Raw genomic sequence first — 72089 nt, 5'->3', positions numbered from 1 at the left:
AACTTTGTAATGTGGTTAAATACCCGGCCTGGCCCCCTTCCCCCACTTTCGGACCCCCGACCCCCCACCCCGGAAGTTAAGGAATGTATACATTACCTATTACGATCGTCACGGTCCTCTTCTCCGGGGCGGCATCTGGTGACGACGACGTCAGAGCCGAGGGGCGGTCCGGGTCTTCTTCCTCCTCGGCGTCTTCATGCAAAGTGAATGGGGATGAAAAGGCTGCTGGTGCACATGCGCACCAGCAGCCTTTTCATTGGCTGGAGCGCATCACATGGCTTCCAGCTTGCTCAGCCCTGATTGGCTGAGCTTGCTGGAAGCCATGTGATGCGCTCCAGCCAATGAAAAGGCTGCCGGTGCGCAAGCGCACTGGCAGCCTTTTCCATCCCCTGGACCCGGAAGTTGGAGACATCGCTGGATGGCGGAAGGCGGCGACGGAGAGGCGGACGGCGGGCGAATCGAGTGGCGATCGTCACCGGAGAGATGGTGAGTATGGTGTCTGTGTGTGTCTGTGTTTTTTTTTTTTTTTGGGGTCCCGCGGGAGTTGTCCTTTAAATTATACAATGAATAAATTACAACAACAAATTAGAGACCTGCTCTCAAGAGCTTACAGGCTAGGATGACTGGGAGTAACACGAGAGGCAACAAGTGCTTTATTTGTCAATGTTCCAGTCATTGTACATGGAATCTCTAAGTGCCTATAGGCGGCTGGGCAAGCCAGTCACATTCCATTTTCTAAGCTCAGATGACAAGGATAGTGTAACTAGCACCAAAGAAGTTATAGAGAGGATGGAGAAGGGATAGCAAAGGGAGACGAGATTACGAAATGTTATAAGCACGCCTGAAGAGATGGGTCTTTAGGGCACGCTTAAAACTGGGGATGTTGGAAATAAGTCTGAGGTCTTTGGGTAAAGAGTTCCAGAGAACTGGTGCAGCACGAGAGAAGTCTTGGAGGCGGGAATGAGAAGTTCTGATTAAAGAAGAGGTTAGTGTGAGGTCATTTGCAGAGCGCAGAGCACGGGAAGGATGGTAGGTGGAGAGGAGGGAGGAGATGTATGGAGGGGCAGAGTTGTGGAGAGCTTTATGGGTGAGGGTGAGGAGTTTGAACTGTGTTCTATATTTAATGGGTAACCAGTGCAGTGACTGGCACAGAAAGGAGACGTCGGTATAGCGGCTGGAGAGGAAGATGAGCCTGGCTGCTGCGTTCAGGATAGACTGGAGAGGGGAAAGCTTAGAGAAAGGAAGACCGATTAGTAGGGAGTTACAGTAGTCAAGACGGGAATGGATCAAGGCGACAGTCAGAGTCTGAGCAGTGTCAGTGGTGAGAAATGGACGGATTCTGGAGATGTTTTTGAGATGTAGATGACAGGAGCGTGTAAGAGCTTGGATATAGGGAGTAAAGGATAGATCAGAGTTTAGCATGACCCCCAGACATCGAGCCTGATGCACAGGAGTTATGCTAGTACCACAGACTGAGAGGGAAATGTCGGGAAATGACATTGTTTTCTACGGCCGCTATTCGCTGAATTCACTGAAAACATGTCAGTTGTTTGCGGCGCCGCTAGGGATCCCATTAACAGCAATGCAACGTATATTCTCGTAACAATCACGGCTCTTGATTTTACGAAAATATAAGTTGTGTGAACATAGCTTAAGTAAAGGTCATATGAGGGCCCTCAGGAAGCATGAGAGCAGGGTCGCCCTTATTAGGGCAACAATTCTGCCGTCAAAGGCAGGGTAGAATAGAAGCAAGGTGAAACATAGAATGAGTTCAGTCTGTACATCATAGTCATATGTTTAAAGATACTCACACGACTACAAATCTGTGACATTATACATCCTGGCCTATGTATGTTGCTCAACATCAACTCTACTTTTTAATACACTGGCCTTTTTTTTTGTAAGTGTGCTTTTATTGCAATATAATATTAACGAAAATCGGGCAGACTGATTTTTTTTTTACCAAAGTGCCAGGGAGCAGAAGGATAAAAAAAATAAAATTCACTTACCTCCCTGGCTCCAGCGCTGGTGCCTGCTTACCAATATTCCAGTCCACGACTGCTTCCTGGTTAGAGAGGGGACTTTGAACGTGACATTCCAGGCCCACTCAGCCAGTCAGCGGCTGAGACGGGACCCTGCATGTTATGTTTTTCATCCTTCCTGGCACTTTGGTAAAAAATCAGTCTGCCCACAATTTTCCTTTAAAAGTTAGGTTTCAATTGGGATTGTGCTGCACGATTTATCGATTCTCCTTAAGCCCAAATCAGTTACTGAGGACAAAGGTGATGGCCATATTAGTTACCACAATTCCTATACACCCATAGTTGAATAAATATAAAACAATCTTTATTAGACTCATAGCTGTGTACAGGTATATTCAAAAGGGAGCAACCCTGATACCCTGAGACTCTCTAGTGCCAAATTGACTACTTTGTCATAAAGTATGGCTCCCCACCCAAACTGCATCATATGTTAACCAACTGACATGTGCAAAGGTAAACTATTGTAAACGCATAATAGGACTATTATGTGAATATATGCAGTCACTGCACTGTATAAATCATGTCCAACAATACATATCATATCAAAATACCAGATGCAAGAGAGGTCCCGGCACCTAACCCTGCATGACACGTTCTGTTAGCCTACCGGTAACTTCCTTAGGGGTACCTGCCACCCTCCGGCGATTGCTAAACGCTATCTCCTGCTGTTCACTTATAGGTCTATGGGGCAGCAAGATGGAGGTGATGTCCCGGCTTGTTTTCCTGCTCAGTCTAGATCTCAGAAGGGACACCTGATCAAATTGCTTTGACACGTCACATTTTTCCAATTATAGGTATGCTTAAAGGCCAAAACTGACTTTGTCCAGAAGGGTTAATGAGCTCGTTAAATAAAAGCTCAGCTCTTATTGGTTGCTATGGACAGTTTAGGGTTCAAGCAGACACATCTGGACCTATATGTTTATGCTGATGTACGTTTGTTTCCAGTATGCGGCTCCCATTGCCAGTAAAGTAATGACAAAGAAACGGTAACGCACAGGAGAGGACACAGAGGCGCCTGCATGCGGGGGAGGATGGGGGCAAGCTGGCCCATATCTACCAATCTGAATGAGACCAAGATGGATTTCATCTGCCCATAGTAACCAACCCCAGCTCTGCTTTCTCTCCTCATACCTAGTACACTAACATCTGTGATTGCCTCTCATGTAGGTCCATCAGTCTGGCCCATAGGGCTTCTGGGAATTGTAGTTTCCAGTCATATACAGTAAATGCCCATTTTACTATCAGAGAAATCCAGAAAAGAAGAAAAAAACAAACAAAAAAACAGCTGAATGGCAAAATAAGTTTCTCTCTGCATGGGATGTCTACACCAGCTATGGGAACAGCGTGATTCTGGGAAAAATGGCCGACTGTGGGATAACTACCTACAACACAACAAAACCTGTAAATCGTCTCAGCATCTATGGCCAACCTACTGTATACGGCTTTCTACGCCGGTAACCCGCCTGACTGATAGGGTCACAGCGTTATTAAAAGCTGCAGACTCTTTCATAACAAAAATGAGCATCCCCCACCGTCAGACAATAAGATCTCCCCCACAGGCTCGTCCACTTTGAAAGTCTCGCGAGAAAACGTTAGCAAATCGCCCCGCCTTCAGCTTCTGCAGTACACCAGCCAATAGCGAAGCTCGATGAGACGATATTGTTAGCACAGTAACCAATGGCGTGCGGCCGTGTTCAGCGGTGCGCCGTTCCGGCTTTATAAAGGTAGCCACGAGTTGGCATTCTCACGAGAAACCATTTTGGAGGAGGCGAGCGCTGCTAGGGGCTTCGTGCAAGGGCGTCTTCGTGAGCTGTCAGGAAACGAGGAGGCCGACTTCTACATCGACGCTACCCACCCCGCGACTGTTTTTACGGTACATTCCTCTGAGCTTACGTTTAGCTGTGCTGCGTGTGGCGCGTAGATCACGTGTTTAGCGCTAAGGATGTGCACGTCCTCCGGCCTATAACGCTCTTCTTTTTCTATTCTATTTGAAGGACGTGATCCCCCTCTCTCGATTGCTCCACAATGTCAGATACAGAGCAGCAGTACATGGAGACCTCCGAGAACGGCCATGAGGCTGCAGAGGGAGACTCCGCCGATAACAAACAGTCCGTGGCGCTGGTAGGCCAAAATGGTTCCGGGGGTGAGCAGATCAGTGCAAGCAAAGCCGAGGAGGACGCAGGGTGCGTACCTGATATTTCTCCCAGTATAAATCAAGCAGCGTAAGTTGTGCAACTTTTCTCTGGTAACTATATTTCTCGATGCGATGTGTTCCGTGCCTCCTTTGTTCCCCTGCTTTTGTTGGCGCCATCTGCTGTAGGGGGAGGGCGGGGAGGGGCCTGGCTGCTCCCGGCAGGTTAGCTGCTCTCCTTTATGGCCGGCTCCTTCCTGTTCTGCTTTGTACACAGAGGCCATGCCTGTGCTTACCGGCCTCTACAGCTGCCGCCATCGGGCCCGGCCTGTGTGCGGGGTAGCGGCGCCGGCTATGGAGGCTCGTAAGTGGCTGCTGTATTGTGATCATGGAGATCTCCTGTATTGTGCTGAGCCATAATCCCTCCACTATTCATTGGGAATGCTGCAGATCATCTCACCACCAAGCCTTGGGCCTCACTTATTGTGTCTATTGCTGACCACCATGCTGCAGATTTTTAGAAATGTAGTTTTGTTTCAAAACCTATTTATAAATATATATATTTTTTTAACTATATTGAGGCCCAGTAAATAGTGCATGCACATGTTGTTACCTTAGGATTCTATGGCTGCTGACTGATGGATTTTTGGGCCTAGGGGTATTCTTTTACAGTTATCCCCATCCTTAAAGAAGTCCGGTGGAAACTTTTATTAAAGTATTGTATAAAGTTATACAAATTATCAATATACACTTATTACAGGATATGCACATAAAGTGCTTTTTTTCCCCTGCACTTACTACTGCATCAAGGCTTCACTTCCTGGATAAAATGGTGATGTCACGACCCAACTCCCAGAGCTGTGCGGGCTGTGACTGTGGAAGAGGTTGATGGCAGGCGGATATTGAGGGACACAGGGCACTGGAGGACACTGAGCATCCCTCTGCCATCAGAGTAAAAGTTTTTCCGCTGCTACTCCGTATATGCTTTACTTGCTGCACTATAGCTGGCTATTCTCTTTCCTGGAATAGGAGTGCAGAGGACCTCACCTGTGGGTGATCAGACGTTGCAACGTGGATAAAAGAAAACGTATTCCAGCAGTCCAATAAAATCCAGTATTTATTGTTAATTCCATAAAATCGTTACATACAAAAAAAGTAGGAAAATGCTACTCGTTTCGGCCCACTCTGAGCCTTGATCACATCATAGGCTTATCCTGTGATCAAGGCTCAGTGGACCGAAACGTGTCTAGCATATTTCTACGTTTTTTGTATGTAACGATTTTATGGAATTAACACAATAAATACCGGATTTTTTTTGGACTGCTAAAATAAGTTTCCTTTTATCCATCCCTCTGCCGTCATCCTCTCCAGCAGCCACAGCCTGCACAGCTCTAGGAGTCGGGTCGTGACATAACCATTTTATCCAGGAAGAGAAGCCTTAATGCAATAGTAAGTGCAGGGAAAAAAGCACTTAAAGTATTTCCTGTAAAAATACATTACGTGCAAAAAAAACTGCCGGACTTCTCCTTTAGGGTGCCTTCACACCTACCGGATCCACAGCGGATCTTACTTCTGCGGATTCGAAGCGAGAACCGCTGCGGATCCGGTATCAATTCATCCCTATGATGGCACATAATCGCAGCGGGATTGACATCCCGCTGTGAATATGTGCTTCAACTCCCTGGTGCCCGCAGCCCCGCCGCCACATCCCCTCCCATCAGCCCGCCACCGAGAGCATACAGTACCTGCTTGGCAGCACGGCTGCAGTGAGGCTGCCGGCTTTGGTCCCGCTGAGATCAGCTGAGCCGGGAGCCTCACTGCAGCCAACTCCGCAGAATTGAGATCTGCTGTGGATCCGGTAGGTGTAATGGCACCCTTAATAGAAACCTTTCACCAAGGCAATGTTGTATGGCCATGTTATGGAGAAGGAAGAACGGAGCAGATTAATATATAACTTATTGCAGGAAAAGATTCTGTGTAACTTGTTGCCTTAAATCCCTGAGCAGTATGCAGTGCTGCTCAATGTGCTGGGCTCCTTGGCATGGAAACATTGGCTTTAAATCAATTTAAAGGTTTTAATAAATCTTTTGCCATGGACATACATATAAATCTGCTCAGTTCTTCCTGCTCTATAACCTGGTGGTGACTTGGATAGCATGGTCTTGGTGACAGGTTCCCTTTTAAAATTATAAATGGATTGGTGCTCACTGGGAATGTGGTAATATTGTGGCCTGGAATAAATGCAGCTGGCCCCATATGAACAGAGTGCTCCACCAATTCCCTAAGTGATCGCCAAATGTGCTGCCCATTCTTTCATTCAGCAATTCCTGCAGTTTTCTGGGTTTACTACAGTCTAAATTTTCAGAACTGTAGAGAATGAGCACTGTTTTAGCCTGTAATTGGACCACTTAAACATGGCCTCATATGTAGCTGCTGCAATAGTTTGGAGCTGCTTGAATCCAGTCCTTTTGGGAAGTAAGGAAGGGACGAGTCTGCATGTTTTGACTTTTAACTTTCACTTTCATTTCAGCTTGTATATTGGTGTATAGACACTGTCCACACTGCTGGCGATTCAGAACTATGCATTAGGAGACTGTAGTACAGTGCCTTGGAGACACAGCAGGGTGTTGTGTCAGACATCTTTAGGCAATGAGATACCCAGTATATCTTGACATTGGCTACTGGGGCCAAGAATACAGCTTTTGAGGAGTGTGGTTTTGAATAACAAATGGGATAAAAATCCCTAATTAAACAGATACAGCTCACTATCTTTGACTGGCCAAAATGGGTTTACAGTCAATGGACTGCCATCTGCTGATGTAAAATCCTTTTTCAAACAAGAGCTAATCTGAGATTGGCACTTGTTTCCAGAATGGGTTGGCCTGTCTGATAGGGCCCTAAGTTAAGTAGCCGGGATCATAACTAGCCCTATGGCTGCACATGATGCGTTAGGTCCAGCCCATAACTCCAAGCATTTTTACTGTATGGTTGACCTTGTTAAGGGTTAACTGATTTACTAAGCCCAACATATACCTCTGACATGGAAGAACCATAGTAGAATAGTAACTGTTCATTCATACTTGATTGTTAAACATAGCCTAAAGTGGTACTCTGGTTGGGACCTCTTTTTCTGCAATGCTTGAGAAGGGGGATGGGTGAAAGCAATTACATTTGCTGATCTCCAGTGGCCATGGTCTGTGTGGCAGCAGTAAGTGAGCAGCAGTGCTGCAGCTGTGGAGGTAAATAGGTGTAATTGTTTTTACCCAATCCCTCCTGCCCACTGCAGAAAAATCTGTGATGGGATCCTCTGGGCTTTGAGCTGTTGCAGAACTACAATTCCCATCATGCATGGACAGACAAAAGTTTTTGCTGCTCAGACATGATGATTTGTTTTGCAGCAGCTGGGGGGGAGGAGGTTCCCCATCCCAATTGTATTTACATTCAGAAACTAAACCAATTCCTATGGATTGATGTCAGAGCTTGGAATTGATGATTTGCAGCATAATGGGGTACATTAATAAAACCTATAGCAACCAGCCTGAAATCACATGGACTTCATCTTCCCATTTAATTTTAGTGGCACAAATCCACTACAAATCGGCAACATAGATGGACACTCTGCAGATTAAAAGCACTGCAGTTAGAAAAACTTTCACTGTGTGGATGAGATGTCAAATCTACAGACCTTGGGGGAGACTTATCAAACATGGTGTAAAGTGAAACTGGCTCAGTTGCCCCTAGCAACCAATCAGATTCCACCTTCATTTAAGTTTGTGAGAAATGAAAGGTGGACTGATTGGTTGCTAGGGGCAACTGAGACAGTTTCACTTTACACCATGTTTGATAAATCTTCCCCTTTGTGTGGAAATCAATGTAGTATACATTTAACAGCAGGAATGAAAGCTGTGCTGTTTGCTGTAGGTGGTATGCTTTAAGCCCACCCCTTCAGTCTTCTGTTCAATACTATAGCTTTTTGACATGTGAAACATGATTCTTTATGTAGTATTTACTTGTATACTGAATCTCAAGGCTTGTGTGACACAAGCACCTATTTGTAAAGCAAATGTACCATTAGGTATATTTAAGGTTTTTACCTGAATAGACTGGCACCGCCGACCGGTTCAAGCACACAGCCCCAGGCTATTCCTGGGCATTGGAGACAGGCCTGCTGACCCCTAGTGTGGTGATATGCCCTCCCCTGATGCTGCTCCATTAAAGTCAATGGGGCTGTGTCAGAGTGGAGGGGGTTTCGTCACACTGGGGGTGGGCAGGCCCGCCTCTAGTGCTTCAGGCTGTGTTGGTGTGTGGGAACCGGGCTAAGGTTTAAAAAAAACGCCCATATGCTGATTCCTGATAGTCTCATACTTACTATGAATCATACTCTGTTTGTGGGTCCTTCCACTTGGGGTCCCACCTAATCAACCAGCACACTCCACATTAAAATTTGTGCTGGTGCTGCTGATGGGAAAGGGCTACATCTTGAACCCATAGTCTGGAAACGCAGGTGAGCTAAAGCCAACTCCCTCAGTTGGGAAACTCTTCACATGTGCATCTCTTTCTGGCTGTGGTACCTGCACAATTTGGGGATGCAGGACATGCATGGCCCTTGATACCAGTGGTGCACATGCTGGAGGCTGATCTGGAATGATTATTCAAAGAGGAGTGGTGAGATGTGCCAGAGCATGTCACAAATGCTGAGCCACAACTCCTCTTTGACTCTTTACTATAGGAAAATAAAGATTGTGCTGAATCTCCTCTATGTGGGGTCAGAATGCGTACAGATTCCCTTAACACTTAAAGAAAGCCACTATAGTAAAACTGCTCAGTATACAGTATTAGTAACTGAACTCGCAGCACTTGCTAACAGCAGCTCTACCTCATACAGCTAAAATCAGACTTCCCTCCACCAGGCTTGACTGTTCTGCTCTGTGGTGAGTCTGTCCATAAGAAGGCTGACATGAAGGAACGTGTGACCATCCCCCCACCCCCAATGTCCATCACTGAGTCTGTATATGCCTATGGTGGACACTGGGGGGGGGGGTGTTGGTCACATGCTCCTTCATGTCAACAATCTTATGGACAGACCTAACGGGGCAGCACAGCCTGGAGGGGGAGGGATCTGAATTTAGCACTTTAGCTCTAGGGTACACAGGGAGCTGCTGTCAGTAAGGGTAGGGAGTACAGTTACTAATACTGTACACTGAACAATTTTTACTATAAAGTGGCTAACCCCTTTAAGTAATGCAAACATGGTTTATCTGTTTTATTAATGGCATATGGGTTGGTTACCTAATTCCTGACATATTGAATGATATTGAGGATTTTATCAAATGATGTGAATGTTCTTGGCTTGGAATTCAATTTATTATGCATGTAAAGTCAACATGCCCTAATACTTTCCTCCTGCTTTTTGGTGTTCCCTAAACTGATGCACTTCATTCTAGGAAAATGTTTGTTGGAGGTCTAAGCTGGGATACAAGCAAGAAAGACTTGAAAGATTATTTTTCAAAGTTTGGGGAAGTATCAGATTGTACCATCAAGATGGATTCTAATACAGGACGATCTAGAGGATTTGGCTTTATCCTGTTTAAAGATGCTTCAAGTGTTGACAAGGTCTGTTTTCATCTTGGTTGTAAGATTATGCCTTTGTATGAATGTGTTTCTGACCGTATTGTACCAATAAGACATGGGTTTTCTTTGGCCTTCTGCCTGATGGTATATTCAAAATTGCTGATTATGCAGTTTTCTCTGTTCACCATGTGTGCATGAACTGGAAATGTACCTTAATGTGTTAGAAATTATTTGCTTTCCTTAAAAAAATAACTGAATTTTTCAGGTTCTGGAGCAAAAAGAACACAGGCTGGATGGAAGGCTGATTGACCCTAAAAAGGCAATGGCAATGAAAAAAGATCCAATAAAGAAAATATTTGTTGGTGGTTTGAATCCAGAAGCTGGAGAGGACAAGATAAGGGAATACTTTGCAACTTTTGGAGAGGTATGGTTTCTGTTAAATAATGGCTACTACTTTGTGTTTAGCAAACAAAACACAGTAATCACTGAATTCAAGGAGATCAGTAAAAAATTCCAGTAAACTACCCAATCATAAGTCTCCACTGATGCCCCCATTAAATATGCGAACAAGAGTCTGTGGAGCCTCGGTTGCGAGTCTCGAGACACTGGAATAGCCAGAAATCTCTAGCCTGTTGCCACGCGGCGCCTCCTTGATGGGGAGAGCACCACACCACCCTGTTAGATAGCCCCTTAAGTTCCACTCGGTTGCGAGTATTGGAGCATAAATAGGGAAACAGGGTGGCCCCTTTTGTGTCAGTCTTAACTCAAGGTGCGAGTATTGCGACATGACAAGGGCTTGCCAAGGCAGGCATCCATCCACAGCCGCTTTGGGGTATTTGCCCCTCGTCACTGTGGAGCAGGATTCTGGCTAGTTAGGGCTAGAGATATCTGGCTATTCCCGTGTTTTGTGACTCGCAACTGAGGCTCCACAGACTTTTACATATTTGTGTTTAGCAGCCAAACTGCTAGCATGCTGCAAATGCCCATACCACACGCTTAGCTGACATAAACTGGTTGGGTAATGGTACAGTGGACCTGGGGTATGCTTTTGTTTAAAGGAACCTGTTCCGTATAACATGCCGTCTGAGCGGTAGGCAGCATGTTTATAGAACAGGTGGAGCTAAGAGGATTACAAACTAAAACATGTTTTTGAGTATTTTTTGTATATTATGGGGCAGCCATCTTGCCTGGGCTGCTTTACAGCATTTAGTTATATGCTTTATAGCAAGCCCCATGGTGATAAGACAACAGTAGCAGGATCTGTCTCGTTAGGATGAATAGAAAACCTTTCTGAGAATACTGTGACGTTTTTAAAGAGGTCATGTGTACACTACGCTAAAACGTTAGCCAACTTTTAGCAATTCAACTTTATTTTGGGGAATACAGTTTCTCACTAGCCATATATGACTGTTCACAAAAGGCTGAAACTTGTGCCAGAAACTAGCCTATATGACTTGCACCTTGTTTTCTGCATGTGTTTGCACTTTGCTCAGCTAGGGTGTTAAAAGGGCACATACATAGGGTCCATTTACACAGAAAAATTATCTGCCAAAGATTTGAAGCCAAAGCCAGGAATGGATTTGAAAAGAGGAGAAAGCTCAGGCTTTTCTTTGACCTGATCAGTTTATAGTTGGTTTCTGGTTTTGCCTTCAAATCTTTGGCAGATAATCTTTCTGTGTAAATGGACCCCATTGCGACTCAGGTGTCCCACTAAAAATCTTGTGTATAAACATAGCTGTTTGCATGAATTAGTCTAAGAGTTAAATTGCTTCTGTTAAATTCTATAAATTTCAGATTGAAGCAGTTGAACTTCCAATGGACCCAAAAACAAATAAAAGAAGAGGCTTTGTCTTCATTACATTCAAAGAAGAAGATCCTGTAAAAAAAATATTGGAAAAGAAGTTCCATAATGTTAGTGGTAGCAAGGTAAGATATATATATATTCTTACTGAATATTTTTTCTTGTATAAAAAGTGACCATAGAATATTATATAATTCTTGACTAAAATCTTGATATATCTACAGTGGCCCAGGGGGGGAATTTTAAGGTACTATCTCCTTTGTTAATCATGTTGATGGCATCTAAATAGCCAGGATCGACACCGTCTCCTGGCAGAGTTTTGTTTACAGCATATTACAGCAGACTGTTCTGATGGCACAAGCTCATCTAGGTTCTATAGGCCATGTAAACACACAAGTGGTTTAGCCAAGACCCAACGGTAAACACTGGTGTGACTTTCTACCATAATTGTGTTCTGTGTCTTGGACTGTCTCTTGGGTTTTGGCTAAGTGAACAAAATATTGTGGACATAGCCTATGTTAAATTACTGATAGTTTCTAAAACCCGCCCATTGCAGCATTATGAAATCCCAATCCTTGTGACTTAGTGTCAATCCAGCGTCAGTAAGGATGTTTTTGTCTAGTGTGTTAATATACAGGTATTGGCAGCCTAACTGTCCCAGCACTTATAAATAAGTACCTAGACTAAATGTTTAGTCATTTGCTTAACAGGTGAGCTTAGGTACAAGTTATGGGAGGGGTTGCTTTAAAGTTACTTTATTCTTTATAAATCCTGTTCCATGTGTTTTTTTTTTTTTTTTTTTTTTTTTTCTTTAATAGTGTGAAATAAAAATAGCCCAACCTAAAGAAGTATATCAACAACAGTATGGTGGACGAGGGGGTTTCGGTGGCAGAGGTGGACGGGGTGGAAAAGGTATGTTTTGTCATGAAATATAACTGAGACTTAGACTGCAAGTTGCAAAGGCATTTCATTGTTGGAAGAAAGGAAAACCAGACACTGACATATTTAGGTCAGATTTAGAGAACAGGCATTCGTGGGAAAGCTGCCTGTATTGTGTCGAAATGGCATCCTTAAGGCTTTGGTCCCATACTCTACCTCTGTATGTGACCTTCCGTTTCATGAATTCTGAGCATTACTTTTTTCCCTGTTTGCAGAGCTGAAGGGGTTATATGCAGAAAGCACTGCAATGTACATGTGGTCTAAATTTTAGCATCAAGTGATGCCAACTAAAGGAATAGACCCTTAAGTGTACACGAGTAGCTCAATCTATTTGTGGAAGCTTATCTTCATGAAAGACCAATACAATGGCTGCCACTGTTTATAGCTAAATAAAAGATGGTGGACTAAACTTTTGGAAAGTAGAGTAGTGCTTGAGGCTTCTGTGTGCATCATACTATCTTTTGCCACATGTAAAACCACCAAATCTATGCTTAGGTCAAGGACAGAGTTGGAATCAAGGATACAACAATTACTGGAACCAAGGTTATGGCAATCAAGGATATGGATATGGCCAGCAGGGTTATGGTGGCTATGGAAGCTATGACTACTCTGGATATGGGTATTATGGATACGGACCAGGTTATGATTACAGTAAGTTTCAGTAACTGATGAATCTAAAAACAAACTTTTAAATTCATTGCTAATCTGAGCAATGTAGAATCTGTTGTCCAAGACCTTTCTTTTGTTTCCTCTCGCGCTAGGCCAGGGCAGTGCAAATTATGGAAAAGCTCCTAGACGTGGTGGCCATCAAAATAACTACAAGCCATATTGAACATTTCTTCAGGTATGCTTAGTTTAAAATACTGGTATTTCTGGTTTTTATGTTATAAATGAAAATCAGGGTGAATGCAGAGTGGTTGTTTTGTATGATTTAAGTAATAACAACATGTGGTTCTATCCATAGGTAAAGACAGCTGATTTGGGGGTCTGCTTAAAACTGCAGCTCTGCATCTAGGGACTGCCTCTTGGAGTTAAGTATGGACTCTTGCTCCTTTTGTACAGAAGGCCTCATCCTAGGGAACCAGTGTCAACTTCCACCTTTTTATTTTGTATTGTTTGTGTCATACATTTCCAGATTTGGAAGTGTTAATTTTACTGTACTTTTTGGTACCTTTTTGGATTCTAATGTATTGTAAGGTATTTTACATGTGCAAATTCACCATTACATTTTTGAAGCTATCAAAGCTTTTGAAATAAAACCAACTTTGAGTAACCCGTTTCAGCCTGCGGTTTGAATGTTAAGCGCATGTTAAGACTGGTGACTGTGTTAAAGGGGTATTCCTGCACCAGAAGAAAAAGGGTGCTAAACACATGATTGCTTGCCTAGATTCACTGCCTCCTTTTATCACTCAATACTGGCTCCTGTAATATGTAGACCCCATATTATGAACTGCCCACTCAGCAAATTGCTCACCACATGAGTGACCCCCTCCACAACTCGACTAGAGCAGTAAGGGAATCAGGGCAGCAGGCAATCATGTGTCTTTTGTTTTTGCATCCTTAAAAAAAAAAATAAAAAAAAAAAAAAATTCTGGGGCTGCCCCTTTAAACTGTCTTTAAGGTTAAGATCAGCATTATTATCTTGACAAAGTATTCCATACAATAAAGAACTAAAGTGCATTTGATAAAGTTAATTCTGTATTTGTCACTAGTATTACCCAAACTGCTTGTATTGCAATGGAAACTTGTGCTGGCACTCACTCAAACCATGAAGGTTCATTGTAAATAAATTCAGTTAACATGAGTTTTGCGCTTTGGGCACAAAATGACTCTTGCATAGCATTTTTGAAGGATGCCCTCGGACACTCTTTATACATAAAGGTATCTGGAAACCCATTGGCTGGTTTGCTCCCCGTTTCAACAGTCTGTACCTGTGAAAGGCATTCTGACACATACTGTGGGCTCATGGAGTTTAACCCCTTGACACAGCAGACTATTTCCTTTGCATTTTAGTTTTTGTACTCCTTGCCTTTACAGAGCCAACTCCTTTTTTTTTTTTTTTTCTTTTTTTTTTTTTTATCCATCAACTTTTGCAGGACCAATGTACTTGTCAATGGCACCCTTAATTTTATTGTAAAATGTACTGCAAAACCAATTTGTGGGTTGAAATAAAAAAAAGTTTGGCAACTATTGGGGATGTTCATGTTTACACTGTACAGTAAAACAAATGTCACTGTATTCTTGCTGACCCACCCATAGTTATGTTTTACCACTTTATAAATGTAGAACTTGCTTATAGTGGTCAGTAGATCATGATGCAAAGGTGTACTTTCTGTGTATGGAACTAAAATTTATAGGGTTTATCAGGATTAGAAAGCACAGCGATTAGCAAAAATGGTACCACTGTCCCCAGGTTGTTGTACTACAATTCTGCTCCATAAACTTCAGTTGTACTGATCTGCAAAACCACACACAAACTGGGGCGTGCTGTTTCTGCAATAAAACGGCCATGTTTTGGGAAGCCTCTATAGCTCCTTTTTAATTTTTTCCTGTAGCATATTTTGGGTAGTGATGAGTGAAATTACAGTAGAAACAAAGCAATCGCTTCATTCGTATCTGTATTCTGCCCATCAGTCTGTGGGGCTTTGAAATGTGCTCCACTTCCTGCTGCTTCTCCCTGGGTGCTGGGAAAAGATGGATCCAGTCCTGGGAAACTACTGTTTCCCAGGACTGGGTCCATCTTTTTCAATCACCTGGGGAGGAGCAGCAGGAAGTGGAGCACACTTAAAAGCCCCACAGACTGAGTGGAATGAAGTGATTTGCTCATCACTATTTTAGAGATGCATCTTTCATTTTGTACCATGTCTTATGGGATTTAAATAGACCAAAACTAGAGATGAGCGAACCGTTCGGACTTTTGGGTCCAAAAATAGTTTGCTCTCTCGTCATGCCTGTGATCCCGGTCGCATAGTTGTGCTCCCTCTCATCGCTAACCAAAACCTGAGAACACTGAAATTGGGTATTTGGTTTGCAAACTCTCCTTGCATTGATTCCTAAAGTGACTTTAAAGGGAACCTGTCAACCCCCCCCCCCCCCCCCCACCCCACGCCGGGGTGACAGGCTCCTGACCCCCCCGTTAGAGCCCCCTATACTCACCTAATCCCACCGGGTCCTGCTTTTGGAGGTGGTCGGGTGATGAAGATCTCAGCTGCTGCAGCCCTGAGAGATGAGTCCAACGCTCATAGAGAATGACGGAGCGCTGGACTCTCCTGTCATTCTCTATGGGTGTTGGACTCATCTCTCAGCGTGCGCCGGGCTGCAGCGGCTGAGATCTTCAGCACCCGACCACCGCCAGAAGCGGGACCTGGCGGGATTAGGTGAGTATAGGGGGGTCGGGAGCCTGTCACCCCGGCACGGGGGGTGACAGGTTCCCTTTAAGGGTATGTGCACACTAATTTCTAACAGGCAGCTCATGCTTGAAGTCCCGACTATTCCATACACATTTGCCGTCAAATTCCACAGTCTGCACAAAATATTGAAGTGTCAATTCTTTGGGTGAATGGTGGAATCCACTGGCAAACTATCAGTCTATGGAATAGGAGAATCTGCTTGAAGTCTCCATGTGTATTCTGCAATGTGAACATTCTTACTCACTGCCACTCCTCCCTAAATGCTGGGAACCTTCTCCCACTTTCCCAGCACGTGGATGGAGTGGCAGGGATTTTAAGCAGGCTGAGGGGATTGCGGAGATACCGAAGTGCTCACTTTGTTACTGTAAACTTGCTCATCTGCATGAGCAGATGTGGGTATGGGTTGGCATGTGTACATCTGATTAGAGGGACTTGTGATTTTCTACACAATAGAGTCCAAATAAGGGCTACATTTGGTCTCCTAAATTTAATGGGCTCACCACCAGTACACCATAGTATATGATGGCATGTGTTTGAGTAGCTGATTCCTCAGGTTATGTGACAGTTTTAATTTAACAGTTAAGTTTTTCATTCTGTTACAAAAAACTAAATAAAATGAAATGTTAGTTTTAGAATTGGTTTCCTCACTGCCCCCTGTGGTTTTTCTTCAAGAGATCATTTCTTTAAACCAGCCTGTGACAAGGTTACTGAGTTAAAACCTATGATGCGTGTGTTGAGTAACAATCACCAACAAGAAGTGGATTGCAGTTCATCTCCTATTAATGCTTGCAATGACCTTTGTAGAAATCAGAGCATGAATATATTGTTCCTATAGCAGTCGGAGGCTTCTATAATACACAAGTCTTGGGCACACCAAAATGCAGAAAGACTGTACTGGCTGCATGGCTGTACTGCACTATGTGAACAAACAGGAGTATATCTTACCAGTCTCCATTAAAGGGGAACTCAAGGTAGAGGTAAAAAAAAAAAAAAACCTAGCTTCTGCAGAAGTGTAAAGCATAACTTGACTACCAAAACCCATTATTTTGGGGAAATTTGTTCTGTTTTGTGTTTCTGCACTTCCTGGTTGAGCAGTTGTACTCAGTACTACAGGTTCCAGAATGCAATGCTGTTCATCAGTCTGCCACCCTGCCTATTCCCTGCCTATTCCCCGCCCAAATTTGTTGCAGAACATCTAGGCTGTGTTTGCAGTTTCATTGTATTACTGAATTATTTGCAGTACTTTATCATTTCATTGTTGTCCCACCCACACAGCACACTGTATTCTCTACCTGTAACGCTGATATTGGCATAAAGTAAACTTTTTGAAAAATTTTTTTCCACTTCCTGGATTTCAAACAGCTACCAGTGTGACAGAACCATACAGATATGGTAATATATTATATAGACACATCTATATAACTTTTAGAAAACAAGTTTTCCTTATCCGGAGTTCCCCTTTAATGCTGGCTAAGCTACATGCTTAGCCAGATAAGTAGATGCTTTAAAATGACTTGAAAGTAATAGTGAGTGAAGACTAGTTTGCCACTGCAGTTGTCCTTGCAGGCAGGAACTACTTCCTTCCATGGTGACTTGCTCAGTGGGCAAGTCACCGCAGGAAGAGGACAGTAATGCCCTTTTTCACATCTCCTGCCACAAATGTGAGCACCTTGTGTGGCATTGGAGAGATGCTCTCAAAACAGCTCCAGCCACTAGCTGAACATCATTAGCAGAACCAATCCACAACTTGGCCAAGTGCACATTCAAAAGTGGTTCTCCAAAGAATAAAATCATGAATGGTGTATGGCTGTCTGATGTTAAAAGCAGCTCAGGTAAGGTGGCAGCCCATATAATAATGTACAAAAATTGAAATAAAAAAAAAAGTTAAATAGAGACAATGGGTGCCCCACTTTGGCAATATATGCCTTTTGGAGTGCATATGGCACCTGTGTTGCCAAACCACCAGCAATGTCACAGAGGTCTTGTAATTCACTCCAAACAGCAGATGCTGTTAGGTGAAGGAGACACATGGTACCTTTTATATATCCAGCTGTACTTCAAGAACATAGAAAATGTTTTATTCTTTGGTACAAGTGTCTCAAAAAAGGATTTTCCAAGCTGCTGAATAGTTAGCTGGAATACCTCCTATTTCCCCTTTCCTGCTTGGTTAACACCTGAAAGCTGATTTATATGTAGGTTCAGGTATGGGAGGAGGGAGGTGTTACAGCTTGCTTCACTTCAGGATCTTGAAAAGCCTCTCAAAATAAAGCATTTTTCCCCCTACATCCTGGGAGCACAGATTGATACATGAAAGATAACACATTTGCTAACAACTATCTTGACAGTTTGAAACATGAATTGCACTTTACATATTTGCTTTAATAAAAGGATACCGCCAGTATCATCCCTTCTGACCATGCCGTTACTCTTGGGAAATGTGTTCTTTTATTTTGAAATTGACATGTCAAAAAGTCCTATTTAACATATTAATTTACTGCAAACCCCGTGCCGCGCCTCTTTAAAACTTTAGTGCAGATTGAATGCATTTACCATAGTAAATGTTAACAGATGATCACAGGAAATAAAAGAGAGTACCAAGAAAGTTTTTGACTTTTGCGCATGTTTTAAGCGGAAATGGATTCTCCTCCGGAAGGCATTAGTGGGAGATGGAGTGGAACCTGATAGGCTCATTTTCCATTGGTGTATGCTAAACAGTCTTGTATAGGAAATAATACTAAATCTTGGCATCTGACCATGATTGATGAAAAATTCTCAATATGTCATAACTGAGAATCAGCCCCCCTCCATGTTGCCTTCATTGTGAATAGTGGAACCTCTCTTCCAATAACCAGCTGAAGCCGCTCCAGTCCCCATCACTATATCAGGATTTCTGTGTTACGTAGTTGAGGTTCATCAGTCTGCAACCTACAGTTCTGAGCAGCTGTGTTTGTCATCAGGTTGGATGTTTGTTTGTGCCCTGTTCTTGCAGAAATAATCTGAGCTGTAGCTTGGATCTGAGCGATGTTCTATAAAGGTGCTGAAAGGAGGAGGCTGTAAACAGCTGGCCATGGCAACAATGTTTTGTCGGCAAGCAGTAGTTGGAAACTAGTTTCTGTTGAACAAATTCTATTCTGTTTTAGTGTTGAAGCAGTAAAGCAAAAGAATAAACTGTACCTGCCACAAAAAAAAAAAAAAAAGATAAATTACAATGAGTCTTATTAGTTCGTATTATTGATCTATGCAAGGTTTGATCAGTTTATGTAATCTAATGATATATGCAAATACAAGTCCCCAAGTGTAAACAAAAAAATAAAGTGTTGGTGAAAAAATAAGTGTTATGGCAAGGAGGACAACACTGTTTTATTGAAACCTGTCAGTATCCTCCTCCACTCGAAGGTGGGTAAAACAGGTGCAGGTCCAAGGAGTAATAGCGATATCAAATATCATAAAATTTATTTAAAAAAAAATTATGCCAGCAACACAAGTTTCGAGACTGGTCCAGTCTCTTTATCAAAATGAGCAAAAGTCCGTATTTCTAAACCTTTCTACGTTAAGCGATGGTTGACCTATTATTGGCTTTAAAGGAAGTTTCCATGCAAAATTTATTGTTGGCTTATCCTCAACAAAGGTCATTAATGTCAAAACTGGTAAGGAATCCGACACCCATTACGCGCACTGATCATCTTTGTCAGAGCCATGATACAAGCGTACACAGTGAATTTAAGCAGGAAGCAGACAGTTCTGTCCACTGTGTAGTGGCTGAGATGGGTTACTGCAGCTCAGTTCCCATCAAAGTAATTGAGAGTGTAAATTGGCAGCAGAGCTCTGGTAAACCACTTATTGTGGGGGACTGGTTGTCAGACCCTCACTGATGTCATATTGATGACCTTTCTTGAGGATAAGCATACAACATAATTTGCTTGAAAAAGCCCTTTCAATTCTAAAACTAGAATCTGCTGTTATCAATGTTTATAAAACAAATAGACACTAATCTATTTGTTACCTTGACAACCTTTATGAGTCTTATCTGCAGAGTACAGTGATAAAAGCAAAATAAACTCTCCTTCAACCGTTTACTGCTTATGAGTAAGGGTACCGATGACGCATCGCTACGTGTAATAGCAATGCACGGCCGGCGGCTGACGATATACATTACCTATCCAGGCTGCAGGGCTTCTCTTACGGTCTTCTCCTCCCCGAGTCGGCACGCTCTAGCTTCAGAGCGGCCTGTCTCAGCTGACAGGCCGCTCACCAATCACTGGCCAGGACCGCCAGTCAGCTGGGACAGGCCACTTAGAAGCTACAGTGTGGGACCCAGGGAGAAGAAGATCACATTAAGAGCCCTGCAGCCTGGATAGATAATGTATAAAGTTTAAGCAAGGGCTGCAAGGAAATCAGTAACAATGTCCCTGCAGCCCTTGTTAAACGATAAACGGGCCGTGTAAAGGCCCAGTAAAGGAGCATTGATCTAGCAAATCGGCGCTCGTTTACAGTTATTATCGGTCCCCCATCGGCCCGTGTAATACCACCCTTACTTATGGGGGTTTTATATAGGAGGGTCTCCAGCAGGATAATGCCCTGGCCACTCTGCAAAAATTGTTCAAGAACGGTATGAGGAACATGATAAAAAGATCAAGATGGTGACTTGGCTTTTAAATTTCCCAGATCTCAATCCGATCGAACATTTGTAGAATGTGATAAGAAAAAAAAATTCAGTCCATGGGGGTCCCAAAACTTAATCGTCTTGTGTAATAGGGCCTTATCGGTCGTATTTGGCTGATAACGGACGATAATAGTCTTGTGTAATAGAAGGCAATGATCAGCCGACATGAACAAATGACTAATAAAGCAGCGATCTGCTGCCGTCGCTCCGCGGAATAGGTGCGGCGGCAGCAGGCCACTACTATCTGCTATTCCCCCCCCAGCTCCCTGTGCTCGCCTCCCCTCCCTTGTACTCACCCGCCCGCTGCAGACACGTGCAATAGTGGCGGCGAGTGAGGAAAGAGGAGCAATTGAGCACGGATATCGCTTGTTTGCTTAAGTATTGCTGCTAATATCTATTAATGGTTTTGCTGAGGCAATTAACTGCATAATAGGTTACAGTAATTAAAAATATGTTTTTATTAACCTTTATCAAACACAATTTAATTTTTTTACATTTATACATTAAAGGGAACCTGTCACCCACTGTGCCGGTGTGAAGGCCGCCCGACCCCCCGGCTAGAGCCCCGTACAGAGGGGGGGGGGGGGGGGTCGCAAAGGCTGCTGCAGAAGCCCCCTCCTGGTAAGCATGAGACCAGCGTCTGTCCAATGACGCTGGTCCGTGCTTCTCTATAATGTGATTGGCAGCTCTGTGAACAGAGCTGTCAATCAAAGGTTATGACAGTGGGGAGAGCAGAGGCTGGATGCAGGCCCTGGTCTCCCACTGGCTGAATGCTATGTGAGGAGATCAGAGCCTGCATCCACATACTGTATTAAAAAAAAATACACATACAATAAACACACAGGATATCTTCATATTACACTACTGCTTATGTACAATCATCCAGCATTCAGGAAGAGAACAGCACAGATCTCCCCCCACACAATGGACTCTTCCAAATAGTGCTTGACAACTTTTCCCCCAACCACCCTTATCTAATAGGGCCAGTGTCCTATAAGAATGTTGCTCCTAAAATATATTGATGAGCAAAACTTATAAAACTGATATCAAAATTCAATTTAAATTTTTTTTAAAGATTTTCTTAAAGCTGAAGTAGGAGTCGGAACATTTTTTCAAAACTCAAATTTAGAGAAATGCTATTATTTTTACATTTTTCACAACATTTTGGAGTTTTTCACAAAAAATGCCACAGGTATCGACCCAAATTTACCACTAACATAAAGTAGAATATATCACGAAAAAACTTGAAATCACAAGGATCGGTAAAAGCATTCCAGAGTTATTGATGCATAAAGTGACACGTCATATCTGAAAAATTTTGCCGTGTCATAAACACCAAAACTGGCTGTGTCCCCTAAGGGTAAAAGGTATGTCAATGTATACAGGGTCAGAATGGGAATGAAAATTGGCCCTGGCATTTCAACGCACACAGGCCCACTTACCGTTGGGGGGAAATTTTATGAAAAAATGTAACTGCAGCACAGACACTATATACCATATAATCTTGTTGGACATACCGGGAGCTACAATTCTCAGCAGTTCCTAAAGGTCTATAGCTGTCAGGACATGCTGGGAGTTGTAGTTCACAATCTATGGGGTTGGGCGATACAATTTTTATTCAAGTAAAATGAATACCCTAGAACTATGTAACACCCAACCCCATAGATTGGGAACTACAACTCCCATCATGCCCATACAGCTATAGACCTTCAGGAACTGCTGGGAGTTGTAGTTCTTCCAAAAATATATATATATTTTTTATTTAGGTAAAATTGATATCCCAATTTTGTTGGGAGAACTACAACTCCCGGCATTTCCTGAAGGTCTATAGCTGTCAGGGCATGCAGAAAGTTGTATTTTACAATATACTTTATGGGGTTGGGTGTTACATAGTTTTAAGGTATTCATTTTAAAATGAATTCCCTCAGATGTAAAACGAATACCCCAGAACTATGCAACACCCAACCCCATGGATTTGGAACTACAGCTCCCATCATGCCCTGACAGCTATAGACCTTTAGGAACTGCCGGGAGTTGTAGTTCACCCAACAAAATAGATAATTCTGAGGTATCCATTTTACCTTAATAAATATTATATATATATATATATATATATATATATATATATATATATATATATATATATATGCGGTTTTGGGCGAATAAATCACAATTTTTTTTCACTACTTTTGAGTGCCACAGTGATTCTTATATTGTATATATATATATATATATATATATATATATATATATATTGTTGGGGAAAACTACAACTCCCAGCAGTTTCTGGAGGTCTATAGCTGTCAGGGCATGATGGGAGTTGTAGTTCCCAATCTATGGGGTTGGGTGTTGCATAGTTCTAGAGTTTTCATTTTACTTGAATAAAAATTCTAGCACCCAACCCCATAGATTGTGAACTACAACTCCCAGAAGTTCCTGAAGGTCTATAGCTGTCAGGGCATGCTGGGAGGTGTAGTTCATATTTTCTGTTATTTTTAAATTCTAGGGACCCAGATTCCTCACTTCACTTTATTTATCATTTTATTTTTAAACATTTCCTTCCTAGTGCAATGCACTCACTGCTCCTCATGAACTGGTACTGTTGAATTGTTACTGCTATTGCGGCATAGAGCAGTGCAGCGCTCCTACCAAACAATGTTCTACTGAATACAAAAATCATTATACAGCTACTCACAGGTGACTTCTTCTTTGATCTCAGGCATCACTTTCCTTTTCCTCTTCATCTGGCCCAGACCACCATGATTATATCTTGCAGCTACAATTAGTCTATGTACAACCTGCCAAAGATCTTAGGCTCCGCACTTCCAGCAACTTTCTACCCCTTTTCCCTCCTGTAGGCTCCCATACAGTAGTAATTCTGCTGTTTGGTTCAGTAAAGTCAATAGGTATCTTGGTTGCCACCTGTATGTAGGATCTCCTGCTGTGCCCCCCATATAGTAATAATGCCCCCATTGTGCCCCCCATATAGTAATAATGCTCCTATTGTGCCCTCCATATAGTAATAATGCCCCCTGCTGTGCCCCCATATAGTAATAATGCCTCCTGCTGAGCCCCCATATAATAATGTCCCCCTGCTGTGCCCTATAGTAATAATGCCCTATTGTGCCCCCATAGTATTAATGCCCCTATTGTGCCCTCCATACAGTAATGTCTCCTGCTGTGTCCTGCTTATAGTAATAATGTCCCTATTGCCCCCTCCTTATAGTAATAATGTCCCTGCTGTGGCTCCATATAGTAATGCCCCTATTGTGCCCGCCATATAGTAATGTCTCCTGCTGTGTCCTATACATAGTAATAATGTCCCTATTGTGCCCTCCATATAGTAATAATGTCCCTATTGTGCCTTCCTTATAGTAATGTCCCTGCTGTCCCCCAATATAAAAGTAATGTCCCTGCTGTGCCCACATATAGTAATACTCCTATTGTGCCCTCCATATAGTAATAATGTCCCTGCTGTGTCCTCCATATAGTAATGCCCCTATTATGCCCGACATACTTTTGTCTCCTGCTGTGTTCTCCATATAGTAATAATGTCCCTATTATGCCCTCCTTATAGTAATAATGTCCCTGCTGTGTCCCCATATAGTATTAATGTCCCTGCTGTGCACCCATATAGTATTAATGTCCCTCTTGTGCCCTCCATATAGTAATACTCCTATTGTGCCCTCCATATAGTAATAATGTCCTTATTGTGCCCTCCATATAGTAATAATGTCCTTATTGTGCCCTCCATATAGTAATAGTGTCCCCCTGCATTGCACACACACACACAGTTGTCGCCCCCCCCCCCCCTGAAACTGCCCGGAGCGGCAGTCAAACCATGACAGCGGCATCTAACGGGTTCCGGTCGGCGCCGTGGGTCACTTACGTGATTGCGATGTCCCGCGGCGCCGTCCGGTCCTCCGATGTCTCCATGGTGATCCCGGGTCCTAATGAAGGTCCCCGGGGTCACCATGGAGATGCCTCATGCTGACAGGGGTGGCTGTGGCTATTACCTGTTAGCATGAGGCATGATACAATACACTGCAGTACATCAGTTACTGCAATGTATTGTATCAGTGATTTAGTATTTTGCACTAGTGTACAGTAATGTACACTAGTGTTAAAAAGTAAAAAAAAAAAAAGTGAAAAAAATGTGCACCAAACACAACACAGCCCCCCCCCCCCCCCCCAATAATAAATATGCATTACATTCCCTATACCCAATAAAACGTGACATAAAAGTGATCAAAAACACAAATCCTATACATTTGGTATCGTTACGTCCGTAACGACGCAATCTATAAAACTATATCAATAATTGTACCGCACGACACACACTGTAAAAAAAAATATAAAAAAAACAGTACCAGAATAGCTGTATTTTGTCAATTCACTTTAGAGAATACATCATAAAAGAGATCAAAAAGTCATATACATATAAAACTTGGTATCAATAGAAACTACAGATCTTCCCGCAAAAAATAAGCCCCAAACCAGCTCTGTCGCGCAAAAGATAAGAACGCTATGGATCTTGCAATGCGGCAACAGTTTTTGTGGGTTTTTGCTAGGAAGTTTCTATTGCACCAAAGAGATAGTTAAAAAAACCTATACAAATGTGGTATCGCCGTGACCGTAGTGACCCAGAGAATACATGTATTATGTTATTAGTGACAGCCGATACAGATTTTTACGGCAATCACTAATGGGCTCTATTCTGCTGCCATCAGCTCTTTATGGCGATGGTGCAGAATAGTGCAGCGGCGCTGGTAAGGCCCGCAGCCCCCTCCTCTCTGCTATTGGAGGTCGCTGAGAAGTCGGGGCAGAGTGTCGGCTCAATCCCGGCCAGTCCCCTCACCGGCGATGCGTAACACCGGTAACTGGCATTGCCAGCGCAGCTGAACGCTTTAATCTCTCCTCACAGTGAAACCACCCCAGATTGCCTGTCGCCACCCCAGATCGCCCGTAACCACCCCATATAGCCAGTAAACACCCCCAGATTGCCCGTAAACACCCCCAGATTGCCCATAACCACCCCCAGATTGCCCGTAACCACCCCCAGATTGACACAGACTGCTCGTAACCACCCCAGATTGCCCATAACCACACCAGATAGCCAGTAAACACCCCGAGATTGTCCATTACCACCCCAGATAACCAGTAAACACTCACGTATTGCCTGTAACTAAAATGACACTCCTTCCCTTCTGAGCCCTGCTGTGTGCCCATACAAAGGTTTATGCCCACATATGGGGTACCATTTTACTCAGGAGAAGCTCCGTTACAAATGTTGGGGTGCTTTTTCTCCCCTGTTCCTCGTGAAATTGAGAAATTTCAAACTAAATAAACATATTATTGGAAAAAAAAATTCATTTTTACTGTCTTCTTTTGAATACTTTCCTCTAATACCTGTGGGGTCAAAATGGTCACCACACCCCAAGATGTATTCTTTGAGGGGTGTACTTTCCAAAATGGGGTGACTTTTGGGGGGGGGGGGGTTATTCTGCTGGCACTATAGGGGCTCTGCAAACGCACCTGGCGCTCAGAAACTTCTTCAGCAACATCTGAACTGGGAATGCTAATTGGTGATCCTTCCCTTCTGAGCCCCACTGTGTGCCCATACAGTGGTTTACGCCCACATATGGGGTACCATTGTACTCAGGAGAACCTGCGTTACAAAATTTGGGGTGCATTTTCTCTCATGTTTATTATGAAAATGAGATACTTTAATCTTAACAAATATATTATTGGAAAATGTCTATTTTCAATTTTTTTCCGGCCTAATTGTGAATACTTTCCTCCAGCCCTTGTAGGGTTAAAATGCTCATTATACCCCTAGATTAATTTTTTAAGGTGTCTAGTTTCCAAAATGGGGTCACTTATGGGGGTTTCCAGTATACAAGCCTCCTAAATCAACTTAAAAAAAGAACTGGACCCTAAAAAAAAAAAAAAAAAAAAAAAAGTCAGTTTTGGAAATTTTATGAAAATTTCATAATTTGCTGATACACTTCTAAGCCCCGTAACACCCTAAAAAAGTGAAATATGATTACGAAATGAAGCCAGAATAAAGAGGACATATTGATAATGTGACTTACTAACTAATTTGTGATATGACTTTCTTTTTTTAGAAGCAAAGAATTTCAAAGTACGTAAAGTGCAAAGTTTTTAAAATTTTTCATGATATTTTGCTGTTTTTCACAAAAAACACACAAGACAGTGACCAAATTTTGCCACCAACATAAAGTACCATATGTTAGGAAAAAACAGTCTCAGAATCGCTAGCATACGTTAAAGCATCACTGAGCTATAAGCGCATAAAGTAAGACAGGTCAGATTTTTAAAAAGGAGCCTAGTCATTAAGGTTCAAATAGGCTTGGTCCCTAAGGGGTTAAAAAAAATCACTATTCCCAGGCTTATAGCGATTTTATCCTTTGGTCTATGGGCCTTTTTGAGGTGTCATTTTTTGCGCCATGATTTGTACTTTCAATCGGTACCTTAATTGCGCATATTCAACCAAAAATGCTCAATTTTTGCACTTTGGAATTTTTTTGCACTTACACCGTTTACCGTGAGGGATCATGAATTAAATAAATATTTTGGGCGATTACGCACGCGGCGATACCAAACATGGTGCTTATTTATTTATGTATTTTTATTTATAAAATGGTAAAAGGGGGGTGATTTGGACTTTTATTAGGGGAGGGGGTTATTTATTAATAAAAACACTTTATTCTTTTTTTACATACAGTAATTACAAGCCCTCAGGGGGACTTCTATATACACAGCACTGATCTCCCATTGAGATCAATGCTGTATATATAACAGAGCACCGATCCATCAGATCGGTGTTCTATTATAATGGTCTGCTGCAGTCCATCTAAATGGATTGCCGAGCTGGGATCAGCGTCACTCCGACGCTGAGCCCCGGCGGGCTTATTAGAACAGATCTCCCCTCCATGATCACATTGTGAGGGGGAGATCTTCCACTAGACACCAGGGACAGGGGGCACAGTCACTATTCAAATGCAGCTGTCAGTTGCCTCAATTGCAGCAGCGGACCAGCCGGACGAGCAGGGGCGGCGATGATGGGGATAGCCCTGGTACTACTTCCCCCATCATGTGCTCATAGTATGAGCACATGATGGGGTAGCCCGCCCGTTCCATTGATTATCATTAGAAAGGGGTAGATCATTGATATGGCGGTGGGGCAGTGCTCTTAATGGTCTTACGGTACCACAAAGCAAACAACTAACTCCACCTGAACTGCGCCAGGGATGAAGGAAAGAAGCATACCTTCATCCTTGGAATGTCCTGCACAATAGGGATATATCAGCAAGTTAGATGAATCCCCTTTAAGAAATTAATGAGGGTCTGTTGCTTTAGTATGGTACCAGACATATTACTGGATAAACCTTCAATGCAGATGTAAACCAAGCCTCACAACTATAATATGTAGCCGAACCGCAGCGGATTTCACGATATGAAATCTGCGGTGAAATCCACTGCGATTCCCGATACTGTCAGTTTGCATGGGTTTACATACTCACAGATTTTTCATTCCACTGAGAATATGCAAAGCCCCATGTGCCGTAACCCCTAGGCGACCTAGGATGTACCTGTACGCCCTGGAAGTCTGTCCCCAGACGACCCTGGGCATACAGGTACGTCCTGAGCTATGAAGCGAGCTTCATAGCAGGTGGGGGCCGGCTGCAGTGAGCAGCCGGGCCTTCACCGTTAATGACAGGTTGCAGCGATCACGCTGCAGCCTGTCATTAACCTCTTAAACGGTCCCCTGGGGTCCTGATCATTTTAACGGACCGCCAGAGGTCTCTTGCTCTCCTCCGTGCGGTCCGATCGGCGCTCTGTTGGTTAAGTCTGCCACAGGCAGGCTTAATCAGCAAAGCACCTATTACACTGATCAATGCTATGCCTATGGCATAGCATTGTACAGTGTATTTAATGTAATAAGTGTATATTAAAAAAAAAAAAAAAAAAAAAAAAAGGAAAAAAACATTTATAGTTGAAATTACCACCCTTTCCCATTATATAAGTAAAACAAAAAAAAATCAAAACATATAATATACCGTAGCATGCAGGATTGTCCGTCATCGCGAATGGCGAACAGCGCAAACAAAAAGAGGGGAAAAAGTGCCAGGATTACCGAATTTTTGTTACATAATATATATATAAAAAATTTTTTATAAAAAGTGATCAAAAGTCTGATCTACAAATATGGTATTAATAAAAACTACAGATCAAGGCGGAAAAAATGACACCCCATACAGGCCCGTAGGTGAAAAACTAAAACCATTATAAGCGTCACGATAGGCCAATTTTATTAATTGCAAAAAAAAAGGAGTTATATAATAAGATATATTAGAAAATGTGTGTAAACCTGCATACATACGGTTGTGTTTGGACTGACCTATAGAATAATAGTATCATGTCGCTTTTACCATATAGTGCATTACATAGACACAGGAACCCCCCAAACGTTACCACGTTGCATCCTTTTTTACGATTACACCAATTTATATTTTCATAAATAATAATTTTGGGGTTCCATACATGTTATGGTAGAATGAGAGACGCCATTACAAAGTACAACTACTCCTGTAAAAGACAACCCCGTACATATCTCTGTAGATAGAAAACTGAAAGTGCTAGAGCTCTTAGAAGGGGAGGAGGAAAAAAACTAAAACGTAAAAATGAAAATTGTTGTGGTCCACTGGGTCATTTTGGGCTAGGTCTTCAAGGGGTTAACCCACAGCTGACCGGTGAGTACTTTACCTCTCTACCCTCTGGCCTGCTTCTGTGGCTTCCGGCATCCTGCTCAGTAAATCAAGGGCTGCGGCAGGACAGCGCACTGAATGGCTGAGCGGGACACCAGGGAGCCCCAGAGGCAGTATCGGGAATCGCAGCGGATTTCGCAACGTTAAATCCACTGCAATTCCGCTACATGTGAAACTGGCCTTATACACAAATATTAATACCCTTTCACTGCCACGCACTGACTACAGACACCCTTTTAATGCCACACACTGACTACCAACACCCATACACTGACTACAGACACCACCCCCCCCTCCAATATACTGACTACAAACCCTCCCATACACTGACTACCCACCCTTTCACTGCTACACACTGACTCCGTCCCCCTTCTCAGTCTAATCTGTGGTGCAGAGTCTCTTCACATTCTCCATTCTTTGAGGGAGTCAGTACCTCTGGCCTCAGGAATATAGATGATGGTCACCAGGAGCAGGGGACAGACACAGCCATCTGTGCAGACAGCTTTCAGGCCTCCATGTTCCCTCTGTGCTGGGCAGGCTGCCATACTGTCATCTTCCTTCCACCTCCCCCAAGTCCCGACAGCAGGAGGAAGCCAATTGGAGCATACACAGCACAAAATGAAAGTATTGCTGTGCATCCTCCAGAGCCCTCACACCAGTGCCATTACGTACCATTACGGACCCCCTCCCACTGTTGCTATTTGCCTGTGCCCCTGCACTGCCTGCTCCTAAGCGCCCTCTGCTGGCATATACTGTAATAAGCAGAGTGGAGTACGGCATCGCTAAATAACAGGCACGGGCAATTATAGTTGGGGGGAGAAAGTAGCTGGGCGGGCATGGAGGGGGTCGGGACCAGCCCAGAGGGGGTCGGCCCCTCTGGCATTTGCCAGATGAGCCCTATGGCCAGTTTGGGCCTGCACACATGGAATTGTTGGGATTTTTACAATATCCTTGAACCTGCCAATGAGCAGTGCAGGGCAACACATCCCCTGACCAGCTTGCTGCTAGAAGCCGACTGGCAGGGAACTCCCGCCCTGAGTAGGGAGGAACCCCACTCGTATTTTTTGTTTTTATTTGTTAAAAAAAACAAACAAGGTAAGGTTCTCCTTAAAGGACAAGTGCCATGAAAAACTTTTTCCCAGTAATTGAAGCACATTACAAAGTTATATAACTCTGTTATATGCTTCAATCACCTATCTGCCTCCCTTCCCTGTCTTTTCCCCCCTTCACCCCCCACCAGGAAGTGTCCTGACTCACACAGACCTGATTACTGTCGTCACCATCACCAGGCAGCTCCTTCTTGTGAGGATGAGTCATCAGCAGGAGGGCTGCTCTAGGTCCTGTTACACCAGCCTCCCCCTCCCCGTCAGGTGACTCTGCTTGCTCAGCTTATCTTCTCTAGTGACATGACTCATTCACTCACTGAGTCCATAGCAGCAGGAGAGAGGGTATGAGGGGAGGGGGGAGCTGCCTATGTGCCGGAGTCAGTCTGAGGGAAGATAAGCAAGTGAGATGTGACAAGTGATGGCTTGCAGTTGTTCAGCCAATGGGAGCTGAGCAAGCCTGTCACCTGACAAGGCAGGGGAGGGGGGAGGCTAGTGTAACAGGAGAAGGAGCTGAGAGAAAAGCTTGGTGACGGTGATGACAATCAGGTCTGTGTGAGTCAGGACACTTCCTGGTGGGGGGTGGAGGGGGGAAAAGACAGGGAAGGGAGGCAGATAGGTGATTGAAGCATATTACTGAGTTATATAACTTTGTAATGTGCTTCAATTACTGGGGAAAAGTTTTTCATGGCACTTGTCCTTTAACCCCTTAAGGACCGAGGCAAATTTTATGAATTTGACCTGTGTCACTTTATTCATTAATAACTTCGGGATGCTTTTACCTATCTGGCTGATTCTGAGATTGTTTTCTCGTGACATATTGTACTTCACGTTTCTGGTAAAATGGAGTCGATACTTATAACAAATCTTTATGAAAAAATCCAAAATAACGTGAAAAATTGTATTTTTCCAACTTTGAAACTTTTCTGCTTATACAGAAAATGGTTATGCCACATAAATTATATATTAAATAGCATTAGCAACATGTCTACTTTATGTTGGCGGCATTTAATAAACTATATTTCATTTTTTTTAGACAATAGAAAGCTTAAAACATTAGCAGCAAATTTCCAAAATCAGATATTTTTAGGGACCTGTTCAGGTTCAAAGTGTATTTGAGGGGACTGTATGTTAGAAAGCCCCACAAAGCACCCCATTTCAGAAACTGCACCCTCCAAACTCTGCAAAAGCACAGCCAGAAAGTTTTTTAACCCTTTAGTGGAGTCACAGAAATAAAAGCTAAGTATGTAAGAAATTTGAAAATTTTAATTTTCTGTGCAGAGATTTTCTTGTAATCCAATATCTTTCATAATTGTAAACCTATTACCAGTGAAATGCACCCCAATATTGATTGCCCCGTTTCTGCAGTTTTTAGAAATACCTCATATGTGGCCCTATTGCGCTATTTGACACAACCACAAGCCTCAGATACAAAGGAGCGCCTAGTGCATTTCAATGGCTCCGTTATATTTGGTCATTTCTGACCGTACCACTTCAGGTTGGCAGAGGCTCTGGGGTGCCAAAACGTAAAAAGCACCCCTAAAGGGACACCATTCAGAAAACTACACCTCAAGGAATGTAACAAGGGGTGCGGTGAGCATCTGGACCCCACAGGTGCTTCACAGATTTTCAGAACAATATGGCGTGAAAAAAGAAAAATTTTTTTTTTACACTATAACGTTGTTCTAGCCTTCAATTTTTCATTTTCACAAAGGGATAAAAGGAATAACAACCCAAAAAACATGTAGCGCAGTTTCTCCCGAGTACAGAAATACCCCACATGTGGACATAAAGTGCCAAGAGGGCGCAGCACGAGCCTCCAAAGGCAAGGAGCGCCAATTGGCTTTTGGAAGCTGGATTTCACTGGAATGGATTTCAAGGGTCATGTCGCATTCACAGAGCCCTCGTGCTGCCAAAACACTGGAAATCCCCCACAAGTGACCACATTCTGGAAACTACACCCCTTAAGGAAGCTAATAAGGGGGCAGTGAGCATATGGACCCCACTGGTGACGGGCCCAAATGTGGAACAATGTGACGTGAAAGTGAAAATTTTCATTTTTTCACTTTCACGTCACAAATGTGCCCGTCATCAAGGGGTCCATATCCTCATTGCACCCCTTGTTAGATTCCTTGAGGGGTGTAGTTTCCAGAATGGGGTCACTTGTGGGGGATTTCCACTGTTTTGGCAGCTCGAGGGCTCTGTAAATGCGACATGACATTCATCATCCATTCTGGCCAAATCCAGCCTTCAAAATCCAAATGGCGCTCTTTCCCTTCGGAGGGGGAAATTGCTCTACACATTTTGTGTGTTTTTTTTCTCTTTTAACCCCTTGTGAAAATGAAAAATTTAAGGCTAGACCAACATTATAGTGTAAAAAATTTAATATTTCATTTTCACGCCACATTGTTCCACATTTATGCCCGCCACCAGTGGGGTCCATATGCTCACTACACCCCTTGTTACATTCCCTGAGGGGTGTAGTTTCCATAATGGGATCACTTGTGGGGGGTTTCAACTGTCTTGGCAACACAGGGGCCTTTTACATGCAACAAGGCCCTCGAAATCCATTCCAGCCTCCAAAAGCCAAATGGCGCGCCTTCCCTTTGGAGGCTTACCCTGCACCCGCGTGGCGCTTTATGTCCACATGTGGGGTATTTCTGAACTCAGGAGAAATTGCTCTACACATTGTTTTTTTTATCTTTTAACCCCTTGTGAAAATGAAAAAAATCAAGACAAGATCAATCATTTAGTGTAAAAATGAAAAAGAAATTTACATTAAATGTTGGTCTAGCCTTAATTTTTTCCATTTCCACAAGGGGTTAAAAAAGAAAATGAACGCAAAACGTGTTGGGTAATTTCCCCTGAGTACGAAAATACCCCACATGTGGACATAATGTGCAATAAGGGCACAGGGCAAGCGACCAAAGGGACAGAGCGCGATTTAGAGTCTGGAGGCCATGTCGCAATTACAAAGCCCCTGTGCTGCCAAGACAGTAGAAATCCCCCACAAGTGACCCCATTCTGGAAATTACACCCCATAAGGAATCTAACAAGGGGTGCAGTGAGCATATGGACCCCACTGGTGACGGGCACTTATGTAGAACATGTGCCGTAAAAATTTAAAATACCATTTTTTTTGTTTTCACGGCACAAATGTGGCAGTCACCAGGGGGCTATATAACCGCTGCCCCCCTTGTTAGATTCCTTATGGGGTGTAGTTTCCAGAATGGGGTCACTTGTGGGGGGTTTCTACTGCCCTGGCCGCACAGAGGCTTTGTAATTGCATCATGGCAAGTCTCTAATGGGAATGGCGGCCATATCTATTTAGCTGGGGAAAAGGGACAATTCTAATTTATTTGGGGGAATTAGGCCAATTATTAGTTTATTAGTTTATAAGGTTGAAAATGACAGGTGTCCATCAAATTCAACCTGTGTTGATCCAGAGGAAGGAAAAAACCCTCGTGAGGCAGACGACAGTAGCCTCATCACAGGGGAAAAATTCCTTCCCGACTCCATAATGGCGATCAGAATAATCCCTGGATCAACGTGACCCCTGAAATAGGAATAAGGGACCGAATTTAGAAAATGTAGAACCCCAGTGACGTGTGGTACGCCTTGAAGTGATCCAGTATGCAGAAGCCGGGGTGATCAGGACAGGTGTCATACTGGAAAATGGTGTCCTTCCTGATCCCCCTGTTACCCCACACTCTGCACTTCTTCTGGGGTCTCCTGTTTTCTAGTGTGGGGGACGTCACCTGGAAAATGTTGCCCTGGTGCGATACGGGGTCCTTCATATCCAGAAGAGCTGGATCCGCTCCATGGCTGCTAAATATCAGGGCGCTATTACTACTTCTGATATTTTCGGATCGTGCCGCAAGCTACAGTAGCTCAGGCAGCGAGGGACCGGAAGAGGGGGTGCTGGTATAAAAGTTATCCCTGTACAGGTGGTAACCTTTATCCAGCAGTGGGAAGATCAGTTTCCAAACGATCTCCCCACTAACTCCGAGGATGGGGGGGCATCTGGGGGCTGAATTCGGGTGTCCCTTCCTTCACATACTCTAAGAGTACGTGCACACTGCGGAATGGCGAAGGATAACCCTTTGTGCATTCCGCAGCTGGCACCCGCCGGCGGACTGATGCGGGCGCGCGTCTCCGCTCGTGTCACACTCCATTATATGCACGGGCGGATTCCGCCCTCTGTCCAAAGAATGAATGTGTTCATTCTTTGGACGGACGACGGAATCTGCCCGTGCATAGAATGGAGTCTATGACACAGGTGGAGACGCATGCCTGCATCAGTCCGCCGGCGGGTGCCAGCTGCGGAATGCACAAAGGGTTATCCTTCGCCATTCCGCAGTGTGCACGTACCCTAAATCTGTAAGTGCACCCTGAGGTACTCTCACAGAGTTTGGAGAATTTCACACTATACCGTGATCTCTTATTGGGACGGTACTGGCGGAAAAGACGTGTCTGGGGGCAGCGTACGCTACGCTACCCCCCCAGGCACGTCACTGGATGACGAGGAGGGTGAATGGAGGAAAGAAGGATCCCCCCATTCATCCTCACTGGCTGTTTCAGTGTCGGAGGCAATAATAACGTATGCGTCCGACGCCGAAAACACCCTGGGGGCCATTTTTATATGGGGCTTAGTATACCGGGTATGTAGATGTGTAGTGGTGTAGTGTAAAACTTTATTTCGTGTAGTGTAATAGTGTTTTTTACGTGTCTTTTTAACATTAAGTATAAAAAAAAAAAAACCTACGCCAAGAAAGGAGTTGCCGATAAATGCCGCACTTATCAGCAAAACGTGGCTGTAGGATATAGAAAAAAAACACCCTACGTCAAAAAGGAGGAGTTGCTGATCAGCACTCATCGGCGATAGGGTGCGGGGAAAAAAAAAAAAAAAAAAAACACCTTTCTTCAACCCTATAGCAACTGATAAGTGTATAATATACACTTATCAGCCGCTAGGGGGCAGTAGGTCCCGAATTCCGGAAATTGCCGATGGGAGCTGAGAGGAGCCGAAGCCGGGACCGGCGGAAATACCCGAAGACGCGACGAAGAAGAGGACGCGATCGGGACCCGGAAGAAGCGATCGGGACGCCGGGATCAGGTGAGTATGTGCCAATACCTGCTGGGGACACCTCAGCTACCTAGCTGAGGTGTCCCCAGCAGGTATTTAACACTTTTTGGGGACTTATATCGCCGTGATCGGCCGGACGGATCGGGACGTGGCACCTTGGCCACCGTTACTTTTAACAGTAATGGCGGTCGGTGCAGTCCTTGGACAGCACCGACTGCCATTTTTTTCTGGGTCAGATGACCCGGAAAGCTTCAGATCGCCGCTATTGGCTGATCTGAATTGATCAGCCAATAGCGGCGATCGTCAGCACGGGGGGAGTTAACCACCCCCCGTGCCGACAAGCTAGGATGGCCTGCTATACGTTATAGCAGGCCATCTTCCCCGATCGCTGCGTGTGTACACGCAGCGATCGGGGAAACCTCGGGCATAAATGTACGCCCGTTTGCGTTAAGGCACGGGTTTTGGAGGCGTACACTTACGCCCGCGGTCGTTAAGGGGTTAATTCCATCACTAGCCAAGTTAAAAACTAAAAAGCAGCAGCCTAGTAGTACCAGGATGGGAAGAGCCCTCTATTTGGGCCCTCCCCAGCCTATAAATACCAGCCTGCCACAGTCCAGTCCAGGAACGCCAAATTTGCCGCTCAGGGACTACTGGTACCCAGCTCTTCCCAGTACCCCTTGTGAGGTACTAATGGGACATTAATGTACATTAGGAACAAAGAGCTTTGTTCCTATCTGGATTCTGCCCATCAGGCTGCAGAGCTTTGAAGTCTACCCCGCTCACTGATGTTCCTCCCCGGGTGCTGGAAAAAGATGGATACAGTCCTTGGAAACTGGGAAAAGTTTCCCAGGACTGCATCCATCTTTTCCCAACACCTGGGAAGGAGCAAAAGGGACAGGGCAAGACTTTAAAGCTCTGCAGCCTGATGAGCAAAATCCCGATAGGAACAAAGCTCTTTGTTCCCACTGTACATTCGCTTATCTCTACTGGTCATCAACGAAGTCCAACAAATCCTCTGGATACGGATATTATTTTGACAGGTATTCTGCACCTTACAAGTATGCAGCATCTTTCCAGATGCTGTGTACAGTCTGGCACACAAAAGGTTAAGTAAACACATTGGGAACCAGACTGTGGCTTTTTCTAGTAGATCCTGTCCTATTCTCTTCCGGAATTCTGGACACTTTCCTGATGCACATCAGGAAAGCGTCCAGACTTCTGGATGACAGTCTGGGGCCGGAGGCTGCACGGAGCGTCGGGTGCCCCCCCCACCCCTTCAGCTTTAGTGCAGTGGACACCAGACTGAGGCTGGGAGCAGACCACAGGGGACCAGATTCTGGAAGCGAGCAGTGGTCCTCCACCCCTGAACCCCCCCCCCCAGACCACGGAACAGTGATAAGGTCCCCCAGGCTGCAACAGTGATGTATGCAGCCCCACCACCCCTCAATCCCAGACCTCTGCCGTGATGTCTAAAGTATCTTCTCTCCACTCCAAAATGGTTTTGTTTTTGTTGGTTGGGGGGTCACCCAGCTTTCCCAGTATCCTGTTTTCAGTATGATGTGGTCACTCAGCTTTCCAAGCATCTTGTAGTCAGTATGTTGGAGGTGCTGGTATGTATCAGGAAATCCTGAAGTAATTTCCTGATGGTTTCCTAAAGGTAAAAATGGACCAGGCCCCTTCACATATCCAGAAAATATGCCCGAATTTCCAGACCCATAGGCAGGGGCGCCGCAATCATGAGGCGACCTGAATCGTCTGCCTCAGGCGGCGCCACCAGCTGTCACCATGGGGGCGGCATTCAGTGGCAGATTATAATATGAGCGGTTCGGGCGGCCGCCCACATTATAATCCGCCACTGACTGTACCCAGGGCCGCTTTAACCAGAGGGCACATGGTGCACGTGCACCGGGCCCACTGGTTAAAGGGGCCCCCCCGAGCAGGCCGGCCGTTGCTATGTGCGACCAGTGCGGTCGCACAGGGCTCCGGCCACCAGCCTGTCAGGGGGGAGCGCCATGGATGGGTAATCTACTTACCCCTCCATGGCGCCCCCTGCAGGGCCCCCCCGTCCGCCGCTGCCCCCGTCCGCTGCTGCTGCGGCGCTTCAGCGCTGCAGCAGCAGCGACACTGACAGAGAGAGAGCCATTGGCTCCCTCCCTGTCAGTCACTCACTCTTGTGGCCGCACTTCCTGCAGTCACAAGAGGCCGCACTCTCCCTCTAGCGCCCGACGTCACTGGAGCGTCGGCGCGAGGGTAAGGGGAGTGCAGCCTCTTGTGACCGGAGGAAGTGCGGCCACAGGAGGGAAGAGAAGAGGAACGCGAGGACCCGGGTGAGTAACAGTGTTTGTTTTTTTCAATGTTATATAGCAGGGGGGCTATATACTATGGGGGGGCACAGGGGGCTATATACTATGGGGGAGCACAGGGGAGCTATATACTATGGGGGGGCACAGGGGGCTATATACTATGGGGGAGAACAGGGGGCTATATACTATTGGGGAGCACAGGGGGCTATATACTATGGGGGAGAACAGGGGGCTATATACTATGGGGGAGAACGGGGGCTATATACTATTGGGGAGCACAGGGGGGCTATATACTATGGGGGAGCACAGGGGAGCTATATACTATGGGGGAGCTATATACTATCACGGAGCACAGGGGGGCTATATACTATGGGGGAGAACGGGGGCTATATACTATTGGGGAGCACAGGGGGGCTATATACTATGGGGGAGCACAGGGGAGCTATATACTATGGGGGAGCTATATACTATCAGGGAGCACAGGGGGGCTATATACTATGGGGGAGAACGGGGGCTATATACTATTGGGGAGCACAGGGGGCTATATACTATGGGGGAGAACGGGGGCTATATACTATTGGGGAGCACAGGGGGCTATATACTATGGGGGAGCACAGGGGAGCTATATACTATGGGGGAGCACAGGGGAGCTATATACTATGGGGGAGCACAGGGGGCTATACACTATGGGGGAGCACAGGGGAGCTATATACTATTGGGGAGCACAGGGGAGCTATATACTATTGGGAAGCACAGGGGGCTATATACTATTGGGGAGCACAGGGGGCTATATACTATGGGGGAGCACAGGGGGCTATATACTATGGGGGAGCACAGGGGGCTATATACTATGGGGGAGCACAGGGGGCTATATACTATGGGGGAGCACAGGGGGCTATATACTATGGGGGAGCACAGGGGAGCTATATACTATGGGGGAGCACAGGGGGCTATACACTATGGGGGAGAACGGGGGCTATATACTATTGGGGAGCACAGGGGGCTATATACTATGGGGGAGCACAGGGGAGCTATATACTATGGGGGAGCACAGGGGGGCTATATACTATTGGGGAGCACAGGGGGGCTATATACTATGGGGGAGCACAGGGGGCTATATACTATGGGGGAGCACAGGGGAGCTATATACTATGGGGGAGCACAGGGGAGCTATATACTATGGGGGAGCACAGGGGGCTATACACTATGGGGGAGAACGGGGGCTATATACTATTGGGGAGCACAGGGGGCTATATACTATGGGGGAGCACAGGGGGCTATATACTATGGGGGAGCACAGGGGAGCTATATACTATGGGGGAGCACAGGGGGCTATACACTATGGCGGAGCACAGGGGAGCTATATACTATTGGGGAGCACAGGGGAGCTATATACTATTGGGAAGCACAGGGGGCTATATACTATTGGGGAGCACAGGGGAGCTATATACTATGGGGGAGCACAGGGGAGCTATATACTTTGGGGGAGCACAGGGGGCTATATACTATGGGGGAGCACAGGGGAGCTATATACTATGGGGGAGCACAGGGGAGCTATATACTATGGGGAGCACAGGGGGCTATATACTACTGGGGAGCACAGGGGGCTATATACTATGGGGGAGCACAGGGGGCTATATACTATGGGGGAGCACAGGGGGTTATATACTATTGGGGAGCACAGGTTAGCTATATACTATTGGGGAGCACAGGGGCTATATACTATTGGGGAGCACAGGGGAGCTATATACTATTGGGGAGCACAGGGGTCTATATACTATGGGGGAGAGCACAGGGGGCTATATATTATGGAGAGCACAGGGGGGCTATATACTATTGAGGGGGAGCACAGGGGGCTATATACTATTGGGGGAGAGCACAGGGGGGCTATATACTATTGTGGGAGAGCACAGGGGGGCTATATACTATTGGGGGAGAGCACAGGGGGCTATATACTATTGTGGGAGAGCACAGGGGGGCTATATACTATTGTGGGAGAGCACAGGGGGGCTATATACTATTGGGGGAGAGCACAGGGGGGCTATATACTATTGTGGGTGAGCACAGGGGGCTATATACTACTGGGGAGAGTGCACAGGGGGGCTATATACTAATGGGGGAGCGCACAGGAGGGCTGTATATAACTGGAGGAGCACATGAGGGTCTATATACTACAGGGACACCTTAAAACTATGGAGGCACAGAGGGGTGTAACTATGTAGGGGTACAGAGGGGTGTAACTACTGTATAGGGGTACAAGGGACCTAACTACTGTATGTGTTGGAGCCTAAAATATTTGTCTGGCAGATTCTGGAGAGAAGATTCACAGCCAGGGGAAGACTTCAAGGTGGCCCAGGCTGGATGGAGAGAAAAAGAAAAGGTGACAGACTCTGATCGGAGAAGACGCCTCCGGTGAGTCACTGGATGTAACTTCACTCTGTTATAGGCTTGTACTGATAGGGGTCATGGTGTGGCGGTATTATGTAATGGTATCAATGGTGATATCTTTCTGTTTTGTTTAGTGCAGTTTTTATGTAATATGTAATCACTGAATGGTGGAAATAGTGTTATAAGGTAACTACTGTATGTATTGGGGCTCTTGATACAGTGTGGGGGCAAATTCAGTACATTATACAATGTGCAGAAAGGTAAGGGGGGGCCCACTCTTGAGGGCTGTGCACTGGGCCCACCAATGTATTAAAACGGCCCTGACTGTACCATGTACTGGAGCCCCCCCGCCCCCGGGCAGTATCTGTAATGAGATGCTGTGAGCGGGGGAGACTGTATTCATAAGCGCCGCGCTGTACTAAATCAGCCGCGCGGTGCTGATACTACAGCGCGGCGCTTATAAATACAGTCTCCCCCGCTCCCAGCATCTCATTACAGATACTTCCCGGGGGCGGGGGGGCTCCAGTACATGCATTCCACGTCCGTGATCCGTCAGGATCACGGAACGTGGGAATGCAGCCTTAGTCCCCCGGCTGATGTGCGGCTGCCCGGGGTGTGCCGTCCTGTCCCCGGCAGCACGCGCATCAGAGAGCTCCCCGTGCGCCGGAAGTCACAGCCACAGGCGCACGGGGAGCTCAGTGATGCGCGCGCTGCCGGGGACAGGACGGGACACCCCGGGCAGCCGCACATCAGCCGGGACCAGACCAGAGAGGCTCGACGGGGGAACGGAGGGCAGGTGAGTTGTGTGCTGTTTTTTTGTTTTTGTTTTATCTGTTGTGCAGGGGGGGGGGGGGGAGAGGGGGACCATCTATAAGGTAGGGGGGGGGAAGGGGGCCATCTATAAGGGAGGGGGGAAGAGGGGGACGATCTATAAGGGAGGGGGGCCATCTATAAGGGAGGGGGAGAGGGAAGAGGGGGACCATCTATAGGGGGGGCCATCTATAAGGGAGGGGGGAAAGAGGGGGACCATCTATAAGGGGGGGGCCATCTATAAGGGAGGGGGGAAAGAGGGGGACCATCTATAAGGGGGGGACCATCTATAAGGGAGGGGCGGGAGGGGGGACCGTCTATAAGGGGGGGGGGGAAGAGGGGGACCATGTATAAGGGGGAGAGGGGGACCATCTATAAGGGGGCATCTATAAGGGAGGGGGGAGAGGGGGACCATGTATAAGGGGGGGGAGGGGGACCATGTATAAGGGGGGGAGGGGGACCATCTATAAGGGAAAGGGGACCATCTATAAGGGGGGGGGAGAGAGGGAAGAGGGGGACCATCTATAAGGGGGGGGGGAGAGGGGGACCATCTATAAGGGGGGGGGGGGGGGGGGAGAGGGGGACCATCTATAAGGGGGGGAGAGGGGGACCATCTATAAGGGGGGGAGAGAGGGAAGAGGGGGACCAACTATAAGGGGGGGGGGGGGGAAGAGGGGGACCATCTATAAGGGGGGAAGAGGGGGACCATCTATAAGGGAGGGGAAAGAGGGGGACCATCTATAAGGGAGGGGAAAGAGGGGGACCATCTATAAGGGAGGGGAAAGAGGGGGACCATCTATAAGGGAGGGGAAAGAGGGGGACCATCTATAAGGGAGGGGGGAGAGGGGGACCATCTATAAGGGGGGGAGAGGGGGACCATCTATAAGGGAGAGGGGACCATCTATAAGGGGGGGAAGAGGGGGACCATCTATAAGGGGGGAAGAGGGGGACCATCTATAAGGGGGGAAGAGGGGGACCATCTCCTAAAAGATCAGCACCCTCCTCTCCTGACATCCTCTGTGCTGCTGGGACTTCTCCTATAGGATTAGCACCCTCCTCTCCTGACATCCTCTGTGCTGCTGGGACCTCTCCTATAGGATTAGCACCCTCATCTCCTGACATCCTCTGTGCTGCTGGGACCTCTCCTATAGGATTAGCCTCCTCCTCTCCTGACATCCTCTGTGCAGCAAGGGACCAAACATTATGTTTATTGGGGACAGCAGTGGGGGGGGGGGCAGTAGTGGATTATAATGTGGGCGGATTGACGGGGGGGGGGGGGGCGTCATTCTATAGTTCGCCTCGGGCAGCAGAGAGGCTAGAATCACCCCTGCCCATAGGGGTACATTAGTGATGAACACCCTTCAGGATTTTTCTTGAGAAGTGTCTGTTGCAGGAAAGTGGTCATGATTTTTTTGATCCTGTCCTATTTACGTCAAAAATTCCGGCACAGATGCCCCCATAGAACTCTATGGGAGCGCCAGAATTCCTGACATTTTCCTGATCCAGTGTCAGGAATTCCAGATTGGTTGGAAGCGCCTCCAACCTCAGCAGAGCTGCCCACCACTGCACACCCCCAGCCGGACCTCAGCAACAGTGGTTAAACCGCGCACACATCCCCGGGATCTCAGCGCCACTGGTAGGCCTGCTGAAAGACCAGCAGTTAACAATGGGAGTTGTAGTTTTGCAGCCTGTTGCCATCCAGGTTACAAAACTACAACCCCCCCCCCCCCATCCTGTCAAATTGGTAGTTCTTAATGGAAGTTGTAGTTTTGCAACAGATTAGATGAAACAGCATAGGAGGGGGTGGCAGTGGCACAGTAGAACTACATCACATAATGGGAGGAGATGAAAGTGAGACAGTGGCACAGTACACAAGGCTACATATGATGCATGTGCAATGTATGTTGGCATACTAGATCACATTGAAAATCCTGAAGGTGATTCCTGATCAGGGGGAAATATGGTCTTTGTATGCCAACATACATTGCACATAGTGTACTGTGCCACTGTCTCCCTCTCATGTACTGTCAACCTCTAATCTGTTGCAGAACTACAACTCCCATTATGTGACATAGTCTTGCATATTACTCCACACACCATGCTGGGAGATGTAGTCAACATATTACCACACTGCAGGGCATGATGTAGATCTGCAACAATGATTGCCACAGGCATCAAAACTACAATTCCCGCCATGAACTGTCAGCAGGGCATGATGGGGGTTGTAATTCTATGGGTGTATTCTCACCTGTCCTGATTCCTGCTCTGGCCTCCTGGAGATCACTGCTGCCCACCTCCTGGGGAACAATGTTACTAATGCGGAGGTCTGAGGGGGGAGGGGGGGTTGTTGGTTGCTGTGGGCAGAGCACCACTGTTGCTCAGTTCCAGATGAGAGTTGTAGTGTGGCAGGCAGCACACTGCTGAGGTCTGGAGGTGGGGTGGATTGGGGGAGGGGCCTAGGAAAGCGTCTGGATTTCCTGCGCTCCCACAGACTTATATGGTGGCGTTCGTAACAGAATTCCAGGCGAAAAGAGGACAGGAGCTATGAAATTTTTCTGGAATGGACCCCCTTCAGAAAAAATCCTGCTGAGAGTGTCACTAATGTGCCCCTATGGGACACCGTTCGGATTTCCTGGATGTGTGAAGGGGGGCCTTACTGTCAGGAAATCCTGAAGGTTTGCTGAAGCCTGATTATGATTTCCTGACAGTAACAACCGACATGGCCGTGTGAAGGGACCTTAGCCTTACAAGTGCCAAGTTTTAGTAGATATTCAAAGCAGCCCGAGGAGCCGACTGGATGTTCTTCTCTGCTGCAAGAGTTCAGCAATGTTCTGCCCCTTTACTTACTAGCAGCACCACCTGTCCCGCTGGAGGACCCAGTGAGCTCCCAAAGCTAATTTTACGTTTCAATATATTTATTGAAAGTTTTCATAAAATTTTTTACACAATACAACAAATAGCATGCCCCTTGATGGGGAAAGAGAAGCATAAATCAAGTTGGTACAAAGACATAAACGCCTTAAGAAACGGTAAATAGGTACTATCAGACGACAGACAATCAACGCGTATGGTTGCATCTAAATGTGTTCATGAAAATAGTATTAGTCTTACCGGTAAGACTTTTTCTCCAAAATCTTCACGATGGCACCACAGGAGTTAACTCATGCCCTAGGGACAGGAAAAGCACAAACACAAGAGGTTAAAAGCCCCTCCCCTTCCTACTAGCACCAGTGCATTATAACTATTTCTGAGCATAACGTGAGTATTATATTCAGCAATACAATATAGGGAGGGATGTTGGTGCCGTCGTGAAGGTTTCGGAGAAAACGTCTTACCGGTAAGACTAATACTATTTTCTCTCCTCACCTTCACGACAGCACCACAGGAGAAATACCAACAATTTCCCCTAGGGTGGGGCCACAGCCTGAAGACCTGAGGTCTTCACTCAGCTGAAACTGCCAACCACGATGCATGGCAATAGTAGTAGACCAGGTGATAGCTCTGCAATCTGATCTAAAGATGTGTAAGCTTTCTCCGCCCAAGAAGTGAATGCAGCCCTGAATGAATGGGCCTTGATCAATAAAGGTAAAAGGTAAAAGTCCTATACCTACGCTTCCATACAGCATTCCGGATTCCACCAGCTAGAAACTGGTGGAAATCTCTTCAGTATATTCTTCCTCTGGAATTGAATAAAGATCAATCCAGGTGTTACAGGATTCCAGGAACTATATTACAGTTTCCCTACGGAATAAAATTTCCATCCTTAATCATCTTTGGAGTTGATACAGAATGATCATAAGACAAAGAAAAATGACGCTACCACGGAAACAAATCGGGATCGGTGCGACACTATTCTGTCCCTCTGGAAAAGACAGTAAGAGTCACGGATAGTCAGTGTGCTGGTCTCCGATTAGTCTTATCGAAGATTATGGTTGGATGGCTGTCTTTTAGAACAGGAACTTGAGACTGTACTCCAAATAGGTTTTGAAGGAAGACTTTTAAAATCCCAAGGGAAATGTCGATTAAAAGTAGGATTCCTGTTTAAAAGCGTTCTAAACACATCTATGATTCATGATAAATATAATGATAAATAGCAGATATATGGGTACAATAATTAATTGCAAATGATATATGATAATGATAAATAGCAGATGATATATCATATAATGATTAATAGCAGATATATGATATAATGATAAATAACAGATAATATATGAGACCTTCAGATTTATCCTAGAAGAGAACGGCCTCATATTCTCCTAGACTGTAGGAATCACAGCCTCAGAGAGGCCTCTGCTCCTTAACATAGACTCAGGATTCAGGTTGACATCTTGAATCTTGACAGATCCGGACGGAACTGGTCCCTAAAGAAGTAGAAGGCGAAGGTTAAAATCCAAAAGTGGAAGAGCCCAGAGGCTCCAGGACCCGTCTCCGTACAAGGCCTGACTACACCTTCTGGCCGAAATGGTACCGGATAATGACAGCCATTTCCACTGTTAGGATTTACTGTAGTGTCCCAGGAAAGAGCCAAAAGATAAAGGAATGTATACAAGACTGAAAATCAAGGCTGTTCAAGTACATCCCCCTCCACCAGAACATCGTTTGGAAAGAACTTCTATACCTCCTAGTACTGATAATCTGCGAACAAATCAGAGGCAGACCCAATTGAGGGATAAAATCTGGACCTTCTTCCTTGAGACACCCTTCACTCATGAAAATGGATTGACTGCTATGATAAACCATGTTAATCGTAAGATATTTGGCTGTTAGGGATAAATATGTCACTCCCCTAGGTGAAGATCCAATCTGAATGGATTGAAGTGGATTCTGCTCTGCACTATCCAGGTGTCTCAGATGTGCCACAGTGGTACTGTTGTCCAATAAGATGTGAATCGTTAGATTCCACATATTCTTCGCCTGCTGTAAGGCACCCCGACTGCCTGCAGCTCTTTAAGGCCTGAGGACCTTGCTGCTGTCCAACTGGCCAACTTCTGACCAATCTCATTTTAGGAAGAGGGATACAAAGAAACCCCCATCTTCCAGTAAGCCATGTAGGCAAACATATAGAGACCACCAGACCTGTGGAGAAAAGGATAACTGTGCCCGATTCAGAATGACAAGTTTATTGGTTTATTACAGTAAGAATCTAGAATGAGTCTGATTCTAAGGTGTCACTGGGAAATAAGTGGTCATGGATTCCAAATGGACATGGTCCTCAAGTGTAAACAGGCCTCCTACATTGGGAAGAGTCTAGTCTTCTCCACCAGAGGTACTTAATCTGAGGGGAGAGAGGACATTATTACCTAGGAATCCGGAGGATTCCCAAATATATTTTGGGTGTCTGGGTTGAGATCAGATTGCTGATTGTTTATCCCCAGGAATAAAGATCACTGGCTGTCATTTTCTGAACAGCTTCTATGTGGAATCTGTCAAAGGATGAAAACTCTACCAGACAGGCGGAAATATGTATCCCAAACCGATGAAGGTAGGGAATCAACTTCCCCATAAACCAGAGAAGATGCAAAAGGGCTGATGAATCCCAAAGGAGAGAGCACTGCATTGATAATGCTGGACACAACTGCCCATGCAAACTACTACTAAAGACAAGAGTTGAAACATAGTACAAGCATCTCTAAGTCGATTAACGCCCTTATAGCAGCCTATAGATTAAGTTGAGTAGTAGACTACATGGATTCCATCTTGAATCCTCTGTATCAGATAAATTTTGATGGGTTCCAGGTTCATACTAAGCCTGTATGTTCCATTCAGTTACTAAATAAGGAATAGCTGAAAAGTGCCCCTTCTCTAACCCTGGCACTGGGACAGAGGTCACAACACAGGGCTTTATCAGCTTCTAGACACTGTAGAAGAGTCCTGATTAAAGGAGCTGATAAGGTAGGTGGACTAGGAACCTTTGGGGGAAGAAGATGACTATATTGACGTCCTGGAGAATAAGGATCCAGCTGACTTGGGTGACACACATCCAAGCCTCCTGAACTCGAGTCTCCCCCCACCTCCAGGATAGTGACCTGGTGTAATCCTGGGAGGCCTTGGGAGAGGTCCATAGACCTCCCTCCTATAATGCGCCTGAATTTTATGGTGCTATTTGATGGTCGTCTCCGATTCCCATATGTACTGCACAAGAACACAAGTAGCAGCAACATTTTTCACAAGAGAAATGAACAGTCTATAAGACTTGTACAACTCCTCCTGGCCTCAGTTGAAGAGCCTACAAATGGCAAGGTGATTACTAGTAACTAACCACCTGGGTGTCTAAATCCCATTCTTCCCAGGTTTTTTTAATCATCAGTGATGAGGCCTGTAAGGTCTGCTGAATAAGAAACTATCGTCCTCATGCTAAGACCAGCAAACAACTCATCTCCAATAGATCACACCTCTTGTGTATCCTCCATGCCCAGTGGAAGTCTGACAGAGAGAAGGTAAGATCAAATGGGAAAATGTATTCCCTAGACTCTGTGTATCCAATCTGATAGAGCAGAGAAGCCTATAGATAAATTATTGGATTCAAATAGTTGAATCAGATAATGTACAAGACTCAAACCTAGAAGCAAAAGGACAGGCCCTGTGACTCCTAGATTTTAACAGGTACCCCTGGTACGCTGAAAGCTGCTAAAGCCATAAGAAGGTATAGCAATAGGTATAGCAGCTGCCATATCATCCTTCATTATCTGACCGAACAGATAGGAAGGAAGAACTGGCCTCTATCATGATAACATTAAAAACAGGATGTTTTATGTTCTTGTTAATGAAGGAGTGAGGCCTGCATAGTAACAGGTAAATCTAACAGGAGTAGCTCCTTCTCACAAAAATAAAGCTAGGAGCAAAACCTTATCCATACATACATATAAATATATATATATATATATATCACAGTCCTAAGCACCAAGGTGAAGACAGCACGCTGGTGCCCACACAGAGTAATTATATATCACCCTGAAAGGTATAGGGAAGAAGAGAGGGAGATAGAAAACTGGGAGTCAGAACTATACAAAACTGACCCCTAGCACTCTCCCCCAAGCGTAGCAGACTTTTAGTTGGCACACTTACCACCGACAGCGGCAGAGGAGGCTAGTCTGCAGCAGGATTCCTCATAGGTGATGCAGTGGATCAGACCTCAGAAGACTGATGACACACAACTCTGCAGATTTTCCAAACTTGCCGCCCGGCGTCCTCGGAAGACCAGAAGTTCTGTCTCTTCCGGCACACGGCGTCAGCGTGCTCCCTCCACTGAAGGCACCGCTGAAAGACTAGGTCTCAGGCCTGACCTCTGACGAACGCCCGTACATTGCGGCTGGAAGTAAGCCGCAAACGCCGACCACTAGGCCACAGCACGACTAGTCCCGGGACGCGCGTATACAAAGGAGAGGTCTGGAGGTTGCAGCAACGAAAAACTCTCTGCGCGCCCCCGCCACGTCAGGGATGGCGCGAGGAGAACCAGCGGGCCATCCCTTACCTCAGATCCGAAGATCAGCCAGCCGCCTCCCTGGGAAGGAAGGAGGTTAAACCCCGATCGATCCCTGCTGGTAAGGGCAAATAAATCTTCAAACAGGGGGATCTTCTCATCTTCACTATGGATCCCCCACCTCTCGTGCCTGCCCTACAGGGACAGGAAAAGCACTGGTGCTAGCAGGAAGGGGAGGGGCTTTTAACCTCTCGTGTTTGTGCTTTTCCTGTCCCTAGGGCATGAGTTAACTCCTGTGGTGCCGTCGTGAAGGTGAGGAGAGAAAGTTTTGTTGCGGGTGTAAGCGTTCTGTCCAAAGCTAATTTTAATATCTACTAGAACAGTCATATCCTGGCACTTATAAGGCTTCCACTGATACTTACTGTCACCAGACTCCCCCCTCTCTTTGTACAGATGGTACGCCCTTCTCCTCGGCCTCTGCTCCAGAAATGACACCTATGGGGAGCAATAACAAACATGAGACCCCCAATAATTATTAGAAGGATTGCACAGCCCCACGTGACGTCAGACTAACCTCTGGCAGCTACTTTCTAGCATCACCCACACACCCCTGACCCTGCAGACCATCGCATAACAGTGAACCCGCACACCCCTGACTCTGCAGACCATCACATAACAGTGAACCCGCACACCCCTGACTCTGCAGACCATCACATAACAGTGAACTCGAACACCCCTGACCCTGCAGAACATAACATAACTACTAAAGGTCCCTAACCCTGCAGACCATCACTGCTATATGTCCTTGCCCCTGCAGATCATCGCATACCATCATTACTACAGACCCGACCCTGCTCATCGCATACCATCATTACTACAGACCCGACCCTGCTCATCGCATACCATCATTACTACAGACCCCTGCAGACCGTCGCCTAACACTGTACTACAGACCCCTGCAGACCGTCGCCTAACACTGTACTACAGACCCCTGCAGACCGTCGCCTAACACTGTACTACAGACCCCTGCAGACCGTCGCCTAACACTGTACTACAGACCCCTGCAGACCGTCGCCTAACACTGTACTACAGACCCCTGCAGACCGTCGCCTAACACTGTACTACAGACCCCTGCAGACCGTCGCCTAACACTGTACTACAGACCCCTGCAGACCGTCGCCTAACACTGTACTACAGACCCCTGCAGACCGTCGCCTAACACTGTACTACAGACCCCTGCAGACCGTCGCCTAACACTGTACTACAGACCCCTGCAGACCGTCGCCTAACACTGTACTACAGACCCCTGCAGACCGTCGCCTAACACTGTACTACAGACCCCTGCAGGACCGTCGCCTAACACTGTACTACAGACCCCTGCAGACCGTCGCCTAACACTGTACTACAGACCCCTGCAGACCGTCGCCTAACACTGTACTACAGACCCCTGCAGACCGTCGCCTAACACTGTACTACAGACCCCTGCAGACCGTCGCCTAACACTGTACTACAGACCCCTGCAGACCGTCGCCTAACACTGTACTACAGACCCCTGCAGACCGTCGCCTAACACTGTACTACAGACCCCTGCAGACCGTCGCCTAACACTGTACTACAGACCCCTGCAGACCGTCGCCTAACACTGTACTACAGACCCCTGCAGACCGTCGCCTAACACTGTACTACAGACCCCTGCAGACCGTCGCCTAACACTGTACTACAGACCCCTGCAGACCGTCGCCTAACACTGTACTACAGACCCCTGCAGGACCGTCGCCTAACACTGTACTACAGACCCCTGCAGACCGTCGCCTAACACTGTACTACAGACCCCTGCAGACCGTCGCCTAACACTGTACTACAGACCCCTGCAGACCGTCGCCTAACACTGTACTACAGACCCCTGCAGACCGTCGCCTAACACTGTACTACAGACCCCTGCAGACCGTCGCCTAACACTGTACTACAGACCCCTGCAGACCGTCGCCTAACACTGTACTACAGACCCCTGCAGACCGTCGCCTAACACTGTACTACAGACCCCTGCAGACCGTCGCCTAACACTGTACTACAGACCCCTGCAGACCGTCGCCTAACACTGTACTACAGACCCCTGCAGACCGTCGCCTAACACTGTACTACAGACCCCTGCAGACCGTCGCCTAACACTGTACTACAGATCCCTGCAGACCGTCGCCTAACACTGTACTACAGACCCCTGCAGACCGTCGCCTAACACTGTACTACAGACCCCTGCAGACCGTCGCCTAACACTGTACTACAGACCCCTGCAGACCGTCGCCTAACACTGTACTACAGACCCCTGCAGACCGTCGCCTAACACTGTACTACAGACCCCTGCAGACCGTCGCCTAACACTGTACTACAGACCCCTGCAGACCGTCGCCTAACACTGTACTACAGACCCCTGCAGACCGTCGCCTAACACTGTACTACAGACCCCTGCAGACCGTCGCCTAACACTGTACTACAGACCCCTGCAGACCGTCGCCTAACACTGTACTACAGACCCCTGCAGACCGTCGCCTAACACTGTACTACAGACCCCTGCAGACCGTCGCCTAACACTGTACTACAGACCCCTGCAGACCGTCGCCTAACACTGTACTACAGACCCCTGCAGACCGTCGCCTAACACGGTACTACAGACCCCTGCAGACCGTCGCCTAACACGGTACTACAGACCCCTGCAGACCGTCGCCTAACACTGTACTACAGACTCCTGCAGACCGTCGCGTAACACGGTACTTCAGACCCCTGCAGACCATCGCATTACAGTACTACAGATCCCTGCCCCTGCAGGTCATTGGGTAACATCATCACTACAGACCCCCTGACCCTGCATAACTTCATAAAACATGCTCCCAGAGAGTAGCTTACAAATTCCAATGCCAGAAACTCCCCACACGGCCATTACTGTCGTCTTCTACCTCATAGAAAGCCCGGGAACCAGAGAAACCCTGCATCAAGACAATTTTGACTGACCTAAACCGGCTGCCTCCTCACTACTGCTGAAAAAGGCCGGGAAAAGTAAGCTCCTCCCACACAAGTCACATGAGCCTGACGTCATCAAGGGGGACATAGATTCACTTGGAAATAGCGCCTACATTCTAGCCTCCACCCACAGGCGATATCATATTAACGTCCTAGCGACTGTTGCCTAGAAGCGAATGTCGCAAACAGAGGCTGGGTCATGCGAGAGGAGCAGCGGGGCCGCGACAGTTCCGAGTGTGGCCGCCGGAGAGTGCAGGTAATGTCTGTGGGCTTGTGTCCCGGCTGCGGTTTCTCGGTGCCAGGCCTGACCCATTACAGTTACGCTTCACAGTTAGTATCGGTGTGTAAGAGACGCAGGCGTTCCCTACAGGATAGAGCTGCCGTCTGACTGTTGCTGCTGGTGTCTGGGGATGCTGCCAGTTCAGCTCCATGCTGTTTTCTTCCAAAGTATGATGGACAACTACCCTCATCATCCTCAATGGAGTGACTGCTGGAGCTGCTGTGTGCGAGACATTGCTCCCCATTGCGATATTTCTCGACTGAAACATTGCTCCCCACTGCTCGTATGTTAGATGAAACAAATGGATTGGTGTGACTATTAGCCAGGAGAGCTTGCAGTTCCCATGCTGGTCACTAGATGTCAGCACAACATATATAAATTATTATGAGCATAAAGTATGTGGACACCTGATTACCCCTGGCTGAGACCTGGTTCACACTGCATTTAGCCTTTACATTGCAGTAGTCTCCATTTATACAACTCCCATGATAGTGTTCACAGAATACATAGAGCCTCACTCTCCATACAGAGGCCAACATGTATACTGTGTCGTATATTTCTGTTTACCAAGGGACCCTACCTGTGGTGGATGCTAAGTTGGCATCACTCATAGCTAGATGTCTAAGGCCAAATGCATATATGCATTACATCTTCTTTCAGGAAGCTCCATTGCAGAATGCATTTACAGTATTAAGAAGGTTGTAAAAGGAAAAAAACACTTCAAGCAGTGTCTGCCTAAATCCTGGTAAACGGGCATCACACAGGAACCCGAAGGACCCCATTAAAATCAATGGGATGCATTCAGGACTAATGTGTTGGTATGTGCTGCATGGATTAGCTGTACCTGTAAATATATACTGCACAGTATACTTTTTAAAATGAGACTTTATGACAGATGACACTTTGCGGTAAAGGTCTGACCTATATGTCAGCCCTACCACCATGTGTGTGTCACTCATCATGCAGATAAGATATATCATATCATATAAGAGCAATTAAGGGTGTGTTTACACAGAAAGATTTATCTGACAGATTTTGGAAGCCAAAGCCAGGAATGGATTTAAAAAGAGGATAACCTAGTCTTTCCTTTATGACCTGATCCCTGTTTATAGTCTGCTCCTGGTTTTGGCTTCAAAGATCTGTCAGATAAATCCGTCTGTGTAAACGCACCATAACTTAGGCTAATTATATTATCAATTCTGCATGCTTACCAGGAAACAAAGCTCTTTAGGCCCTATTCCACGGAATGATTATCGGCCGTTACGGCCAATAATTGTCCCGTGGAATAGAAGGCAAAGATCAGCCGTGGAATAGGAGCGTCAACAGCAGACCGCTGCTATATGCTATGGGCTGACGGAACGATCTAGCGATCACCTGGGCAGCCCTTCTCTTGCACATCCCTGCGGCTGCCCCCCGGACTCACCCGCTCACTGCCGACGCGTGGAATAGCGACGGCAGTGAGCGTAGAACGAGGCGCAAACGGGCTCGTTTGCTCCTCTCAGTCAGCCCATGGAATAGGGGCTTTAGTCTTGCAACAGTTCATTCAGGATAAGGCTCAATTCACTTGTCCGCAAATAAATTTTTCATAGGTTGCTTTGTGCCTATTCACATGTCTGCAGTTTAAAGAAGCCGTGCCGCAAAAACAAGGGTCTGTCCTAGCGCGGACCGTAATTGTGGACACATCAGTAGCAGTCTATGGGATCTGTATTATTTGTGGACGTTACCACAAAAATATGGACCCATGATTCTAGCTAGTGTCATCATTTTGACCATCCCTCCTTAGAAAAAGAAGCAACTTACTATATTTACGGATCCACAAAAATATGGATGATATGGCTGATACTACCGACGTTTTCTTGCAGTATACAGACTGAAAATATGGTCTGAAAAAATACCCTCATGTGTGAATGAAGCCTAATGTCACTGTGTGGTTATAGAGATTTTATTGCTGTGTGACAGGAGAACTGACCATATAATGCAAGCACTTTCAGGATTCTCTGCTACTGAATGTGAATGTGCAGCAGTCCCGCTCTGTATGCCTGCAAAGGACTGGGACTTCTTGTCTTTGGTCTCTTGTTTTTTTTAACAGAGAAAAGACCGAATATTGATAGGGAGGTAGCATGGCCCACTGTTTGACAGGGAAGGGAGACACCTAGTGGTCATATGTATTATGCGGAGTTAAATATATATTGCTAAACTGCTTGCAATCACAACCACTGTTGACTTAAAAAAAAAAAAATTCACGTGCCTTTAAAAGGGAACCAGTTACCTTAAAAATTCTACCTAAATTATCAGCATCGTGTTATAGAGCAGGGAGAGATGATCTTTATGGGAAAATATTCAGTATTATGGTGCGTTTACACGTAACGATAATTGGCCCGATCGTACGATTAACAATGTCGGAGTAACGATTATTTTTTCATAACGAGCAGCGTTTAGACGGTACGATATATTGTACGGAAAATTCGTTGTGCGATCGTTTTGCGAACGCTTAAGCCTATCTCACACATTAGTTAAATCGGCGAACGACTGTTCACACGGAACGATTTGCGATTTTTTTTTGCGAACGACAAACGACGATTTGATAACATGTTGAAAGATCAAAATGCGTGATGTATCGTTCGTCGTATGATCGTTCGCTGCCTTTACACGTACGATTATAGTTCGAATTCGATCGTTATCGCACAAATTCGTACGATAATCGTTATGTGTAAACGCAGCATAACTTGTTGTAATTTATTGATTGAAATCTGTGATGAGTCGAGTCCATTGAGTAAGGGCCCTACTACACCAACAGATTATCTGACAGATTTTTTTGAGCCAAAGCCAGGAATGGATTATAAAAAGAAAACATGTAACAATGGAAAGGCTGAGATTCCTCGTCTTTTCAAATCCATTCCTGGCTTTGGCTTACAAAAATCAGTCAGATAATCTGTTGGTGTAATAAGGCCCTAAGGGTGCCTTTACACACACACACACTGACAGATTTTCGAAGCCAAAACCAGGAATGTATCTCAGAAGAGGAGAAATCTCAGTCTTTCCTTTATGACCTGTTCTCTGTTTATAGTCTGTTCCTGGCTTTGGCTTCCAAAATCTGTTAACAGTCCAGTGTGCAGTGTAAGGCTAGGTTCACATTATGTAACTGTGCGGCTGTATTTTTTGTGCGGGTGAAACTGCGGCCGTGGGAAAAAATAGACATGCGGCTCAAAACATACGGTCATTTACTTAGAAATCTGGTTCAACTAAAAATACCAAATAAAATCTTAAAGTGATGCAAACACCTCTGGATGCATCTGGGAAAGCAGGGAAACAGTTTACATGAATCGCTATTACCGGGGTTTGCGATCCTCTGCAGTATGCCGATGCCTCTCATGGTTAATATATTGAATTAATAAAACACATTTTCTTTGTAATAAAGTCCCTTTCATTGTTCAATAATTAAATGTAAACGATTCCATCATTTTGCAATTAAATATACTGTTAAAATAAATATATATATATATATATAAATAAATGTATATTTATATATATATTTATTTTTGACAGTATATTTAATTGCACAATGATGGATTCGTTAGAATTAAATTATTGAACAAAGAAACTGTATTTATTTCATCGAAAATGTGTTTTATTAATTAAATATTAATTAGTACAGGAAGCTCCATAAGCCGTTAATTCATATTTCCGGCAATAGAGCATTCTGTACTAATCATCACTTAACTTTAATTAAAACATCAAATGTTTCTTCTAATTATGTTATCACAATAGCATTATTAGAAGAAACATTTAGAATTATATGTGCGTTTGGCTGATCGGCTGAGCGCACATATAACTAGCGGCTGGTTATAAAAATAGGGGGGACCCTATGCGTTTTTTTTTAATTATTTATTTATTTAAAAAAAAACGCATAGGGTCCCCCCTATTTTTATAACCAGCCTGGTAACACCAGGGTGGGAAGAGCCATTGGTTTAGGCCCTCCCCAGCCTAAATCTTACCAGCCTGCTGCCGCCCGGTCCAGGAGCACCAATTTTGACGCTCCGGGACCACTGGCACCCGGCTCTTCCCAGTACCCCTGGTGGCATTGGGTACTGGGGTAATAATAGGGGGTTAGTGTTAGCCATTTTATACCGGCTAACACTAGGCCCCAACTTAGTAATGGATTCCGTCTATTAGACGGCTTCCACTACTAAGTCTATAAAGTAAAGAAATAAAGACAAGACACAAGTTAAAAACATTTTTTTATTCAAATAAAAACACCCCCACACCCCTCATTGACCATTTTATTTAAAAAAAAAAAAACAACAACCGCTGGTCATTGACGTAGTCCATGGAATCCGACGTAATCCCCAGGATACCGATATCTGAAAAACAAAAAGGGAGAAACACACAAAAAAAAACACAAACAGGAGCACAACACCCATCATTGTGAGCGGTGTTGTGCTCCTTACAGTATGCAGCATCTTTACAGATCGCTGCTTACAGTCTGGCCCCAAAGGGGTTAAGGGAGGATGTATTGCATCCCCCTTAACCCCTTGGGGGCCAGACTGATGCCAGACTGCACCCATCCCAGCAAGGAAGGGGTTAAGTGACCCCCCCTTCCTTGCTGGGAGGGGTGCAGTGCTGGGGAGGGGGTGGGGAGAGCTCTATACTCACCCCGATGTGTCCTCTTCGCTGGTCCGCAGCACAATGAAGTGACTGTACTGCGGACCCGCTAATTATATGTGCGCTCAGCCGATCAGCCAATCAGCTGAACGCACATATAATTCTAAATGTTTCTTCTAATAATGCTATTGTCATAACATAATTAGAAGAAACATTTGATGTTTTAATTAAAGTAAAGTGATGATTAGTACAGAATGCTCTATTGCCGGGAATATGAATTAACGGCTTATGGAGCTTCCTGTACTAATTAATATTTAATTAATAAAACACATTTTCGTGGAAATAAATTCAGTTTCGTTGTTCAATAATTTAATTCTAACGAATCCATCATTGTGCAATTAAATATACTGTCAAAAAATATATAGATAAATATATATTTATTTATATATCTATTTATTTTAACAGTATATTTAATTGCAAAATTATGGATTTGTTAGAAATAAATTATTGAACAACGAAAGTGTCTTTATTACAAAGAAAATGTGTTTTAGTAATTTAATATATTAACTATTAGAGGCATCGGCATTCGGCATCATTGCCGGCTATTTTTTAAGTACTCCTTACGGACCGCCTGTCAATCCTCGGCCGCATGTCCAGCCGCAAACAATGGTCTTGTTCATTTTTTACGGGTCCGTTTACGATCGGGCCGTAGATTCATACATAGTGTGCACTGTGCAGCTGTATATCCTATACTTTCCAGCGTTCGCATGAACCACCAAAAATACCGCCGCACAATTACAGCCGCAAATACAGCCGCACACTTACATAGTCTGAACCTGGCCTAAGGGTGCCTTTACACACGGAGATTTATCTATTACACAGAACGAGCAGGGATTTCAATTTATATGTTATAAGCAGGGCTGTGGAGTCGGTAAGCCGCAGCTCCAACTCCGACTCCTGAATTTTATCAGGACCGACTCCCGACTCAGACTCCTGCTCCTTCATAAATGGCCATAAATGTCATATACCTTCATAAATGTCATATACCAGGGGAGTTATTTATCACACTGGCTCAGCAGCTTCTCCCTAATGTCCTACATGATCCTGGGGCAACTTCTGAGTGAATAAAGGAATACTGTATATAAAGCAGCTTCTCCTGTGTGTGCAGTGGATGCAGCCAGTCTCTAGCCTCCATGTCCTGAACTACTCACAACTAGACTAGATGGAGCAGGTGGTCTTTTCCTGCTGACAGTCTTCTATGTTTCTAACTAAATATTCACCATACTTAAAGAAACACTGCTAACAATGCCAGATCCCTGTGATATAGATGTCAGCCATAACGATATACAGGGGGTCACACATGGTGATATAGAGAGGGGTCACAGTGATATAGAAGGTCACTGTGGGGGCACGCAATAGCACGCACACACTTACACACACACAGCCTGCAACCATAGCATACACACAGCTTGCTGCTGCCATAGCACACACCACACACGGCTTGCTGCAGCCATAGCACACATACACACAGCCTGCTGCAGCCATAGTGCACACACACACACACACACACACACACACACAGCGCTTGCTGCAGCCATACCACACATACACACAGCCTGCTGCAGCCATTACACACACAACCTACTACAGCTATTGCACGCACACACACACACAGCTGCAGCCATAGAACACTGAAGAAAAACACAATCTTTTCACAGAGAGAAAACACCACACTGAGGACACAGGTTACTGCTACACTACTTAGTCTCCTCCTCCTCTATATTACACAGGATATCTCCATATTACACTGCTGCTCATATACAGTGATCCAGCATCCAGGAAGAGAACAGCACAGATATCCCCCCACACACAATGGACTCTTCCAGCTCAGAAACAAACTGCCAAATAGTGACAACTTTTCCATGACCCCCCTTATGTAATAGGGCCAGTGTCCTATTAGAATGTTGCTAATAATATATATTCGTGAGCAAAACCTGTAAAATTTATATCAAAATTCAATTCTACATTTTTTAAAGATTTTTTTAAAGCTGGAGTGGGAACATTTTTTTCCGACTCCAGCCAAAACTAGCTCAGACTCCAACTTCTAGTCCTTAGTGATAGATTAGATAGCATTTTCTTGGTGACAGGTTCCCTTTAAACCTAAAAGGATAATGTTTGATTCACATTGGTACTGAATAGATCCTACAAAATGTACTGTAGCCCTGAAATTGTAGATAGTATAGAGATATGTGTTGTTGTTTTCTTTTAGTAGTTCAAGTAAACTCCTCAATAATTACATTCCAGCACACAAAATGAGTGAGAGCCAAGCAGAAACCAAGGAGCAGTCCATGGAAGCTCCCAGGATTTACATTGAAAGAACTTTAGCGCTTATCAAACCAGATGTTCTTCATAAAGCAGAAGAAATTGAAGACATAATTCTCCGTAGTGGATTCCATATTGTTCAGGTAATACGCACTTGGTGATTATTATGTAACAATAATATATTAGCAGTAATTGTTTAACCCCTTAAGGTCCAAGCCAATTTTCGTTTTTGCTCTTTTGCTTTTTCCATTTTATGTTTAAAAGTCCATAGCGCTTGCATTTTTTCACCTAGAGACTTATGAGTGCTTATTTTTTGCGAAACCAATTGTACTTTGCAATTACAGGCATAATTTTTCCATAAAATATGTTGTGAAACCGGAAAAAAATCATTTGCACTGTCAAATTGAAAAAAAAACGAATTTGTTTTGATTTCGGGGAGTTTTGCATTTACGCCGTTCGCCCTATGGTAAAACTGACTTGTTATGCATGTTCCTCAAGTCGTTACGATTACTATGATATATAACATGTATAACTTATATTGTATCGGATGGCCTGTAAAAAATTCAAACCATTGTTAACAAATATATGTCACTTAAAATCTCTCCATTCCCAGGCTTATAGCGCTTTTATCCTTTGGTCTATGGGGCTGTGTGAGGTGTCAGTTTTTGCGCCATGATGCGTTCTTTCTACCGGTACCTTGATTGCGCATATACGACTTTTTGATCGCTTTTTATTACATTTTTTCTGGATTTGATGCGACCAAAAATGCGCAATTTTGCACTTTGGGATTTTTTTTGCGCTTACGCCGTTTACCGTGCGAGATCAGGAATGTGATTAATTAATAGTTCGGGCGATTATGCGCGCGGCGATACTAAATATGTTTATTTATTTATTTATATTTATAAAATGGGAAAAGGGGGGTGATTTGGACTTTTATTAGGGGAGGGGATTTTTTATTAATAAAAACACTTTACTTTTTTTTTTACATGGACTAGAAGCCCCCCTGGGGGGCTTGTATATACACAGCAATGATCTCTCATAGAGATCAATGCTGTGTATATACACAGCAAAGATCCATGAGATCGGTCATAGATTGCTATGGCCTGCTGCAGGCCATAGCAATCTACTGCCGAGCCGGGATCAGCGTCATTCCGACGCCGAGGCCCGGCACGGGCAGAAGAACGGATCTCCCCCCCCCCCCCCCGATCGCATCGCGGGGGGGAGATCCGACCCACTAGACACCAGGGATGTGATGTCTGAAGCCCTTCAATGCAGCTGTCAGGTTTGACAGCTGCATTGAAGTGCTTAATTAGCCGGCGCGGCAACGGGACCCGCGCCGGCTAACAGAGGCACTGCCCGGCTGCACGTGTCAGCCGGGATCAGCGCCGTGCAGAGCGGGGTCCCGGCGGGACCCCGCACTGAACACCCCCCGCGGCGCCATGACGTATTAGATACGTCATGGGTCGCTAAGGGGTTAAAGTAAATAAGTGAAGGTCATCTAAAAAGGAACCCATCACCAGTCTCATGCTGTTCAAACCATAGGCAGGATGGATCACTCTACATTCTGAAATACTCTGGAGGAAGCATAGTTATAAAGCTGGCGAGTAAGATATAAAACCTAAATAAAATGTAATACAGGACGTTTTTAAAATGAAATGCACCCAGAAAAAAATGCATTTATGTGGCCTTTCTCTACAGAAATTATACTGTATATACAGTGGTACCTTGGTTTAAGAGTAACTTGGATTGGTTTGCAAGTAGAGCTCAGTTTTCTAAATTGTAATTTGGTTTAAGAGCATTGCTTTGGTTTAAGAGCTCCCTGTGCTGAGTGGGAGGCGGAGTGGGGTAGGGTATGGTCTGCACAGCGGGGTCTACAGCACTGTATTCTAACCCAGGGAGTCTCCCTCACCTTCCAAATCATAGCGGATCCACTTCAGGCCTGGGCTTACATCAGTGGACAGGACTGTGGAGGTAATCTCTCCATAGCTGTAACCCCTCTCTCCCCAGACAGAGAGTGCTGCATGTATGTGCCCACATCTGCCCTGCTCATTCCTTCATGCTCCCTGCAGTCTGTCAGCCCTTGTGTTTCCCATTCTCTCCATTATTGTAACTTATAATATCACTTATTCAGCTGTTTATAAATGTTTGTTTCAATTGTTTTTACATATTATTCAGAATAAAAAAAATAATTATTTTTGGGGTGTGGAACCAATTGTCTGCATATCAGTGATTTCTTGTGGGAAAACTTGCTTTGGTTTAAGAGTGATTTGGATTACAAGCAAGGTCCCAGAACGAATTATGCTCATAATCCAAAGCACCACTGTATATAGATATATATTTGCCATCAACATGTCCTAAAAATTAGTCAATTATTTTCTTATATATTCCCGCAGTGGTAGCTATATGTGTGTGTGTGTATATTATATTATATTGTTTTGTTTTTTTTTCAAGGTGGATTAAAAAAAAAAAATGGAGCGACGGAAAAAGCAGAGTATGCCGTAAGTATGCTCTTTCCGTCTGCTCCATGGGACTCCATAAGAGCCACGGGCCTTACCTGTAACTCTATTCATAACAGAGCCAACGGGGCTCAATACAGAGGTCGGACCCACTGCGATCACCTACTTTTCCCCTATCCACAGGATAGTTATTTGTTCCTGAAATACCTCTTTAATAAGAAAAGACAAGAAAATTAACAGCCACATGTTATTAAATATCTTGCAGAAAATGAAATTACATCTAAGTCCAGAAAAATGTAGCGACTTCTACGCGGATCAGTATGGAAAAATGTTTTTTCCCAGTTTGACTGCCTACATGAGTTCTGGACCAATAATTGCTTTGGAACTGGCAAGACATGATGCCATCAACTTCTGGAGACAAGTAATGGGACCATCAAATAGCTTGAAAGCTAAAGAAACTCACCCAGAAAGGTACCTCCCAAGTGGCCCCCTGATCTGCTGCAAGCTGTAACACCCCCTAACTACCTCTCTAATACTGGAGCCTGCTTGACAGCTGCAAGCTGAGCCCTACGTAGGATCAGAGACAAAAGAGAGAGGGCGGGGGCGCCTCCTGGTGTAATAAAATTTATAATCAGGAACCAATAGGTAGAGGAATAGGATTGCACTCACCTAGAGGAGTTGTGCAAAATTCTATACAGCACGTAGCATAGGAAAGACACCGCAGCTCCTGCCGGGGTACATCAGAGAGGATATACAGAAAGCAATCTTGTATCAAGCCACAGCGGGCTATCGGACCATCGGGTCCCGGCTTGGTGTGGGCGCAGGCGTCTAGTAACCACACTATGTTGTGGTTCGTTCAGATGGGGATTTTATTAATGTCACAACGCGTTTCGGCCGCCGATTATAAAGGGGCCTTTCTCAAGTTAACAAATAATCACACATGAGCAGTTTAAAGAGCTTCCTGTACAATACCATAAGGGACTTCCGGGTTAGGGAAGGCCAAACGTATGAAAAAATGCATAAACAATTGTTTCCGGATGAAAAAATGCATAAACAATTGTTTATGCATATTTTCATACGTTTGGACTTATCATGGTATTGTACAGGACGCTATTTAAACTGCTCATGTGTGATTATTTGTTAACTTGAGAAAGGCCCCCTTTATAATCGGCGGCCGAAACGCATTGTGACATTAATAAAATCCTTACTATCTGAACGAACCACGACATAGTGTGGTTACTAGACGCCTGCGCCCACACCAAGCCGGGACCCGATGGTCCGATAGCCCGCTGTGGCTTGATACAAGACTACGTAGGATCAGGAATAGGAGGGGAAGAGGTGTTGCAGCCCTCAGCATATCAGGAGCTTGGGAAATCCTGACACTTTTAATGGAGAATAAAAGCATTTTTCTATGTTCTAGAATCAGAAATGGATATATGAAAGGTACCATGTGCCTTCTTTACCCAACAGCTATCTAACAGTGTCAACAGATTGGAATATGAATTGCAGCTGACAGATTCACTTTAGGGAAAGTTTGCAACAGGCTCTTTTAAATGTGTGTTTTTCTCAGTAGCACATCTGAAAGTATGACATGTGACTTTGTTTCAGTATAAGGGCTATCTACGGAACTGATGATCTCCGCAATGCTGTACATGGCAGTTACTGTTTAACTTCAGCTGAACGTGAAATTCGATTTATGTTTCCTGAAGGTATGGTTTTTAGCCACACTCATTTCTATTTGAACACTTAAATAATTTTCTAATGCTGTCTATTGGAGATGAGCATTAGTCAAGCTCGAGTAGCGTTCATCTCTACTGCCTACATAAAGCCTCCGGGGTTGGGGTCTCATCACTGCAGTACAATTAGGTTGCTGGTGCTAGAAATAACCTGAACTGATTAGGCTGGGTTAACGCTACGTTTTTGTAATTTATTTTTGCGAAAAACTGAAGCAATTTTGTGCATCCGTTTTGATCTATTTTTCAATATAAAAAAAGGGATCAAAACGCACCCATTTTTTTACGTACACGAACATGACACATTTTTGTGTACGTTAAAAAAACTGATGCGTTTTGATCTTTTTTTTATAATGGAAGTCAATAGAAAAACGGATCAAAACGGATGCACACAAATGCATCAATTTTTTGCAAAAACGTAGTGTGAACCCAGCCTAACACTCTTAATTAGATTGATGTCACACATAGCGTTGAATTATCATTAATTAGGGCTAATTGCACAATTCAGCGATATGTGTGAACATAGCCCCAGGTCACACTTAATAATCATCATCCCTTTATTTATATGGCTATGTGTACACATGCAGAAACGTAATAAGAATGCAAATGAATGCATCATTTAATTGCAGTAATTGATCATTTCATTGCATTACTGCAGCACGTCATTACAGTAATTAACCATTTAATGTCCAATGAAACTTGAATGTGTGAACATACCATCAAGCTCCAACTGATTCCACAGCACTTCATAGGTTTGTCAATTTTAAAGAGACTCTGTACCCACAATCTGACCCCCCCCCCCACCTCCTCACCACCCTTCTCATCATTAGAAATTCTCCAGGCAGATTGCCTGCTATTCGTCAGCTGTGTCAGCCCGGCACATGGGCTGGATCGTTAAGGCACCTGTGCAGTGTTCAGCATGGAGAAAATGTTCCAGTGGCATTCCTAATGATGAAGATGGTAGGGAGGAGGGACGGTGCAAAGTTACGGCACCATTGGGCACAGGGCTACCAGTTTACAAGTTGTTTTTTAGCACAATAACTGCATCACCTGCCGAACGGACGGCAGGACAGATCTTGGATTAAAAGCAGTTATCCGAAGGTTCAAGCGGTTTGGGGGGACTACATGATTCCTGGTCGCGCAACCAGGAACCACCATGTGCTTTTTGCTTGACTCCATCACTCATAAAAGTGATGGAGAAAATAGATTTTTCGTCACTTCAGGGTCATGGTCACAGCCACTAGTCTCAGCCTAACTGGTTTGTAGTTACCGGCTTGGTTTACTGAAAACTTGTAAGCAGGCAGATTTTTGTTACCACTAAAGTTTACATGTAAAGATCTTTTTGTTTCAAACTGCAGACTTTGGACGGACTTGATCAAAAGCGGCGTTTCATATGCCACTCTAATATCAGTCTACCGCATGTGACCCTACCGTGAAAGGCAACAGTAGAGTCCAATTGTCACTTTATTCATTTTCAGGTCCAATAATAGATGTATCTTCTAAGCAGTATGTACTAAACAGATATTTCAGAAAGGCAGACAGGTACTTTTTAACGTTCAGACTTGATGTAAACCTACTGTTTCTATAAAAAAAAAAAAGAATTTAATGTTTTCATCTATTTTGCAGCTCCTATTGAACCTATGCCCTCTGGACAAGTAGCCTTGGATTATTTGGACCTTTTTGTAAATTCAACATTGCTGTCTGGACTTATTAACCTTTGCAAGCAGAAACCATCTGACCCATATGTATGTTAACTTAGATATACTGCTTTTGTTTGTTTCAGAGTGAGTGTTTTATACTGGAATTATTTAGAAGATTATATTTTGTAATTGCTTAGTCACCAATTCCTAAATACGCTATTTTCACACTTGGTTTAACAGTGTCCGTTGCATAGCAACGGACACTGTTAAACTGCCAGCCGAAGAGCTGCATTTAGGACGTTTCTGCAGCCGATACCTCTGTATCGGCTGCAGGAACTTTACTTTTTTTTACTATTGATGTGCAGGTTCCATCAGGTGTGCCCGCAAATCAATTCGCCATTCACTTCACTGTAATGTGTGGCTGCCACTGCACATTACATTGTGTGAACAGCTATTATTTCTGGACATTGTTCCTTGAACAGCATCGGGAAATAGGCAGGCACATTATTTTACATTAAATTTATTAGAACGAGCATTAACATAACAATATGTGAACACAGTGGGTGGCATGGCATGGCGTTTAACCCCTAGACGACCCAGGGCGTATAGTTACGCCATGGAAGTCTGCCCCCAGACGACCTAGGGCGTAACTGTACGCCCTGGGTGTTTCTCCCGCTATGAAGCGTGCTCCGGAGCGTGCTTCATAGCAGGTGGGGGCCGGCTGCAAACAGCAGCCGGGACCTTACCGGTAATGACACGCCGCAGCGATCGCGCTGCCGCGTGTCATTAACGCCTTAAACGCTGTGATCGCGGCGTTTAAGTGTAAGTGACAGGGGGAGTCCCCTGTCACTTACCGATCGGGACCCCCGCAGTGTGACTGCGGGGGTCCCGATCGGTAGAACGGACTGCCGGAGGTCTCTTACCTGCCTCCGCGCGGTCCGATCGGCTGCACTAAGCCTGCACAGGCAGGCTCAATGAGCAGATCGCCGATAACACTGATCAATGCTATGCCTATGGCATAGCATTCATTAGTGTAGAAATCAAACTAATGTATGTAAAAGTCCCCCAAAGGGACTTCAAATGTGTAAAAAAAAAAAAAGTTACACTACCCCAAAACCCCTCCCCCAATAAAAGTTGAAATCACCCCCCTTTCCCATTATATAAATAAAACATATAAAAATAAATAAATAGATAAACATATAATATACCGTAGCGTGCGTAATTGTCCGATCTATTAAAATATAACAAGCGTCATTGCGAACGGTAAACGGCGTACATGAAAAGAGGGAAAAAAGTGCGCGGATTACAGATTTTATGTTACATTATATATAAAAAAAAAATTTATAAAAAGTGATCAAAACGTCCGATCTTCACAAATATGGTATTAATAAAAACTAGAGATCATGGCGGAAAAAATGACACCCCATACAGCCCCGTAGGTGAAAAAATAAAACCATTATAAGCGTCACAATAGGCCCATTTTATTTATAATTAATTGCCAAAAAAAAAGATTTCATTTAAAAAAAAATATATAACATTAGAGAATCTGCGTAAACCTGCATATGGTTGTGTCCGGACTGACCTATAGGATAATGGTATCATGTCGCTTTTACCATATAGTGCATTACGTAGACATAGGAACCCCCCAAACGTTACCATATTGCATTCTTTTTTGCGATTTCACCAATTTATATCTTCATAAATAATATATTTGGAATTCCATCATACATGTTATGGTAAAATGAATGACGCCATTACAAAGTACAACTATTCCTGTAACAAATAAGCCCTTACATGGCCTTGTAGATAAAAAACTGAAAGTGCTAGAGCTCTTAGCAGGGGAGGAGGGAAAAACGGAAACACTAAGATCAAAATTTGCGCGGTCCACTGGGTCATTTTGGGCCTGGTCTTCAAAAGGTTAATGCAATGCCGCCCCTGCAGTAAAGAACGGACACTAATTCTATTGCAATCAGCATCCGTTCTTTACTGCAAAATTACATTGTGTGAACATAGGCATGCAATGTTTATTAATATAGTCCTCAGGGAACCTCAACAAATCATAGTTACAATTTGGTGTAAAAATACAGTATATTCCTAATTTCTTTTTTCTTTTTTGCAGACATGGCTTGCTGACTGGCTTCTGAAACACAACACTAACAGACCTGAAGTTCGCGATAAAAACATTTAGGCCTAAAATTAAAATGTTAAATGCAACAAGATTTTAGGTTGTTCACTTTTTCATTGTCAAGAATAAATTTTTTTAGTAAAATGTGAAAATTTGTCATAGCTCATTTAAATCTGTACATTTCACAATGTATCTAACTTCTGTCTCAACCAATTTAGTGGACGACTGGAGGAGATTTGCTATGTTCATAAACTGAATACCTATCCTTTGCACTGTTTATTAAAAATGGGTCTCTAGACACTGTACTGTGGTCATACAGTATGTTAGGATGCGCAATGTGCCATAGACAGCTTTTATCAATCAAAATGCCTGTATAAAAAGCAATTTTATATTTTTCCCATATTTGCTTGTCTTTTCTTTAATGGTTTGCTTTTCTTGTGTTGGCCTCACAAAGCCTTAATAATTGACAGTCAGGTTTTTTTTTTTTTTTTTTTTTAATAATGTTTTATTTGGTTTTCCAAAGAAATAAAAGGACGTTTGTAAGGTAATGTACAAAGATCTCGTGAATACAGTCATTACAATAAAACAACAAAACCAAAACAAAACCATGAGTAATACAGGATCATTGTGGTCAATAATTTTCATCGCTCTCAGCATATGGGAGGGGGAGATGGAGGCGGCAGGACAATTACATGTCTGGCCTAATGCAAAATATTGGCGTACGTGTGGTAGTGCGTACAGGAAAGGGGGGCCAGGGTGTGTCAAATGCGAGTTACTTGTGGCCTCTTGACGGAGGCGGTAGTCGTAGGGCCCCTAGGGTGTTAGCAATGTCCGCCTTACAGTACCATTCCGTTAGGCGGAATGGGCGAACTATGTTCGCGATTTCTTGAGTGTCATAGTGTGCAATAAGGAACGTTCTCCATTTCTGGAAAAATTTCTTAGTGCCTCTCTTTTTATGTCCTTCAGCATCAATACGATCCACCCCAAAGAATAGTTTGAGTTGCGATATGACTAGGGGGAGATCAGGTGGGGTGGCCGATAACCAATTGAGGAATAGGCATCTAAGAGCTACTAAGAGGATTACGCTGACTAGTTGTGGAGGTGCACGCCCGTCCCCCACCTCTTCGGGTGGGCGTAGCTCGTGAAACAGTACAGTTTGAGGTGTCAAGGCCAGTCTGAGTTTCCAATATCTCTGTATATAGGCAAGTACTTCCTGCCAGAATTGTGTAGTATAAGTGCAGGACCACAGGCCGTGCCATAGGTTGGTAAGAGAGGTCTTACATTTAGGGCACGAAGTAATTCTGTCGGGGAAAGCAGGAGATGGGAGAATGTTAAAGCCATATAAGGCCCCGTGGGCCAGCTTGAAATAGGTTTCTCGCCATCTTTCATTGATTACACATTTCCGTATCCTCTGCCACCCCGACAGGATCACCTCCACAATATTCTGGTCTCGGGTATAGTGCGCCCACGGTTTAAACAGTTGTTGTTTACTTACTTTCAGGATATGGTTCCTAAGAGCCATGTACAGGAAAGAGATAGAAGCGTGGCCCGGCGTAGAGCTAATTATGTCGTCGAATGGATTGGTTGGGGATTCTTTGGACAGGTCACGCAGTCTGTTGGTGTAAAACGTATGGAGCTGAAAGAATTGCAAGAGTTGTGAAGAGGGGATGCCAAACTTAGTAACAAGTTCTGCGGCTGTATGCCATTTATGGTGCTCCCGGTCCATGAGGTCCCCCACCACTCTAAGTCCCCTAGCTGCCCACTGATTGAGCCACGGCTGTGTGCAGCCCCGGGCCATCTCAGGGTGCCTGGAAAGAGGCATATATTTGGAAAGAAGAAAGGGTAAGCCATATGCCTTCCGTACTTCCTTCCAGGTCACTATGGTGTCTCTAAGATGCACTGATGTTTTAACCTCTTTCGGAAGTTTTGCATAGGTCGTGTGGCACAGAGTCCTTAGATCCCAAGGGGAGGCAAGTTCTTTCTCTAGCTCAAGGTTGGAGAAGAAAGAAGAGCTATGAAACCAGTCTAACGCATGTCGGAGTATGCAGGCCAAGTTGTAGCCCCTAATACTCGGGAAGTTCAGACCCCCATCCAATTTGCCTAGCATTAATTTCTGTAAAGAAATCCTCGGACGTTTTCCCTTCCAAAAGAAGGTGGAAAATGCTTTGTGTAATTTTTGAACATCTTTGTGCTTCACTAGGACCGGCAAGGTTTGCAGAAGGTAGAGTAAACGGGGGAAGCTTATCATCTTGATTAAATGGCAGCGTCCCAGAAACGTTAGAGGTAGATTATGCCAGCCATGTAGCTCTGATATGATCTTAGTTACAATGGGGCCATAGTTTAGGGAGTAAAGCGTGTCTGAGGTCCTACCAATTTTAATCCCCAAGTACGTAATCGACGAGGATGCTAGGTTTATATGCAATCGGTCTGTTTCCGCTTTCCATGGAGGGGTCCGCGTACCCAGAGGCAGGATTTCGCTCTTGGCTACATTTATTTTGTAGCCCGAGAACCGGCCATAGAAGTGTAAGAATTCTACTATTTTAGCTACGCTGTTCCCTGGGTTACGTAGGAACAATAGAATATCGTCTGCGAACATTGCAGCTTTCACTGATTGCGACCCAACCTCTATTCCCTCATACAAGTCGGATTCTGTCAGGTGGCGGGCCAAGGGTTCAAGGGCCAGGTCAAATAAGAGGGGGCACCCCTGTCTGGTCCCCTTATCCAACATTAAGAGGGCCGATAATACACCCGGAGTGTGGACCTGCGCTCTCAAGTCACTATATAGCCCCTGGAGAAACACCCTGAATGTGCCTGTTAGCCCGAAGCTGTCCAGCACCGATCCCAGCCAGTCCCATCTGACGTTATCAAAAGCTTTCTCGGCGTCAAGCGTTAAAAGCGCTGGTTGTTCACCTGGCTGGGGTCGGTGCTGCACCCTATCCAGTGTCAAAAGAACTTTGCGTATGTTGGTAACCGCCGCCCTACCGCGGACAAAGCCTACTTGGTGTGACTCAATGAGGTCGGGCAGAAAGGAGGAGAGTCTATTTGCTATAATTTTTGAGATAATCTTCAGGTCTTGATTTATGAGTGATATTGGTCTGTAAGACCCAGGGTCTGCAGGGTCCTTGCCGGGCTTAGGAAGCACTTTTATGTAGGCCAATTTGGCGTCCTGAAAGATTCGACCTGTATGCAGAATGTCGTTGAAATAATTCGCTAGGGGCAGAGAAACTTGGGATGTTAAGAGTTTATAAAATTCCCCCGGGTAGCCATCTGGCCCTGGGGATTTTCCGTTGGGGAGAGACTGAATCACCGCTGCTACCTCTTCCCCAGTGACATCGGAGTTTAAAAATTCCAGTTGTTCCGGGGTCACTGTGGGGAGAGAAAGGGTCTGTAAGAAGTTGCGGCCTTCAGCTTGGTCTGCATGGTTAGAGCCATATAAGGGCCCTATTCCACGGGACGATTATCGTTCAGATTATCGTTAAATCGTTCGAATCTGAACGATAATCGTTCGGTTGAAATGCAGTTAACGATTAACGACCGAACGAGAAATCGTTGATCGTTTAATAAGACCTGGACCTATTTTTATCGTTGCTCGTTCGCAAATCGTTCGCATTGAATAAGACATCGTTCGGTCGTTCTCAATAGATACGAACGCAATAGCGAATAAATAGCGAAGAGAAACGATCGCAATTACGATCATAAGTAACGATTATCGTTCCATGGAAATGAGTGAACGTTTTCAGGTCTTTCGCAATAGCGGTCGTTTGAGATCGTTAATCGTTAACGATTATCCAACCGATAATCGTCCCGTGGAATAGGGCCCTAAAGGCATAGTACTGTCCCAGCTGTGCATTGATGGTGTGGGGCTGTGTGTGTTTGGTTCCAGTGCTGTCTTTGAGGACCTGGATGTGGGATAAGTGGCGGCTGCCTTTGGCCAAGCGGGCCAAGAGTATGCCTGTTTTGTTTCCCTGCCGGAAGAGGTCAGTTTCGAAGTAAGACCTGTGCAGCTGCTCACGCTTGTCTATCCAAAATTCAAAGGCAGAGCGCGCTGTGTTCCATTGTTCTTTATGAGTCGATGTGGGGGAACCCAGGAACCGGGAATAAGCCTCTCTCAATGAGGTACTAGCTGTCTGATAAGCCTGTTGTGTTTTCTTTTTGATGGCACTATGGTGAGATAGAATGCGTCCCCTAAGGACCGCCTTTGCTGACTCCCAAAAAAGTGCTGGGTTGTCCTTGTGGGCACTATTGTGATAGTCGAATTCCAGCCACCATCCTTGTAGGAGTTCCTGAAAGGCTTCGTCTCTGATTAGGTAAGTGGGGAATCTCCAAATAAAGTCTTGGAGTTTTGGAGATGGAGTCTGGAATTCAACTGATATGGGAGCATGGTCCGAAACGACTAGGTCAGCTATCTGTGCGTCCGTCATACGTCTAATAAGGGGAGGGGGCTCAGCAGAAGATAGTCAATTCGGGACCAGGAACCATGGACATGAGAAAAATGAGTAAAGTCGTGACCGTCGGGGTGATGTACTGTCCAGCAGTCACTCAGGTCAGTCGCCTCCAGTACAGTGGGGAGTATCTTGTCTCTAAGTCGTGGCTGAGGGGGGGTTGAGGTGGTGTGTTTTCTATCAGTCGTAGTATCAGCTACCGTATTAAGGTCTCCCCCTATCAGTTTTGTGGGTATTGCATCTGACTGGAGCACCGAGACGAGGTGATCAAAATAGGGTTTGTTCTCCCCGTTTGGAGCGTAGAGGTTGTATATACTGTATGGCTCACCATTGTGTTCCAGCTCCAGACGGGAGAACCGACCCGCCTCATCCGCGGAGTGCGCCAGTAGGGAAAAGGGGAAGGATTTATGCACAAGTGTGATCACCCCTGCTTTCCCCTCAGCAGCCGTGGAGCCAAAAACAGATCCAACCCAAAACTTTTTCAGCCGGAAAAAAAATCAGACGCTGACAAATGCGTCTCTTGTAACAGGGCAATGGTTGGGCGTAGCTTCTTAAGGTGGCGCAGAATTGTCACCCGTTTCTGAGGTGAGCGTAGGCCTTTTACATTCCATGAGATTACTCGTATGGATTCAGTCATTGGTGATCAGTGGGGGGGGGGGGGGCGGTATAAGAAGATTACTAAGATATGGAAGATAAGGAATGGTGCTGTTGGTATTGGGTCCGACCTGTTTTCCCCTCCCATGAGTATATGCATTTAAGTCTAGACAATCCTGTGCAACATAACCATCAATACAAATAATGCATGAATTAGTGAAATAGCTGAACATAGCTCAACAGTGATAACAAATTAAATAACAATAAGTCCCTTAACAAGAGTGACGGTGGTCAAAGAACTACTCCTGTCTAGTGGGTAAGAGACTCCCTTTTTTCGAGAATGCGGCCTGCACCGCCGTTCCCACAGCCCAGAGGAAAGGATACTGGAATCCGAGTCCCTGAGATGTAAGGTTACTTC

The 72089-nt window shown here is 45.0% G+C and overlaps 2 protein-coding genes and 1 long non-coding RNA gene across 6 annotated transcripts; 2 read left to right on the top strand and 1 right to left on the bottom strand.

The window, feature by feature from the left end:
- Window positions 1-3772: 3772 nt before the first annotated feature.
- Window positions 3773-13641, top strand: HNRNPAB (heterogeneous nuclear ribonucleoprotein A/B). Of its 3 annotated transcripts, none has more exons than XM_069970291.1 (9): window positions 3773-3915; window positions 4037-4225; window positions 9618-9786; window positions 10010-10168; window positions 11539-11670; window positions 12364-12457; window positions 12980-13135; window positions 13246-13328; window positions 13449-13641. In XM_069970291.1, exons 2-8 carry the CDS (start codon window positions 4068-4070, stop codon window positions 13314-13316), a joined length of 939 nt encoding a protein of 312 aa, XP_069826392.1. In that variant the 5' UTR covers window positions 3773-3915; window positions 4037-4067; the 3' UTR covers window positions 13317-13328; window positions 13449-13641. The 3 variants fall into 3 exon arrangements, with proteins under 3 accessions (XP_069826392.1, XP_069826382.1, XP_069826372.1); XM_069970271.1 differs by having other exon boundaries at window positions 3774-3915; window positions 4037-4264; XM_069970281.1 differs by lacking the exon at window positions 13449-13641 and having other exon boundaries at window positions 4037-4264; window positions 13246-13329.
- A 4376-nt stretch (window positions 13642-18017) lies between these two features.
- Window positions 18018-51500, bottom strand: LOC138792622 (uncharacterized). Its single transcript, XR_011363166.1, has 3 exons — window positions 51364-51500; window positions 48885-48957; window positions 18018-19068 (listed from the first exon to the last, which is right to left on the bottom strand). It is a non-coding gene; the product is annotated as an uncharacterized lncRNA (long non-coding RNA).
- A 14-nt stretch (window positions 51501-51514) lies between these two features.
- NME5 (NME/NM23 family member 5) lies at window positions 51515-66787 on the top strand. 2 transcript variants are annotated; one of them, XM_069970252.1, is made up of 6 exons: window positions 51515-51733; window positions 58664-58824; window positions 61403-61608; window positions 62746-62846; window positions 64349-64412; window positions 64497-64590. In XM_069970252.1, the coding sequence occupies exons 2-6, from the start codon at window positions 58672-58674 to the stop codon at window positions 64504-64506; spliced, it is 534 nt and encodes a 177-aa protein (XP_069826353.1). In that variant the 5' UTR covers window positions 51515-51733; window positions 58664-58671; the 3' UTR covers window positions 64507-64590. The 2 variants fall into 2 exon arrangements, with proteins under 2 accessions (XP_069826353.1, XP_069826346.1); XM_069970245.1 differs by lacking the exon at window positions 64349-64412 and adding an exon at window positions 66630-66787 and having other exon boundaries at window positions 51520-51733; window positions 64497-64615.
- Window positions 66788-72089: the final 5302 nt, after the last annotated feature.

This window comes from Dendropsophus ebraccatus, chromosome 1 (genome assembly GCF_027789765.1).
Source record: "Dendropsophus ebraccatus isolate aDenEbr1 chromosome 1, aDenEbr1.pat, whole genome shotgun sequence".
Classification (NCBI taxonomy): domain Eukaryota; kingdom Metazoa; phylum Chordata; class Amphibia; order Anura; family Hylidae; genus Dendropsophus; species Dendropsophus ebraccatus.
This window is presented reverse-complemented; position numbering and strand designations above follow the sequence as displayed.

Coding starts and splice junctions, on each gene's coding strand:
- HNRNPAB (XM_069970271.1), top strand. CDS start 4,068: ATGTCAGATACAGAGCAGCAGTACATGGAGACCTCCGAGAACGGCCAT. Junction 4,265..9,617: donor CCCAGTATAAATCAAGCAGC/GTAAGTTGTGCA, acceptor ACTTCATTCTAG/GAAAATGTTTGTTGGAGGTC. Junction 13,136..13,245: donor CGGACCAGGTTATGATTACA/GTAAGTTTCAGT, acceptor CTCTCGCGCTAG/GCCAGGGCAGTGCAAATTAT.
- NME5 (XM_069970245.1), top strand. CDS start 58,672: ATGAGTGAGAGCCAAGCAGAAACCAAGGAGCAGTCCATGGAAGCTCCC. Junction 62,847..64,496: donor TCGATTTATGTTTCCTGAAG/GTATGGTTTTTA, acceptor TCTATTTTGCAG/CTCCTATTGAACCTATGCCC. Junction 64,616..66,629: donor AGAAACCATCTGACCCATAT/GTATGTTAACTT, acceptor TCTTTTTTGCAG/ACATGGCTTGCTGACTGGCT.